Genomic DNA, 68,646 nt, shown 5'->3' with positions numbered 1-68,646 from the left:
CACCACCACTGTTTGCTTCAGTCGGTCGATACAAATTCCACCACCACATCTCATTTAAACCCCCACTACATTCCAAACACTAAAATGGCTTAACAACGTCGAATTTTGCCAGAGCAAGCTTTTACTGGCGACCACTTCGCGCCGTTTTATGGTGACGAAATGATCAGTAGAGACTGGAATAGCTTGTGGTACTCGACTGAAGCCTATTACCACGAGGACTTAGTCCGACGGTTCTACAATACGAGGAAGTTGGAAGGTACTAAGATTTTTGTTGTGGTGGCAAAGAGGAGGAAGGAAGTGACGATGGGGTTGTTGGCTGAGATTCTAGGCATTCCGCCTAGAATCCATCTGGATGTCACGTTGCAGGAGTCCCAATATAATGGGGTAGAGCCATTGATGAACGTGGACGGTTCTGAGAGGGAACTACAATCGCGAGATCACATTGTGTTTTGCCATGCATCCCTTTAGGACCAACCAGCCGGGCCGCAGCTCGATGGATTGGTCTGAACGACTGGGGAAGGAGAAGGTCGGACACCACGAATCGCCTCCACATCTTATGGATACTCCAGAGCGAAATACGAAGTTACAGTATCTTGGAGTTCTTGCTTAGCATGATTAGGGGAGTAGGGAAGTCCGTTGCACCTCTCCCCTGTGTTGATAACCAAGATCATCTTTGAAGTTGAGAGTAGCTCAGCGATCGATAGGACTTACATCACCTACACCGTAACCCTCATCTATAAGGAGTGTGTCCAACGGGTTTGGAGGTTTCTTGAGGATCGGGTAGAGGGCGAGGAGTATGATGGGGAAATGAGAATCTTGAGGAGGATGGGGAAATGAGAATGCCTCGGAAGATGAGGAGGACTTGATGTGTTTTGATCACGGATGCCTTGGAGAGGTGGCCGGTCGATCACGAGACGCATGGCTGTGATTCATCGTGGCATCGCGTTCAACAACACTATCTGCGAAGACCTCCGGACTCGACAGCAACGATGCATCATAACCGAGATCCGTTACCGCGAGAGGATGAGAGGTGGGAACAGATGAGGGCCGAGAGCTAGAAGCTTCAGCCGATTCGGGGCGAGATGCTTACATGATTCCCACCTCACGGGGATTCTCCGTCTGAGGACACACCACCGAGGCACGAGCGTCGTCGCCGAAGGACGGATGGTGCTGGCCCATCGGGAGCTCAGGAGCCATCTCCGGACCGTGTGCCCTCCGCTACCGAAGACAGGAGAGTGATTAGGGATAGTATAGTTTGATGCTCTATTTTTATTTGTAGTTTCATTATTGTCATTTATTTTCATGTAAGTTTTATTTCCGTAATTTGAATTTTGTAGTGAAATGTACTTCGAATGAAAATTTTAATATAATGTGGTTATTTTCATTATCGCGTGGTTGTTTAATATTGATCCCACCTTCCCAAATTGTTTGGGGGGTGGTTTTATCTATTCCAAAGATGATTTTTATATGACCCTTGTCTTAGAATTTATTCTTGAGTCAAGGTGAAAATATGGCCGTTTAGGCATATCTATGAATAAGTATCATGGTAGGATGAAATATCGATTAAATAGGTAGATTCTATCATTAATTCAACCTAAAAGATACTAGGTTCGTTTTAGAATCAAGAAAATGAGTTGTTTCCGTTTTGGGTTTGGAAATTTTGGTATTTTCGAAACCCGCCCGTAAAACCTTTTGGCAACTTCCCGATCCGCTTTAGCAACTTAAAACCTATATAAACTTCATACATTCTACACTCACAACTCACAATACACCTAACCTCCATAACTCACCGCGTTCACTCCCACGAATCCCACGTTTTCGTCTCATTTTCCGAAGTTTCAAGAACTCCGGCGCATTTCAAGCCCTACAAGAGCGCACTCGCCTCGCAATTTTTTTTTCAGTTTTTTGTCGAGAGCGCTTCGGCGCTTCAAGGCGACCAGCTCAAACACTGGATTTCAATTCTTCAGAGGCGACTTTCGCTACCGACTTCCGTGGACCTAAAAATTCCGGTTTTCTCGGGTAGTTTCGGATCATTCGCAGCTATTCCAGGCGTAATTTTGAGATGACATCTCCAACATTGATACCGAACAGTCTTTCGAAGATTTGTTCCAAAGCACTACTTATGGTGCTTGGTTTTGTGGCGATCACATACGTTGGTTGGGAGCCGCTTATGGTAAGACTGATGCACTTTATTCTCCAACACTAGCATCTTATTTTTACGATAACTGTATTTTCTTTGAAAGACCGGATGGAGAACAAGTGTTCTCCATCAACATTGATAATGAACCAATGGAAATTACGTGTTCTTGCTAGCATTTGTTCTTGGACTTACTATGCCCGCTGAAATACAAGACCCATAGTGTTATTGGGTAGATAATATGTATGTCTACACTTATGAGTTTTTGCATGAGTCGTATGGGGCAGGCATTTTCCGTATCGAGGACCAAGGGGACTATAACGTCGCTTTTGGTAGCCTGTCCATGAACATAGGAACTGTTATGTTTTAGAACATGCTAAACATTTTAGGGGAATGGCGTTTTTCTTCTGTGAATGATGCCACTTGCAGCGTTTTCCTTACTTTAGCCACGGGACGTATGTGTCATGACCTTCCCCGAACCTTGATGTCTAGTTTAGCTCGATCCCATAGCATGAGGCATAAGTTCCTTCTTATGCCTTCTCTAGTTTCCCGTATTATGCTATGTTTCTTTCCCCGCTTTTTGTACACGTTTCACGGATTGGATTCTCATCGACCTTTCGCATGCGACCCACCAATAGTATTATTCGATCCTTCCGCGCAATGACTTGGCAAGGGTGGAGGATACAACCTCATCGGGTTGCACCCTACACCCGTCGGACAAAGTGGCTCTTAATAGGTTAGCAATAATAGATGATAAATGGCGGGAAGCCTGGCAAATTATCATGGCATGGCAGGACGCAAAGGAACTTCACTTCTTTATGGAAGAAGAGGATGAGGAAGATGATGAGTAATCGCGGGGAGATAAGGTAAGTTGTCATTCTAGTTAGTAATGCGCTTATGTCCCAAGCAATTTCATTCTTGTTAACCCCATAATGGGTAGAACTTCATTATAGAGTTGCGTCAGTTTTTATTTCATATACTAGTACGTTATAACTTTGTTTTGCAGATGTTCCTGAATTTCACACGTTTCAATGGTATTTTTCCTACCCTTTTTATTTACAATACTTTGAGGACAAAGCATGCTTCTTGTTTAGGGGGCATAGAAACACGTGTAATTAAGGCATCTGTTAAGATATATATATGTATAATATGCATTTGTCTTCTAGTTAAAATTTCAAAAATTCAAAAATATAAATAAATAAGTTATGCTATACACTTAGGAATAGTGGTATTGTTTTCTTTCTCTATGCTCTTAACAATCTAGAAGTCTCAATGAGCTTTTGCATTAGAATAATTGTTAGAAACTTAGGTTAATATGTAGGTAATAATCTTTGCATCTATCTATAAATATATTACATGAGTATCTATGATTGTTAGCGATAAGTTTCTGAAATCTAGGCTAGAGTATTTATTCTACAAATCCCGTGAGAATATAGCCTAAAGCCTTATATGAAGCGAAAACATTTGAGAAATGACACAAGGGAGAGTAAAATCCGGATAGAGAAATCACACGTCCACTTGCTTGATCACTAAACCATATCCTAAGCGAGAATTTAGGCCCTCTTTGGATCGATATAGCCAGAAATTCAACCCTATGAATTATTTTCCGCTAGTCGCCCCTCTGAGCCTTTCTTTAGCCTTCCATAAACCACAAATCCTTTACCCTGTTACAAAAACAAAACAAAATAAAAAAATTCAACATACCCAATCTAGAATAAGTCTGAGAATAGAATGAGTGAAGAAACAAGAAGAGAAAAACCTGTGTAAACAAAAATTAGTTAGTTGCTTTAGAAAAAGAAAAGAAGTTTCCATCCAAGGAAAAGAAAAAATAAATAAATAAATAAAAACTCCAAAAATAGAATAAAAGGGAGTCAAAAGCCAAAGAAAAGAAAAAGAAAAATATGGCTAAGGATGGAAACAAAGTATAAAAGCAAAAGAAAATAACAAGGTTTTCTCTAAGTTACATAATATGAAAACTCTATTATCTCGGACTTGTCCTTTTGAATATCCATTTCCTTCCTTCTTAAACCATCTCCTAATCCCCATGACACCTAATAAAGACCTCTAGCTCAATTAGGAATAGGTTAGTGTGATAGTAAGTGGCGATGTGTTTGATCGACTCCGCTTCCTTGTTGTCATTGAGATTTTTAAAGGTAAAGTGTGCCCACACATTAATTGGAGTAGCGAAACTTGAGTGGAAAAATCAGAGTGTTGTATCTTGACTATTATTGTGAGAACCTACTTAAGGACGTTATTCCGAGTTTCAGAAACGGACCTGCTAGGCATTTCATAGTATTACTTATTGTATATATGTTTATTGTAGATGATTGATTATTATGCATATATTAGCTTAGGTTTCGACTTGATTACTCTATATGCATTGCTAGTGAGAGGTATAGTTAATTTAGAGCATGGATAAGGAAACAATAGTTTTATTTCTTAGTCGTTGTAGTATAGATGAAGTTTGTGAGTACCTTCACTGGAAAACTCTCACGAGGCTATAACTCGTCCACTAAGGAATTCCTAGTGGTTTAAGGCCTTGTTGCATATGGTCAATGCAATCGCGACCGAAAAAACGAGTAGTTAGAACTCCATTTTGGTCACTTATTCTAATTTCTCATCTTTGCTTGAGGACAAGCAAAATGATGTTTGGGGTGGTTTGATAAGAGCCCAAAACTGTAGTTTTAACCATAATGATCATACTATTAGACCAATATTGTGAGTAATAATTAAGAGTTAACACCGATTCGTGTTTTATGCATTTCGGGCTTCAAAGTCCATTATGTGTAGAAATGTGCCACTTTAGCGAGATAAAGGAGCAAAGGTCGGTTACTAAGGAGTTTCGTGATTAAAGGCCAAGTTTCAAGAAGACAAAGCCTTTCTAAAGCCCGGTCAAAAGCTGAAAAGTCGACGCGCGGCGTGCGAAAGACACAAGTCGTGAGAACTTTCGAAGGCCGTATCTTTGGACTCAGACCTCGGAATGGGGCCTATCTTATGTCAAAACGACCGGCTCGGAAAGAGCTTTCCAATGGTCTAAGCCGTGATCCAATCAGAGGAGCAGAAGTGGACTAAATGTCTGTTGAAGCCAACTGCAGCTGAAGAGGCCTTTTTGGACTAAAAGAATTGGGTTTTGGGCCTGATTCTCTGGCCCAAACCATGGCTCCAAGCCCATGCACGATTTTTGGATCTGAAAGTATAAAAACTAAAGCTTAGCTCTTTGTTAATGGTAGATAAGAGGTAGAGAATAGTAGATAGAAAGTAGCCATTAGAATAGCTTCTAGATCTAGATTTAATTAGTTTTAATTAAGTTTAGTTTCAAATCCAATCCTTATTTTAGATTAAACTCTTAGAATCATTACTCTTAATTAGTTTGATTAATAAAATAGCTAGTTTGTTAATTTCGATTCTTGTCATTTACATTTGTGTTAGATCTGATTTCATTTATTACTTGTTATTCAATTCTTAGTTATTAATTAGATTTTAATTATTGTTTAATTTATATTAGTAAAATTTCAATTCTTTATATTATGTTTAGTTTTATTTTAATCGAAAATGATTGCGTAATGATTCTCGGCTAAACCTCCATTAGAGGGGGTTGAGAAGCCTTGATGAAAGCTTGATTCCGATTATCATAGAGTCGTCGTAATTTCCTTTCCACTCTAGAAACGATTAGTTCACCATGAGAATGGGTTTAATCGTTCACATGCTAATTATGAATTGGTAGAAATGCCATGTGTAATTAGGGATTAGGAAGAACCAATTGTTCTGCGAAGCAGTTCAAGTCGGATTTCGAGGATTAAATGGTTAATAGGATTAAGTGGAGTTAAGGTGGAATCAATCCCCCTCTAACTCCTTATCATCGAATCAACGTAGCATAACCATAGTTATTTTGATAATCGACTAATTGCATCTTGTGGGTAGTTGCATCGTAGTCTAGTTGCCACTTCGTAAATCTCTCATTAGACCTTAAGTAGAGTAATTAGACTAGAAAACACAGCATGCGAAAGGACTAGGAGTGGAACGAACTTCCTACTCCATTATATCTCATAGGATTGAGAGTAGAATTCTTTGATAAACATATAGGCACATAAGATAGTTTTAGTTTACTTACGTTTTGAGTTCATCGTTCATTTCGTAGGTAAATTATCAATTTTATGTTTTATCATATATCTTGTAAGAATCTAACCAAAAGCCTCAAAATGTGTGATATATGAGTAATGACACAGAGGAGTAGTTCTTCTGAATAGAGAAGTTCACATGTCTACTTACTTGATCACTACCCAAATCCTAGGCGAGAATTTAGGCCTTCTTTGGATCGATATAAGCTAAAAATTCACACCTGTAAAAAAAATTTACCGCTAATCGCTCCACTGAACCTTTCATTAATCTTTTCTACTTCACCAAAAAAATCATTGCCCATCTATTAACCATAAATAAATAAGCCTACCTAGATGATGAGTATGAGAAATAGGATGAAGTGTAGAAAAATTAAGAGAAAAACCTTGTCACAAATCAAAATCAGTTACCTGCTTCAGAAGAAAAGAAAAATAGAAATAGAAATATGTTTCCAAAAATCAAAAGAAATATCAAAGTTAGAATTCCCCCCAAAATCAAATCAAAAGGGAATACAAAAGCTTGAAAAAGCCAAGTATGGAAACCCATGTTAGAAGCAGGAAAGAAAAAAAAGGATTTCTCTAGTATAAATATCTCGAAGACCTTATTCTCTCATACTTATCATTTCTGAATTTTCCATTCCATTTTCTTCTACACTACCACCTAAGCCCCATAACACCTAATAGAGACCTCTAGCTCAATTAGTGAGTAGGATAGTGTGATAATAAGTAGCAATTGTGACTTCTCGACCTCGGCTCCTCTGACTGTCATTGAGTATGTGAGGAAACGTGTGCCCACTGCACACTGGAGTTAGCAAAACTTGAGTGGAAAAATAGGAGAGAAATTGTGTATCGACACATACCTGTGAGAACCTACTTAAGGACGCTATCCAAAGGATCCAGAAACGGCCCTGCTCGTACATTTCATTATTAGATCACTACATACATTCATACATAGATGTTTTAATTATTGTATGTATATTAACTTGAATTTCGAAAGAATTAAATCCTTGTTTCCCCCGCTAGTGAGATGTCTAGATACCTGAGATTAATTAAGGAAACAAGCCTTTGTTACTGAGTCATTGTAGTGTAAATGAAGTTTGTGAGTATCTTCCCTGGAAAACTCTCATGAGGCTATAACTCGTCCACTAGAAAATTCCTAGTGGTTCAAGGCCTTGTTGCATATGGTCAATGCAACCGCACTTTGCGAAATGAGATTTAGCTTAGGACACACATTTTTGACCACTTATCATTTTGTTATCTCTTCTTTGCTTGAGGACAAGCAAAAATGCTGTTTGGGGGTGGTGTGATAAGTACCCAAAACTGTAATATTAAACCCCGAGAGACATAGTATTTTGGTCGATTATGTGTTTAATAATCATGTAATAATTATATTTTCATTACTTTTGCGGGTTTCCGTGATTTAAAATAAATATAATGATAAAACATGCATCGGGCACGGAATACCTTGAATATTTGAAGTTTCCCACTCAACCCCAAAGAAGCCCAACAAAGCCCGACTAGAGCGAAGTTTCCAAAAGAACAAAACCAAAGTCGTAATCCGGGTCCACATATAAAGAAGCGACAAACTTCCTCCGGCTCAAATCTGATAATTTGGGTGCCGACGTTGGCTAGTGAACTACCCAGAGGCGACCAGGCGACAAACTCTACGCAAAGACGTAAAGTTGTAAAACGCCAAAATCGGTGCCGCCTCTGGACATACTAAGTGGACCCACTCGGCGGGGCCAAAAGGCATGACGAGTCAGCATAGGCAGGTGGCAAGAGATGGTCACAAAATTGTGCCACCTTGCAATAAGAGAAGACACGTACCTATTCAAAGATGGAAATGAAATTGAGCAAAGGGACAAATACAAAGCACAAAAGGACGAAACATTAAATGAAGTTTTGTTTCATAAACAAAACTTTGGTTTAAAGGAAGTCACGTGAAAACAAAACTTTGAATATCAAAGTTTTGAATGTCTCAAATGGAGAAACGGCCAAAACTCAATTAAACCCTTCTCCATCTCCAAACCTTATATATATGAGGGGTAGCCTTCATATATTTTCCTTCAAAGATTTTATGCTCTAGCTTTCGCTTAGCAGTAGTTAGTTTTAATTCAGCACTTACATTCCGTCATTTTCATTCCAGCAAGCTTAAATGTTGTAAGTCATTTTACCCTTAATAACAGTCATTTCTTTTCTAGTTTAATTCATGTCCTGCATTTATTTACTTAATGTCTACAACAAGTTTTATTATTCCTTCAATGACCATGAGCTAATCCCCTCGGAGGGGTTATGTATGTTGCTCGTGTGAGAATCCTGATTAACTCGTTAATATTCTAGAATCGCTACTTAGGAATTAGGCATAGATTAGACATCTGGTCCCAAAATGATCGAGATCAGATAAATTTGGAGGCCGATGCTCGGAATAGTCTTGGGCGAACCTAAAAATGTCTCATGTAGCGACTCTATGGTGTCAGACAGCTCTCCAATTTGTCCACCTGATGTGGAATCGAGCCAAGAGCTGAAATGATATTCCAGAGATGAAATATTAGTTCAACTCCTTATGCTAATGTGATGCGGCTCAGAGATGTGGGCATGCGCTAGGGATCAATACTCGACGTCGTCTCCGAACACGAGACGAATTAGAGATGTAGTGATGTGGTAGTATAAACTGTTAAAAAATGATTCTTGCATGAGTATGATTAACTCTCTCCCTGTTTCTCTATTTTTGTTTACCTACATATAATCGCCGTAGTAATTTACATTATTTGCATTACCGTTAATTTAATTAAAACTAACTAAAAAACCTAAAATCCTACTCACCAAGAGTTGTAATTCCAGTTGTGAACCTTTTTCGAGCCCCAAGGTCTGGACGATCCCTTACTCGACCTATCCTACCAAACCCACGTGAGTAAGGTAACTTGACTAAAACGTACGACTATACGGACGTTGGACTTTGGACTTTGAACTTAGGTCTTTGGAATTCGGACTTTGGACTGTGGACCTCGGACTTAAGAAAATAAGTAACTAAAAACAATAAACGTTGTATAAAGAGCGTTTTATCACCAAGCCTTCAGCAACAATATTTGTTCGGCCAACCGCAGCCAAATAACATTCTTTTTCCTATATAAATGTCTAAGTATCATAATAAGCACACAACATTATATTTTAATAACATATTACGTGTAAACTACAATTTACCTCCCCTAGACCAAATGTTTGACCCCGTGTTTTCTTATTTGCCTTGTTCACATGATCAAATTGAGCCAAATTACACTCTAGGCCCTACAATTGAAGTATAAATCTTAGAACCATTTTAAAATTATATATATAATGTGTAAAACTATCATAATAAGCACACAACATTATATTTTAATAACATATTACGTGTAAACTACAATTTACCTCCCCTAGACCAAATGTTTGACCCCGTGTTTTCTTATTTGCCTTGTTCACATGATCAAATTGAGCCAAATTACACTCTAGGCCCTACAATTGAAGTATAAATCTTAGAACCATTTTAAAATTATATATATAATGAGTAAAACACTACTTACCTCTCCTAGACCAGATGTTGGACCCTGAAATGATGTTTGACCCTGTGTTTTATTCTTATTTACCTTGTTCACACAATCAACTTGAGCCCAATTACACTCTAGGCCCTACAATTGAAGTATAAATCTTAGAACCACGCAATATTATTAAAATTATATATATCACGTGTAAAATGCTACTTGCCTGTCCTATACCAGATGTTGGCCTCGAAAATGGTGTTTGACCTTCTTGTGTTTTCTTATTTGCTTTGTTACCATGATCTGCTTTGGGCTTTGATGGAGGTTGGGCTGCCTTCCCATTTTTTTTTCAGCTATTAGTCAAAAAAATAAAATTTGTAGTTAGAAGGTCGGAATGCATAAAATGGTTGGGTCAAACTGTTGTTGCACAAACACTAGATGCAACGATGAATGATGCACAAATAGATGGCAGGTTACCAATAAAAAAAAATAAAATAAACATTCACAGTAGTAACTTACTTGATGAGCATTTTTTACTAGTCTACCAGATTGATGTTTGCCGGATGAGTGTATTGTTGCGATCAATATTGACACTTTCATTCTTTGTTTGAAGAGATTTTTTCAGATGGTAAGGAGTTATCTTTGTCCTCCAACCTTCCGACTCTATCCAACAAAGAAACCTAACGCCTTCCTCGAAGATGGTAGTTTTGGTCCCATTGCTCTTGAATTGTTGATTCCAACTTTGTAACATGTTCCTTTGAGCCACGCTTGTTAACATGGAAATATGTGGTGGGGTGATCCCCAACTCCAACTGCTTTCGAGTGCGACCCGGGATGCTTCGGGTGTGCCCAATGCTAGAGTTAAGATGTATTTACTTCCTTCAATAACTACCTTTCCCTCCTCTACTTCCTTAGTCAGCACATCATTCAATTAAGTTTTGAAGTAAACAAGGATTTAGCAAATCCAAATCACAACAAGCATTCATGTCTAACATTAAAACATAATAATAAATTATTAGAAAACTTACAATCTTTTCAGCCACTCTTTCCGTAGCTACTTCAATATATTTTCCTTTTTTTGAGTAAGCTCTTTTCCATATTGAAGGCCTTCGATTTTTTCCATTAAAGGATGGTCCCAACTCTTTTTTCTATGGTTACAAAATAATCACGCAAAACGCAGGGTTAATACGATGCATGTCTTCGAAACTCTTGGTTGAAGGTTTATCATACCCAAACAAATTAACAAGTGCCTACATGTATAAATGTTGAGACAGACAATGTACTCACCAATTGTTCTCCAATATCAGCAAATCCCGTCTTGCCCGGCCCCGTGGTTATATACTTTTGTTTCGCCCATTTGTGAATTAAGTTTGCTAATTTCTGAAAACATGGAATTAGTCGTATTTAGGAATAAAAAACAATATATGGGTTTAATGTGATTGGATGTCTTTAATAGTCAAGGAATTAATTATCACAGCACACGTCAAAGGCAATTTGGGGAGGTCACATTCCTATTAACAACCTAGGTTGGCACAAAATCCTAGGCTATCAAAGGGGATGCCTGAGTTCAGATGTGCAAAAATACCGCTTGTAGATGACATCCTATGACAGCAGCAATTTGGGGAGGTCACATTCCTATTAACAGACAAGTAAAGAATTTTTAGAGGACCAACTATTTAAAGGTGCTTACTGTGGTGGGTTTGTGCGTACAGTGATTGCCATGTTGTTAGGGCCTATATTGACAACATTCATTGTGTTGACTGGAGAACAAAAGAGTGAATGAGACATTTCGAGGCTTAGTCACATGATTTTCATGACTTAATGTTGGCGGCATATGCATTTTCATGACTTAATGTTGGCAGGAAGTCACTACTTAGCTCCTAACTCTCCTCTGCCTAGCTCCAACTCTCACTCGTCATAATGATTTTCATGACTTAATGTTGGCGAAGTCACTACTTAGCAATAGCGGCGAAGGTTCTATTTACACAATAGTAGTAGCTACCCTACAAGGAATGCATATATAAATATAGCAGTCACTATCCATAGCTCCAACTCTAGCTCGTCACTCAAGCTCGACAAGACCTCAAACTTTAGCTCTGTTATCCTTGTTCAACATTTCCTAAAAGTCGACTACAAGTTATAAATCGTCGGGGAAGGCGGTGAAGTCCTTTCCTCTAAAATTGGCAATGCCCTAGATTTCATCGAACTGGAAGGAGAATCAAAGGTAAGCCAAAGCTTTCCGCGCCGCACTACCCGTTCCCTATAAGCCATAGCTCCTCACTCTTCACCGACGAACTATAGCTCCTAACTCTCCTCTGCCTAGCTCCAACTCTCACTCGTCATAATAGTTTCGTTTCGTTCTCTGATTGTAAACAAAATTTTAGTGAGCTTACGCTTGGGGCCCTGTAGCTAATTAAAGCTTAGAATATAATGGAAGAGCGACTTCAGGGAAAAACATTACTGGAAGCAGTTGTAAACAGATGAGACCTACTAAAGTTCTAATTTTCTGGAAAATATTTTGTACAACTTATATTTAACAACAGGACCATGAATTACTGAATTCCACTGGGCATAAATTACTGGGGAGAATTTTCTATTTCTTTTTTGAGAAACAGTCCTCGGAAGATTAATGGTTAAGTGATAAAGAGGACCACACACAAAAATGGGGTGTAATCCAATAACCCAAATCTCTAACCTTTGCATGTAGATGAGAAAAGAAAGTCTATTTTTTGGAGTTCATACTTGTGAACCAAGTGTATGCCCGACTTGTCAAGACCGGGACTTGCTAATCAATTCTGATCGGTACATTTTCATACAATAGCGCCTGTGTTAAAAACAATCATCAAGCATTAGGCTTCTCCCAGTTCATTTCCATAGAGGTCTAAAGTGTATAATAGTTTTTCCAGTACATAATCTCTTAAAGATTTTCAACTGGGAATTATGACTGGTGTATAACAGTTTACATAGAGGTCTAAAGTGTATAATAGTTTTTCCAGTACATAATCTCTTGAGGATTGTGCTCGGAAAGAAATCAGATTGCTTTCTATATTGTTTATTTCATCGCAAGGTGGAAGTAGTGTTTGAAATGTAAAGTTTTTAGGCACCATCTCCATTTTCCACAGCGTCAGAGAGTACGTGTGATTCAAATTACTGGCGGTCTATAGGTCCACTACTCCACTGGACCATGAATTACTGAATTCCACTGGGTAGCATGAAAAGAGAGGTCTTAAAGGGCAATAAAGTTTCCAATTGGCTATCCAAGGGTAGGATGCACACCGCCACGACAGACTTAAGGATACTAAGAAGACTTGATGTTCAGAACAGAAGGGTAGACTAAGAAGACTTGATGTTCAGAACAGACTTGATACTAAGAAGACTTCACTGGGTAATATCAGTCAAATTCTTACAAGTCTAAGACTTATAAGTCCCCTGATATTCTCTGCAACAGCTAATAGGTGATTGTTTTCAAGGTCTAAAGGCAATCGGCGGTCGAAGTTTTTGAATATTCGATCGCTTCGACTAATAAACCGATGAAGACCCTCTCTACTACCACCATCATAGAGTAATAGTGAATTAAGATAACTGCAATGTTCAGCTAATAGTAATAAAATTCTATCAACAATAGTCCTACAAGTTCTAATTTCCAATTCTTGTAGAGCTTTTAAACACATTATAAAGGATGTAAATGAATTACCATCTCCAATACCTTCACAGCTTCTCAATTCCAACCTTTTGAGCTTAGTGCAACTTCTCCACAACCAGCCCAAACCGCAATCCCCGACCCCAAGTCCTGATACACTAAGACACTCTAAAGGCAACTCCGATGATTTATGTGAAACACTAGACACCCCCACTTCATATTCTTCATCAAATTCCAATCCAAATTCCTCTTCTCCATCAAAGTCAAATTCCCCTGTTTCAACTCTGTTTTGAAACTTAGTAAAACAGAGTATTTTAAGAGAAGGGAAAGAAATAAGCCAAGAGAAAGAAAGAGGTAAAGAACAAGAGATTGTAAGAGAAGTAAGATGTTTACAACAAGAAGATAGAGAAAGAAGAGCAGAATAATAATAGAGACGGATTCACATGCAGCAGTCAAAGCTTACATCGGTTTCTCCTTAATAGACATAGGTTCCTGCAGCGAACTCTTATAGATGTCGGGCTGTTTTCTTTCTCCTATAGCTAACGAACAAGCAAGGGATAAGCGGGCTACCGCTGAAAGCCGATATAAGCGTTAAGCTTTAGTTTTCTTGCTGCATACATTTTCTTGGTCGCTAGTGCTCTCATCCCTTGCTTGTTGGGACCAATTGTTCAATCAATCAATAGGTGGTTACAGCACTAGCATCTGTGGAGAATTCCACTGACAATGCCTAAGGTCGAGCAGCTTATAGTTGAACTTACTCAATGAAGCACTGACCCGTTACCGGCTTAGCTTGGTTACCTACACTTAGTCGGGTTGCCACTGAAGCTTAGACCGGGCTGGTGGAATTACTTTTCCTATCTTTTTTGTCGAGCTACTCCTTGATAAACAAGTGAAAGTCTTCCTCCTCCCGCTTGCCTATCTTGTTGCTTAATCAGTGTCGTCGTCCGGAAAGCAAAGATACTTTTGTTAGGCACGGGCTGTTTGGCTTGATCGGATCGGCCAATGGGAAAAAAGATGACTTATAACAGGGTATGGCCTACTCATAGTGATATATGGTGCTCCCTTCCCGACGATCTCCTATATTCTCTCGTCTCTAATCGAGGGTTCCTCTCTACTTCCTCCTATTGAGATTCTAATAGGTATCGGTTCGTCGCTTGTCCCCAAGGTAGGCCATGGACAAGAAGCAAATGTAGAGCGCAGCACCAGTTACCCTCCTCCCAAAAGTCGGTTAGATAATAGATATCATTGAGCTCCTCAATTGTCTCACTAAGTAAATTGAATCTTGAATAGTCAGGCCGAAGCGAATCTTGTTTCTCCTGGGTCATTCCCGCCGGTGGTTTTATTGATCTCTTGCACGCTAGAACGACCGGGCTCTTCTAATGTTGTTGAAGGTTTCATTTTAAGCATCAAGATTGGGTAGGTGTCATAGCAGCTCGCGCTCCAACCGAAAGCAGGAGTGGGGAACTTTATGAACTATATCTAGATCTTTCTTCCGCCGCCCCCCATCCATCCCTCCTTCTAAAGGAACTAACGCTGGTTTGTTTCTTGGCTTTTATGGAGGCTTTAACGATTTATGGACTGGTCATAGCACTTTTCTTTGCAAATCCTTTGTTTCATCCTATAGAAATGTTTACCCTCCACATCTACCCACACTTTAGAGTAGAATTCAATTTCTTCTTTACTTTGGCTGGCTTATAAGCTATGAATTCCCCCTTGCACCCCTCCCAGAACCCCAGGTTATTGGTTCTTAGAGAAAGAGAAGGCAACTTAGTAAGAAGCTTCTCTCCCCGCCAAGAACCCATTCCCCCTGTTTAGCTTAACCGTCGCAGTCAGGTACCTTCTAGCTTGCCAACTCCAACTCTGCACCATTTTCGCGGAAGAGTCGGATGAGGCGACGATGCTTGCGATATCGTAAGTCCCACCCGTAGGGGGTGAGACAACCAACGCCTTTTACTACTGCCCGTGATCGCCTTTATTGTACCGAAAAGCGTTTCAAGATAACTCATATTGATAACTTTCCCTGAATCCTGGGCTCCACTCAGAATGGTTACTGGACAAGAGCAGGGTTGGCGAGTCCCTCAAAACATAGCCATACTAGAGGTTTTGTGTAGTGAATATATATTTTGCGTCTCCTATTCGTTCCTCCTTAAGTTCATTCACTCAAGAGGAGAGCAGCGGTCTACTGGGATTTTATGGCCTGAACGTGTGAGATACACATTTGATCGGAACAATCTTGACACCTTTGAACGGACTTCCCTTTAGCTGTAGCTACAAACAACTCCTTACTTGCTACCAACTCCTTAATGCCCGGACTCACTCCTTACTGACCAGACTTCGCTTTAGCAGAAGCTACAAACTAGGGACTTGGAACTTGCTAGAGAAACTTGAACTGAAGCGGCTTCAGCCGCAGATAACAAATGGGGACTACTTGCCCTAGCCACTAGGTATTAGGATACCTTTACGGACTCTTCTAAGACACTTGGCTTCCCGGGAGTTGACTCTTGCATTCGGCCGGACGGATAGCGACTAACTCATAGATACAAGATACCATACACTAACTAACAGAGCTCTTAGCTCTAGCTTCCTTAGAGGCTAGACACCTTCACTTCCTGTGCTAAGAAGACCTTTAGCTTACTCATAGGTGGGGAAGGGAGTTGTTGCTTATGAGTTACTTGCTTTAGGGGCAGCTTCCGCCGAAGAGAAAAACTCGTTACTAGCTTGCCGTTTACAAGTCGTTCAAGACTTATGAGAAACGGTATTCTTTCTTTCTTGAACGATTTCTGGAATATTTAGCCCCGCATTCTTTCTTGAGCGACTCCGAAATAGTAGGTCGGATATGGAATCTATTATATTTGGAACGAAGAGACAGAATATAAAAACTACTAATCATTAGTATGAAAATGAGAATGAAAAAAGCAAAAATGAATACCAAATTACTAAAGAGACTACCAAATTACTATGACTAAAGAGACTACCAAATTACTATGAATATCTAGCAAAGCGCCTAGACTCGTGGAGACTCTTCCCCCGGACTATGACTAAAGAGACTACCAAATTACTACCCACACCCGCACCCAAAGAGAAAATCCAGTGAGAAAAGTAAGAGCAAATGGGCTGAGGTTTTAGAGAAGAAGGCAAGGGAAGTATCGGAAGATAGAATGCTTGTTAACCATAAATGAATACAGCTTATCCAAAACCAATCAAACTAACAAAAATAAGTTATCCTAACCTGAAATTTTGGTGTCAGTCTTGACTTCACAAATCTTTCCCAATCTTCCTGTCTAATATTTTTCTCGTGTTTTTTAGGTGGCTTCAAAAGCTTTTCAGGTTGGTCTTTGTAGGGAGTGATATAGTACCTAGTCAACCGACTCTTGAATTCTTTGCATTTCTCACCAATATCTGAGACAACACCCTTCTTTTCGTCTTCTGTCAAGTTGAATTTGGCCTATAAAAAAAGAATAAGCTATAAAGTTACAATAACCTAAGACTAATTAGATAATTAATAATACAACTGGAGCTATTTACCTTTATAGCATCCCATAACAAGTCTCTCACTTCATCTCCGACAGCATGCTAATTTTCATAATCAACAATTGAGATTCGGGACTCCGCTAACAAACCTGAGTAGCTTGCCAAATCCTTTCCGCCTTCCCCTATACGTTGACCATCTTCATTGTATTGAACATTCAATAGTTCACCCTCTCTCATTTTTGTTATCCTTTTGCATTGAACTGCTCCTCTTCCTGTCCTTTCTACACTTGAATCTTGTGTATTGTTAACTCCCATTGGTGTATCGGAAGTCTCGTCAACTCCCATATCTGAATCAGAATCAGAATTCTCTCCTGGATCCATGCTGATTTCCTATATACCGAGTATAGACATGAAGACTTTAACCAATAACAACATATGAAATAAGCTAGGTATCAATAACTTGGACAATATTAATTAAACAATAATAAGAGAAATGATCATCCATAACATGAATTAAAGTATTAAGGCAAATATAAATATCAAAGTAGGTATGAATTCACATTTAATAACAATATTCAATAGTCAAATAATAAAGGAACAAACTTGTTCAAACATCCCCATAGAAAGAAATAAATCATAACATGCTCTAAATTAATCGTTAGAGGTAGGGTCGACATAAGTCCCCTCACAATCTACACGCGCATAAGATGATACTGATGCACCTGAACTAAGGAAGTCGACATCTGGAAAGACTTTACTACTTGTATGATCTAGCTCATCCTCATTCCCTTCCTCAAGGTAGTCTCTTTCACGAGTCCTCAAAGCTATTGACCATTTTGGATCAAGTTGGTCAGGTACATAAAAGACTTGCTTGGCACGAGAGGCCATCACAAAAGGGTCTTCCTTATGTCCAATTCTACCAAGGTCAATGAAGTGAAACCCAAATCGTCTACTTTGATGCCATTTCTGTTTGTCAACCCAAATACACACTTAAATCTTGGGACTTTGAGTACCGGATAGTCGAGCGACCATATCTCGGTTATAACACCATAGTAACCCATTTCAAAACAACGGGGTTCTTATCCTTGGCACTAGAAATTTGCACTGTTGTCGCCATTAAACCCACACCACTATTTTGGTTTACTAGTGAAGCTTCATGATCCTTTGTATGAAAATGGTATCCACCAATAACATAGCCTGAACACTTTAGAACGTCTTGACGAGGTCCTTGAGCTATAACTTTCAGGGTGTTTGAAAGTTTGTTACCGGCAACTGCTGCCTCCTCCTTAACCTGATTATCCAAGTTATCCAAGAATCTTAGTCGAATTTAGCAAAGTTGTATTAGATGTAAAATAATTTCAGATAATCTTACCCTTTGACGAATCCAATAAATGAATGTGTGAGTGTGCTCATCTTGATACCATTTGGCTGACTTACGAGGATAAGTAAGCTTTAGGTGTTCCATATGCTTCCTATCAAGTTAAGAAAAAAGCTTGGTCACCATTATCTGTCTAGGTGAAATAAGGAAAAACAAAATCCTATACTAACGTACTCGATATAAGGTTGAACGTCATTAGTGTTTGCCAAAACACATTGATGAGCTTGCTCCCAAGTCTTCTCGTCGACTTCAACAACATTCATACCACCAAGAGGCTTTCCCTTAGAAATTGTATTTTCTTTCTCCGTATCATTAGTATCCATGTTTCTAACCGATGGGACTCCCACAAACATTCACTCCAGATAAGTACTTTCGCTAAGAAACTCAGCGACTTCTTCAAGGATATAATTTTCAGCAATGCATCCTTCGGGCGATTTCGATTCCAAGACGTAGCCCTTTAGTATTTTCATGAACCTAATATTCAAAAAGTAACAAAAAGAGAAAATACAAACAAACAAACAATCAAATTGATGAAGCTTTCTTGAATTATTGAAAGTAGTTAATTCAATTTTACGTGTACTTGCCTCTCAAATGGATACATCCAACGAAAGAATACTGGCCCACAAAGCTCAACCTCCCTTATAAGATGAACAGATAGATGCACCATGACGTCAAAGAACGATGGTGGAAAGTACATTTCCAATAGACATAAAGTGAGGACCAAATTGTCTTGAATTTCCTTTAATTTGGACACATCAACTACTTTGGTGCAAAGAGAGTTGAAAAAGAAACACAACCGAGTGATGGTATACCTCACGTCCTTTGGCAACACTGATCGTATTGCCACAGGAAGAAGTTGCTGCATCAATATGTGATAGTCATGAGACTTGAGACCATACACTTTTAGATCTTGCATCGACACGCGGTGTCTAAAATGTGAAGATTATCCATCTGGCACTTTGAGTTCACGCAAAGTGTTGCAAACTATTACTTTCTCAGCTCTAGATAACGTATGGCATGCTGGTGGAAGATAAGTCATATTTCCCCTTTTCTCTGGTGCTAGTTCCTTTCTCATGTCCATTTCTAAGAGGTCTAGGCGACTTTTGAGGTCATCTTTTGTCTTGTACTTAATGTTAAGTAGTGTGCCGATGATGTTATCACAAATATTTTTCTCAATATGCATGACATCCAAGTTGTGTCGCACAAGCAAGAATTCCCATTATTCAAGCTCAAAAAATATGGATCTCTTCTTCCAATATTTACCACTTTCATTCTCATCAGAAGTGCTAGGCTCCTTCTCTCGTGTTTGTGACTCTTCATTGGATGCCTTTGACTTCTTTCTTGATGTTTTTGGCTTTGGAATCACCAGCTTTGGTTTCCCCCATCTAACTTTCATCCCTTTGAGCTTCTCTGAAATCACCTCTCCAGTTAACGAGTCTGGATGTGATCTTAACTCTTGCTGACCATTAAATGCCTTCCTTTGCCTTCGATAACGATGATTTTTTGGAAGGAACTTTCTATGGGATTGATATATGTTTTTATTCGAGTGTTTCAATCTTGTAGAATCAGTTTTCTCACCACATATTGGACAAGCAAGATATCCCTTGACATTACACCCAGCTAAATTTCCAAGAGCAGGAAAATCATTGATCGTCCACAGTAGAACAGCCCTTAATGTAAAAGATTCTTGCTTGTAGGCATCATAAACCTCCACACCAGGATTCCAAAGAGCTTGTAAATCTTCAATTAAAGGTCTAAGGTAAACATCAATATCATTACTAGGTTGCCGGGGACCTGATATCAACATTGTCAGCATCAGAAATTTTCTCTTCATACATAACCATGGCGGAAGATTGTAAGTGATCAACATAACCGCCAAAGAACTATGCCTAGAGCTGAGATTACTATGTGGATTGATCCCATCTGTCGAAAGAGCAAGTCGCAGATTTCTTGGATCTTCAGCGAACTCTGGCCACCTTTTATCAACCGCTTTCCATGCTGGAGAATCTGCTAGATGACGCATTTGACCATCAACTTCTACTCTTCTATCTGCATGCCATACCAAATCCTTTGATGTCTGAGCGGATTGAAACATCTTTGCAAACCTTGGGAGAGGCGGAAAGCACCACAAAACTTTCGCAGGTGCTTTACCCTTCTTTTCCTGATATCTCGACGTTCCACAAGTTGGACAACTAGTTAAATCCTTGTACTCATCTCCTCTGTAAAGTATGCAATCATTGGGACATGCATGTATTTTTTGAACTTCCATTCCAAACGTAGACAAAATATTTCTAGCTTTGGTCATGGATTGTGGCACTTCGTTATTATCCGGCAATATTTTTCCCAACACCTTCAATAGCTTGGTAAAACTCGTGTCTGACCACCCACTACTGGCTTTCAAGTTGAACAATTCCATAAGGGATGATAACTTTGTATAGCTTTTGCAACCTTTGTACAAAGGTTTCTCAACATCTTCAAGCAATTTACAAAGCTTTTCAGGATTCCCCGTGAAACTCTCATATGCATCATTAACCATTCTAACCGTGTCCCCAAAATCACATGGGGTTTCCATATCAAAGTCTTGACATGGAGGTTCATGCGTGTCGACACTTCGGGACTTTCCACTGTGAGGCTTTTCCCCATGCCATATCCACGTTCTGTAACTTTTTTCAAAACCAACATGAAACAGATGATCCCTGATATCGTCCAAACTCTTATGCAAGTGGTTCCCACAATTAAGGCATGTGCATCTTATGAAATTAAGATTGTCTGGGCCTGCATGCTCTCTAGCACATTTTATAAAATACTTGACCCCTTCCTTGTATTCATCAGAAAGTCTATCCATAGTCATCCAAGGCTTATCCATACTCAATGTCAGAAATTCAATACACAAGTACTACATACACATGGAAAAAAAAAATGATTAAGCAAAATAAAATCATGCAATTCATAGATTTTGGCTCAATCTGGTGGTTGAAGCAAATACAAACATACAATATAACCTTGTACTAATCAACCTAAGGTGCCAAAAGTGTAGCGTGGGAATGGATTTAGGCATATGAATGGGGAAATTCCTACTTTCCTTACATGTGCCCGGCCAGCCACCTAGATACTTGGTAGACTAAAATGAAATAGTTAAGTGTCGCATTAAGATTAAGGTCTTGATACTAGAAATTCCTAGCAATCATAATATTCAGTACCCTAACTTTGCAAAAGAAACACACACACACAATCAACAAATTGAAAGCTAGTAATTTTTTTTACCGTTGAGTACGTGTTTATCTATTTGTCAGCTCAAATCACGATCAGCCAGGCGTTCCTGCCCAATATATCAATCAACAATAAGCAAACTTGCAAACTAATAGTAAAACAACAGGCATAAGAGCTTCTAAAATCAGTTTATGTACGAGAACAGTCTCCATCTCTTACTCATTCAGTCAAACACCTTAAGCCACTAACAAAAACCTTAAACATGAACTGCCAAGCCACTATACAAGCAACTACATGCCATCACTAGGCCAATATATCAATTAACAATAAGCAAACTTGCAAACTAAAAATAAAAATAAAACAACAGGCATAAGTTTCTAAAACCAGTTTATGTACGAAAACAGTCTCCATATCTTATTCTTTTAGTCAAACACCTTAAGCCACTAAGAAAATTGTAACTGTCAGGCCACTATATAGGCAACTACATGCCATCACCAGGCCATTACAAGTTTTACCAGGCTACTAAAAGGCAAGTATTTGGTGAGAGCTAAAACCTTGCTAAACCTTTCATTGGACCACATTTTGACGCATCGATATAGTGCTGTGGGATTTCATATAATTTTGGGACCTCACATGGAATTCAATGAAAAATATCCCCAAGCAGTTCAGTGAATTATAATTTGAGGAATGCAAACACCTGATCAATGCACCTACTATATTGGGGAAGAAAAGCACTAAACACACGGCAGTGTGATACAAAATCTATTCAAATGATTAAAACTCAAATTTATGTAGTAGTGGAACCACAAATGAACATAACCTATATATATTCTCCAATTTATTTATTTTCAGTATTGTACAAGACCATACTACCAATTATTTCCAAGCTACCATACCATATTCTTCCCCATCCTATCCATCATCGGGGCTACTAGCATGTCATCGGGCTACTAACATTCGACTTCTAGGAAAAAGACTATCTTGTTGATCACAAGCATAACTATTCTCCGCCTTTTTAGCACTTATAACATCAAACACTTCCTCTGATTTCTTAGAAAAATTATTTGAGATCAACGACATAACTTTCTTATTCCATTTCTTCATATTGTTCCGTTTGCTAACATCACTAGCATTCTTCTGTGTCCCTTTCAATCTTTTTCGTTATTTAGTTTTGATGACTTAAACAAATATTATATTATAGGTTTGCTCCATTTCTAGCTCTTTAAATATTTACGGTCAGATAATACTACAGGTTTGGGGAAGTTGTTGAACTTATAAATGTGTGTTGGCTTGACATCAAAGTGAACATAGATACTCAAATCCTTTCGCCAAAGACTACCTATGCAACATACCTTGTAATCAAATTTTATGATGAGGGCCTATGGACTTCTTATTATGAAATTATGAAGAAGTCGCTTCATTCTTTCTTTCTTTTCATTCATTGATGTATCGCTTCCCACCTTAGGACAGATCTTAGGAGTAGACCAAGGGTCAAAGGAAAGATTTTGCTTATGTTATGGTATGAGAGATCTAAGTCTTTAAAATGTTGAAACAAGTCAGCCCTTACGTACTACTGCTTATTGTAGTTCGACCAATCCTTTGGGATTTCAACTATCAATCGCTGGTTCCATAACAAAAAAGGGCAAGTCTTCTTATATATGAGACCTTGCTTGAGTTATTTAATGATCGTCATGCTTTCACTTTAATTATTATTAAAGCCACATAAATAAGGCTTTGGATACTGAGTAAACCTCATCTTCCTAAAATTAATCTTTTCTTTCCTAGCCCCATAGCTAACCATCAATACCAAAGACCTTTTGCAGTGACGGAAAAGCTTAGAAAAAGACTGAGCACTACCACGGAAAGCATGGTAGTAAAGGCAACTGTCTTCGTATCCGCTTTTAGGCATAAACTAAAAGATCGAAGATCTCGGGCTTGGTGAACCTTTCCATAATCTTCTCATCCAACTGGTTGAGAATCCAATCAATAAAAGTAGGCCTCACCTTCTTCCCTTTCTGGTGGAAATGCAACAAATAATGGAATCAAGGAAGGGTGTTCACACGGCAACCCGAGGTTTGTCTCGCTCAGGAGATCTACGAAGAGTAGACCTGTAGCCGCGGGTCCACAGCCTCGCCCAGATTCAACGACAACTGACTGGAGCCTACATAAAGTGGTTTCCACACCGACCTCGACATGCTTAAGCGAGCCTACCCGTTGAAGAGGGGCCCTTCTCCTAACAATCTCGGAAAGCCTTGAGAAAGGACTGATTGACCCGATTACGAAATAGAGTCTTTGTTATACCCTTTTCTTGTCTGTTATCCTTTATTCTTTTGGGGGGGAGATCAGCCAGGCCAAGGGAACCTGTGAATCCCTGAACTACCAATTTGAATACAAGACTAACTTGAGGTTCACGCCTATCACTTGTAGGGCGGGCCACCAGCCACTTATTCTTTTTTTCTGGAATTGCACCTCAATATCGATCTACCTCCTGGGAAGCGCTGCATTAAGGCGATTCCCCATGCGCAAGGCCCATGCTTAGTTTTCAATTTCAGCAGGAACAATGTCATCGTGACACCTCTTTGAGCACAGGTCACTATCTTTGATTCAATTCTGAGAGTGGGAGCCACATATTGATATCATATCAATCTACCAACGATTTGCTCAACCTCAGCTTGAGTATGATCCATTCGTTACCACCCCAGCCCTAAGGCTTCGATTCTAAAAAAGACTTGCGAAAGCGAGGTAAAAACGGATTTCAATACAAAAGGTTCTCCTTTTGGTTGCGATGATTTATTTTGTTTTTTGTTCAAAGCGAAGCGAGCGGTGATATTGTCCCCTTCCTTCTCCTAGCGCTTAGACATCGTATGCAGATCATCGGGATCGGTAATATCATATAATAAATTATTTGATCCGTGAACGCAACCCTTGGCTTACCCAATATTGGCCAGGGAATGGACCAATTCCTTCAAAAAGGCATATTGATTGAAAATCTATGCAGGAGATCGGGTTGCGAACCTTCTCTTCTATCAGGTCCAGAGGGGAACTTAGTTAGGTCCCTCAGGATGCCTATCTGGTAACAGGAAGTCGGGATTCGAGCCATGTATGTGGCATACAACTGGTTCTATCAATACGAATAAAAATATCTTTGATTTGTTTGGTCTTCGAAATCAAGCGGAAAATAATGGAGTGGGGAGCTCTGACGTGCCATTTATTATAACTCATGAGATCTGGTCAACAAAGGCCAAAGTCTGAAGTCTCCACTAGAGCTAAGGCTGTAGTTCAAAATCTTAATCTTATTAAGCTTAAAAGAAGAAAGGGGCATCTGTCCTGGTAAACTGATATTCCGATGGCAAGGCTAGCGGTGTAGCGCACATCATTTCTCAAAGCGAGTGAGACAACTTAGCACCCATCCCTAAAAAGAAGAAAATGACTTCTATGCTGGTAGTAAATATACCTATTATATTAATGATATCATTATCATGGGAATAGGCCTTAATTAAAAGCCTTTCCCTTACATAGGAAGGATGACGGAATACAAAGTAAGGGCTAGGTCGAAGCGAGGGCAAGATCTAAGATTCGTACTATAAGTCAAGTCTTCCGAAAGTATTTGAAATAAAAAAGATGTCGAAGTGCAGTTCTCCTCCGGCGGATTTCCCTAGCGAGTATAAACTTTTTAAGCTCTTACTTCTCTCCCCTAAGTAACCGCTTCAACAATTCCGAGAGGCAGTCTCGGAAGTAGATTCGTATAGTACCTTATATCTATTTTTCTTGGTCAAGTAGTTCAGGTCTATTGGGAGAGATCCCAGACTCGGCTCAAACCTTCTTATTGGATTGGATCTAGACCCCCGCCCTTTATGTTCGAATTAGTCAATCTCTTTTCCCCACTGCTTACTTTTTAATTTTTCAAGGCGAGCTACCCATTGTTCCCACGCCTATTAGTTTATGGTCATTTATGGCCTAGAACACGGTTTCTTCCTTCAATGCTAACATCTCAAGTGAGAGTCCTCAAACAACAGAAAAGTCTAAGGAAAAATGGCAAATAAATCTTTGTAGCATCTCTAGCCAACGGATTCAAAAGCGTTACTTAGCTGACTAAGTTCTTGAGCAAGGAATTACTTGCTAAATACTTGCCGAAGGGCATACCCTTATGTATACTACTGCCAGCCTTTCTCAAGTCAGGAACGAAACTACGGATTAGAAAAAATCATTCTCCAAAGCGAGGCTACTCTTTCTTATACCCTAATCAAGTGTAAGGGATAAAATCTATAGTCATTTATCGTATATATCAATCCTAAGGATCTTTGCCCTTCTTCTTAGCCTTTTTCTTGTCATCAACAACAAAAAGAACCATAGGTGCACCAACCAAGGCAGAGATTGGAGTGCAGTGACCGTACCCGAGATAGATCTGAACCGACGGTTGCGGTGAATAGGTGCAACGGGGAATAATGGGAATAACGAGAGGGTACGTAGGGAACATGGCTGACCAAGCTCCTTTTTTTTTTCTAAGGATTGAAAAAAGAAATCGGCCGGTGTTCTTCCCAACTGCTCCCGCTTATGGTAGTAGATAAACAGGTGGACAATTATCATTGCCTCTGCTGCTGGTAGATTGACTGCTTTATTTTATATGGACCTGGGGCTGCAACTGAGGGTAGTGCTTGGTTGGGAATGCTACTAACAGCACCCCTTACTAGATCAAATAAGGCACCTACGAACCGCTAAAGATAGTTTATACCCCCTATCCTTTAAAGCGAAGCGGGACTTCTTTCTCTCTCTCGTCTCGGCTTCTTCAACTACTTTTTCCGCATGCCCTATGTTGTAAGGGATGGAAAGTGCAATCGCCAAAGCCGGCTATTCGGAGGTCTTTCTAAGATCCTGTATCTGCTCTCGGCTTTGAGCAAAGCCGGAAGCTCATCTCAAACAAAAGCTATAGGGGAGAGGATGGCCAAGGAAGACTTAGCGCAACCGCTTAGCGCAAGGAATATTCTGAAACCACTAGCTGCAATCAGAAAGCCTTGATCGATATTCATTAATGTGCTCAAGCATAGGTCTCAGTCAAACTTCTTGGAGGGGGAGGTAGTGTGAACGAAGAACGTATGGTTTTCTTAGATCCTGAATGCAACCGCAGGCCACACATACGATATGTACCCCAACATCTTGGGCTGATACGCTGAAGGTTTGGTCACATACTCAGTAAACCCCCTCGAAAATAAAAACTGCTATGATGAAAGGAAATCAAAACAAGGAGTTGATCTAATTGTCTCTTATCTTCACTGTTCACCGGAAGGGTTTTAATGATATCGAGAATCACACGGGTCGATGATCTTGAGACAAAGCACACTCGATAGTGTTTCCCTGCAGCGATTCGAGATCCACATTGTTTCCACTGAAGTGATGAACCCCAACTTTAGCCGACATTACAAACTCTTCCTCATAGACAATTATATATCCAATCATAATAAATCAAACACACATCTTATAATAATAATAACAAATTATTCTACAGAAAACAACAAACACACATCTAGCTTTATTCTTCCAAAATTCTAAATATCTAATAGAAGAAAGGATAAAGAAACCACAAACAAACAAACAAGAAACATGCATAAAGGATGATATAAGAGGATTATCTGGAAGTAGTAGCAACTGCCAACAAGTAACCTTTGTGTAGCAGACAAACGACAAACAAACCTTCCTTGCGGTAATACTCACTTCGTTCGGGACTAATACAAAACAAGAACCAATTTTTTTTATCAAAATTCTGTGCTTGGAGAAGAAAATCAAACTTTTAGAAAACCCTATTAACATCAAAACTAATTTATATTACAGCCGAAATCGGGAGAGAGAGAAAAAAAACACAAATACATAATAGTCGAAATTGGGGAGAGATGAACAAAATCACTACTTCAAACCTTTGTACAAATCCCTAGTTTAAAAGAGAAACCGATAGAAGTTGAGACTTGAGAAGAGTTCTGGAAGTTGAAAAGACTATGTTTTAGCGCGAGACAGATTTTCGGGTTTTGCTAGATTGTTTTACCCACGGTATGCCTATTTTTTTGGCAAAGCATTAGCCACCTTTTCTGTAGAAACCGTGAGGTATATTAATGTGAAAAAACAAATTAGGAATTTTGGGTTGTGCCGTGGTATATGGCATATTATATCCCACCGTTTTACGAGCCCAGTGGTATTTGCTTATACTAAAATTAGAAAAGCCTTCCTTACCGTGGTTATTGACTATTAGCCACCGTTATTGTGAAAACAGTGATATATACCATTTGGTCTACCGTGGTTAATGTGCATTTCTGTAGTAGTGGCACAACTCCTTATAGATTCAATATACAGTTAAAAGTCATGCTATAATGCTAATAGAGTAGTAATCTTACGATTAACTTGTCAATATATGATATCTAATCATTCAAGATATAATCAATGCAAGTAAACCACTAACATTAGTGTGAAAATAATATCTAAATCAATTAAAATTGGTTTAAGAATAGTAACAACAAAATAAAGATATCCTACGCAAGTCTAGGGCTTCACCAAAGCCCTAGCTTTGAGTTTAGTTACTCATAAACATGGTGGAATAAACAAGACAGTAAAGAAGGGGAGTCATTGACAAAACCGTCATTCTATTTGGTGGCTTCCTCTCTAGTAGAATCTTCTTCTTCTTCTCCAGTCGTTCTATCCTGTGGTATTGGATTTTGTGTGTAGGAGGCGAGAGAGAGAGAGCTTTCTTCTTCCTTTCTTTATATAGAGCTCCTTTAGGGTGTACAAGCCTTGGAACTGCTTTAGAAAGCTTCCTTTCCGTGTTTTAATCACTTTTGGAAACATCCTAATCGAGTTCAAGCGGTGGAAGCAAGCTGCGAAGGGTGCTGTGAAAACACTGGAATTCTGCATTTTTAGAAGGGGGCGTGTGCGCACTCTGACATAGGCTTCTAATAGCGCGGGCACGCTATTACCTCCTGACAACATTACCTCAACTTTTTGCAGTAGCTTTATAATGACGTACACATGTTATTCCATACCTCGTTTTGTGTAGTCTCTCTATGTATTCAAGACATGAGAATCTCACAACTCCGTATAGTCCTCGATCTCAGCCCATTTTTTCGTATTCCCGTTGATTTCTATAAAACCAAGAAAATAGACTAATCAAATGCACTTGTATTAATTAACTAGACAATATAACATAAATATGGACTTACATGTGTAGCGTTTATGTGCTTATCAAGTAACGTAGAGGAACTACAAAAAATAATTAGAATGCTCATCACCCGTCCTGGGACCTGGTCAGTCTTTCACTACTTACAACTACATATCCTGAGCTTTGAGCCCAGGCCTAGATACATACTAGAAACTGTGGCACTCGTTCAATGTAATTACTCTTCTATTTGCAATCTACAAATGACTAATTTTTACTAAATTCCCCTGTGAAGGGAAAGTTCAGTTATTCTAAACAATCGTTGTGCCACTTGAACAACAAGAATTATGACATCAAAATCAGCACTTTTAGAAGTCATGTTTGCCTCTTGGATTCAATGTAAGTGATACTCACTATAAGATACCTATTAGTGCCTCCCCTGTTTGTGACTATATCAGCTGTCTTTTGAAGCCAAGACTGGTAAAGGGGACCTGGGATGATAGTTTGTTCATAATCCAGCTGAGGATGAGCCGCTCTTGGTTGTACTTTCTTGTTTGCCGCTCTTGGTTTCTATTCATTTGGTTGGGCCTAGACATAGAAAACCATATGCATTTAAGTACAGAGTTAATTTCACATTATCTTTACATTAGCTACGAAAACATGATAGTTAACTACCTGTTGGGCTTCTTCTCTACTCTCATCAGACTGATTGTTGTTCTTTTATTCTGGAGACACATGATTGTTATGGGGTTCTGGAAACAGATCTTGAATTTCATCTACTGAAAAAGGAATAGTACTTTTAGTTATTCCTACCAATTAAGCCTTAATTTCTTAACTTGGGTAAGAAGGAACATAGGTCAAATTCCTTGCAAGTCATTAAGGAGCATGTATATGTTGTTTTCCTACAAGACAAAAGGCGTGAAAAATGGGATAGTATGAGATAGTGATGGTGAAAAATATGCACTTAGTTGATATTAGCATTTGTTATGACTAAACTATTTGATACGCTGTAATGACCCGGATTTTAGTAACGAGTATTCTAGTCATTTTTCATTCTATTTCAACATTTATGTAAGAAATTATGCGTTCGACTTGTCTTGTCATAATTGATTTTGATGTAGACTTGCGTAGTTGTTTGAATTGGGCTAGTTAAATTGTTAGACTTGCCATTTTATTTTATTGGGCCTTTTCTATTAACATTGCGCATGTTCTATTTTTGGGCTTGTCTTATTATATTGAACTTGTTTTGTTATTTGGGCTTATGCTATTATATGGTGGGCTTGTATATTGGGTTTGCTCCTAGTGTCCTACGTAATGGGTTGGGGTGATAAGGATCTAATTGTAGTAATTGGTTAGAACATGACACCTATTAAATTGGCAAGTACACCTATTGCTTAGATTTAAGCATGACGGGAAAAAGAGAGAAAAAAGGGGTTACGCCTGATGAGGGGCCGCTGGGTTTCTACACTTAGAAAAGGAAATTTATCATATTGCCACCATCGGACTCATCATTTTGATTCCAAAAAAAAAAAAAAAAAAAAAAGGCGGCTAGAAGAAAAGAGGGGGAATCTCACCTGATATCTATCATCCCTTGATATGAACATAGTACAGAAGTTTCATGCTGGACTTGCTTAATAGGACCATCAGGAACTAGTGGTCGTACCAGGGCACTCTACAAGCCGCTCCGGCCGTTGCAGGCCATTTGCTTGGACGTGTCAAGTCGTCTCCAGCAGTTACATGCCACGTGCCAAACCACCCACCGTAGGCCATTTCCTGTTTACTATTCTCTTATCTAGTTAATTAGTTATCGTTTGATTTTTCTCGCGTGGCTATATATGTTAGTTAGATTAGTAATGAATTAATCTTCTTTTATTGGTATTGAGATTTTTGTTTGTTTGCTTGAGATTCAGGAAAAACCTCGAATGAGTAGAAGTGAAGTGAAATACCATGTGGAATACGGATTCAAGATTGGAAATTGGTTAATTAGTGGCGTTACATAATTAGAACATGAGTGAGGAACCCATACCGCCTTCCTCATTGGAAATGGCTAAATCCATTCCTATAGAAACACTCTATCAATAGGAGAACTACGATTGACGTACTTGATCCCTAAATGGGTATGTAGGCAGCCACCCGGTTCAGCCGCATCCATAGGAAAACCCCCACCCCTTGTAACAAAGAAACCGGTTATTCTATCTATGTTATTACTATTTAATTTGGTTTTAACGTATGATTCTACGTGTTAAGCATGATCTTAATCTCGTAGTACGTAATATCTAACAATAGTTATTAATGTTGATCATTTAAGTGTGTTCTTAAATATTTGTTCAATTAAGTTAGCATGCGGGGTATTTTATAAGAAAAACGGTAAGCCAAACATTGCTAGGTAGTTGAAAGGTAAGCCGTTAAATAAATCTTGTCAGCTGTTAATAAATTTAATTCACATTGATTATTATATACTGGATAACCATCTAATGTTGCGTGTTAGAGAGTGTTCACAGGGACGAACAGGCTCTTTATAAGACAGAGAAGGCATACATGCTTGTTAAGAAAACTTTAACGTGCAGCGCATTCTGATTGCTACAGCGGTTCCTTTAGCTATGTCTTTTAGTTTTAAATTGATTTCTTTTAAGTTGTTTTGTAATAATTTATTATTTCTTTATTGTCTTTATTCATGAATCCACCTTAGCATGCATGGTTTCGGGGCACTGCAGCTATTTGATTTAACTGGCATTTGTCGAGATGGTTAAGTAGCCAGTGCCACGAATCAATAAATCTTTCAGTAGTTAGGTTTACAGCTGAGGTTTTAATATATCAAATGAAAGTATATTATTTGATTTTCAGGTTATGACAGGTTTTAAATTTATGAAAGGTTGGTAATATAGAGGAAACTCTACCGAATTTTTTTTAGAATGTGATGTTCAGAGGTGTTATGTTTTAGTTTGAGTTTGGACTTGTGGGAGTCAAACCCGCTCACCTCTTGGTTTATTAATATGGCCTATTATATGTCAAAACGACCGGCTCGGAAAGAGCTTTTTAATGATTTAAGTCTTGACCCAATCAGAGCAGTAAAAATGGATAAAAAAATGTGTTATAGTAAATTCGCGTAGAGAAACTCTTATTGGACTTAAGTAATTAGGTTTTGGGCTTGATTTAGTAGCCCAAAACACAACTCCAAAGCCCATGCACGAAATTGTAAACCTAACCCTCTCATATATAAAGAGGGTTAAGGCTAAACAAAGTTTGGTTACTCCCCTCTTTAGTTTAGTTGTAAATTATGGTTCTCTCTCTCTCTCTCTCTCTCTCTCTCTCTCTCTCTCTCTCTCTCTCTCTCTCTCTCTCTCTCTCTCTCTCTCTCTCTCTCTCTCTCTCTCTCTCTCTCTCTCTCTCATTAGATAATAAATTAGTTTTCTTCTTTAGTTTTAAAACCTTGTTATTGTTTTATTAGCCTAGCCACCATTAGCTCAATTCAAGTTATCTTTAATAAAGTAGTTCTTCATTATGTTTTCTTCTTTCTATTATTATGTCAATGATAGTCCCATGAATCAAAGCTAAACTCCCATTAGAGGGAGTTTGAATGAAGCTTTGAGAGAACTTGATTTGTTAGTATAGATTTGTTGTTTAGGGTTTTCAGTTTAGATTTTTCTTGACTTAGAGATAAGAAGAGTTTAACCTAAACTAGAGAATAGTGAGTTTGCCATGAGAATGAGAACAAACTTTCTCTCATGCTAATTAGTTTATGACTAGATATAGTATAAAGTAATTAGGGATCATTAAAGGTCTAGTCTTTATATTTTAACCTTGTGTGAGAATATCTAGACTAGGGTTTTCTATACAAATCTATGCTAACATATTAAGAAATTAAAAGTGGATTTCAATCTCTCTCTAGTTTTCTCCATATTTGATTCATCTATAAATAATTACTTTAGTTAATATTAGTATAAGATCAATTGATAGTATTATCTCGTAGTATAAATTCACATCCATAATTATTGCTCTCACCATTGTTTCCTTGTGTTTGATTAATTAAATTCTATTTAGTCTTGATAGATTAAGAGTGGAACGATTCCATACTTTATATATTATATAAATATATGTGTGAGAGTAGAAAATAAAATAATAATAAAAAAATAATAATTGATAACGTAAGAATAAGTTAGAGAAATCTAGTTGTGTTTTTATGGGTTATCAGTCACTTTCATATCCCTGATTAAATGATCAATTCCAAACTAAAATTCCACTTTTCTTATACATAAACACCAAACACAAACTATACATCAAATTTTACTCGAAACATCAAATTTCAAACTTAACAAATACCAAACACAAATTCCAATTTTCAATTAATTACATCAAATACCAAACAAATTCCACTTGAACATACATTCAAAACATACCAAAATTAAACAAGTGTCATCCATATATAAAATGAAACAAGTGTCATCCAAAAGACATCAACATACATCAACTTGAAAAATCAACTTCCACAATTGTAAGCCGATGTGTTCGACCCCTTAACTCTCTTTTTCTCAGTTTCAGGCACATCACCGTGACCCGAAGAGGAACCGCCGCCGCCAAACAACTTCTGCACACCCTTGAATGTAGTTTTCGCTACATTCTTGACATTCTTTGATCAAGGACCCATTGCCCTACAAAGAAAAAAAAACAAGTATTAGTATACTATAATAAGTTTAATCAAATGTAAATCAAATCGGATAATTCGTATTGGAATTTTTTTCAAAATATGGTGTGTCCATGTAACCTAGCTTCAAACACTCAACATAACCCTCAAATCATTCAAAACGATCCTTCCATGCACAATTCAAATAACTCAAAATCTTGTATTAACTCATACAACTAATGTACAAAAAATATTCAAAAAAAACAAAAACAAAGACAGTTTGGGCCATATACAAAACGACCTCATTAAGTCGTTTGGGGCATCTTCAAAACGACCTCACTGAGTCATTTAGGGCTTTTTCAAACAAAAATAATAATTCAGTTTGGAACTTCCAAACAACCTTGCACTCACCAAAATAACAACAAAAATTTGAGAGTACGTAATCGAAATAACAATAACAACCACACTCATTATTCAACAATAGACACAAAAAATTGAGAAACTAGAGTTGAATAAAAAAAAAAAACAAACAAAATTGTGCACTTGCTAAAATTGTTATTCGAAACTGGAGAAATTATTTTTTGCACCAACGAAACTATTCTTGCTTGCAATTCACAACGAAACTATTCAATAAACCTCAAAATCTCTTGAGTGTTCAACCAAACTCCAAAATCCAAACTCTCAATCTCTAGAATGCGCCCAAACACAATGTCCACAATGAGTGTTAACAACAATGTCCACAATGAATGCCCAAACTCAAACTCAAATTTTGTTTTTTTGGTTTTTTGGTGAGACTCACAAGAGAGATGATACCGGTTAGAGCGGTTACAAAACTTGTAACCGGTATGCATTGAGGTGTGTGTGTGTGCATGTGGGGGGAGGGAGCTATTTCTGTTGGACTTCGTTGTTAGGGGGTGTATTGGGCTATCTCTGTTGAACTTCATTGTTGGGCTTGGGCTAGAGGCTGCCCAATCTAATTTGGTGGGTGTAGGATACAAAACCCTTTTTTATGGAGTGTGCCCTCTTAGGCTGAGTCCAATGGATCCCTATTCCTGTAAAAGTGGAGTCAAAACAGGCGGATTTTACTCTCTATATATAGAGAGTAATATTGAAGAATAGAGAGTGTGTTCTGCGCGAGTTGATTTGGCGCCAAATGAAGAGAGTGCATTCTCCACGAGTTGAATTGGCGCCAAATGAAGAGAGTGTGTTCTGCGCAAGTTGAAAATTGTTTAAACTTTAAAGTGTTTAACTCGGTCCAAAGTTTAAAGTGTCAATTCCAAACCATTGGATCCAATTTCGTACTCCTTATCCTTAAAACAAGTTGTTGTTGTTGTTGTTGTTGTTGGGACACAAATGTAATAATAATTTTCTGATCGGGTGTGCCCTCTAAGGAATGGGGTGTGTAAGCATATGACGCATGACGGTTGTGTTCGTTAAGAAAAAAGAAGAAGAGGTAAATAGGTACTAAAATATAAAAAATAAATTTGAACCTGATGGAGATAATAACGAAAACGAAAATTGATCCGTTCGTATTTTCAATTATCAGTACGTATAAATCTCACACTATAAATAAACATCTCAAATTATAAAAATATCAAAATTTACATAGTTTCTAGGCTAGCCAAGAAGCCAGCAGCCTTGTTTGATAACATGTACAAAGCTCAAACAATGATACAACTAAAATTGGCAAATATTTTTTTGATGGCTTTGATAAGTATTGACGACGCAGACCCATGGGGGCTCCTCAGTTTTCCTCATAATCTGTATTTGCGCTGTGAGAGTCTGACACAACTTAACTATCACCTTTGTCTTCTCAAGTAGTACTGTAGTAGACATCTCTCGAGGCCTATGTGATTTGCCGTAGAGAGAGCCTCCTAAACACGACATCAACAGTTCGACACATGGGACAAGTGTCGTGCGAACCGAACCACGTCCTAACTCAATCTTGGTGAAACATATGCGTGCAACTCAAGAGCTCTAAATCCACTCCATTTAGTAGCGCATCGAAGCATATGGGACACCCGCCGTCTTCTGTTAACCTTTCTTCAACACATTGAAACTTCATTATCCCCTCATTGAACTCTTTTTCATTGACAACAAGAAATTCTGTGGCCTCTATGAAAAATGTAATCGTTAGCTTCTTCATATTATTACACTCCTCATATTTAGACTCTGCATCTACGAGAGCTTTATCAATCTTACGTAATATATCTTACTTGATATTATCCCACTTTTCTTGGCTAATCACCTTAGACAATGGATCCTCCGTTAGATGTTCATAGACATCATCATAATACTTATGCAAGTAATCTAACGGAACTGTTATCGAAAAAGGCTCTTGATGAATGCTAGATAATTCTCTTCTTCCAAGGCATGCTCGATTAATATCATCATCTCCACTGGTTGGCAAAAGTCTCACAAACATACGCAGGGGCGGACCCAAAGGAGGGCTAACAAGGGCTATAGCCCCCTCTAACTTTCTCAGGAAAAAAAATATATTATATCTATACTAACAAAACTGTCAAAAATTACTAAGGGGCTATTTGTTTTTTTGGGTTAAGTTATAAGAGGGTCTTATAAGATGGTCTTATAAAGTGGTTTGTTTTTCATTTTAAGTTCTTCTTACAAATACTTGTAAAAATAGAAAAAACAAATACATGACATCTTATAGATGAATATTTGACAAATATAACCCTACTTTACATCACATTTAACTTGACTAGATTAATTTGAAACAAGCGTATAGTTTGATTTTCGATTTCAAATCAATTTTGATAATTAGAATATCGATTTTAGGAAACTACCTTAATTGGCGGTGGTGGTAGTGGTCTTAATAGCACGGTGGTGGTGGTGGTGGTGGTAGTAGTAGAAGTGGTAGATGTCTTAATAGCACAGTGACGGCGGTGGTGATAGTCTTAATAGTACGGTGGTAGTGGTGGTAGTGGAGGTGATGATATTGGTCTTAATAGCACGGTGGTAGTGATGGTGGTGGTGGTAGTAGTAGAAATGGTGGTGGTTTTAATAGCACGGTGGTGGTGATAGTAGTAGTAGTAGTTGTAATAGTAGAAGCAGTGGATGTCTTAATAGCATGGTGGCGGTGGTGGTGATAGTCTTAATAGTACGGTGGTAGTGGTAGTGGTGGTAGTAGTGGAGGTGATGATATTGGTCTTAATAACACGGTGGTGGTGGTGATAGAAGTGGTGGTGGTTTTAATAGCACGTTGGTAGTAGTAGTAGTAGTAGTAGTAGAAGCGGTGGATGTCTTAATAGCACAGATTGGCGGTGGTGGTGATAATCTTAATATTACGGTGGTAGTGGTAGTGGTGGTGGTGGTGGTAGTGGAGGTGATGATATTGGTCTTAATTGCACGGTGGTAGTGATGGTGGTGGTGGTGGTGGTGGTGGTGATAGTCTTAATAGTACGGTGGTAGTGGTGGTGGAGGTAATGATGGTGGTGGTGGTGGTGATGATGGTGGCAGTAGTAGTGGTGGTGGTTTTAATAGTTTGGTGGTGGTGGTGGTGGTGACAGCCGGTGGTGGCTAGGGCAATAGAATTATTTGGAGAAGAAGATAATGAAAAGAGAAGAAGAGAGAAATGAGGCCCCCTTTTGGATGGGGGTGTTTGAGTCATTTTTCAAGTTATAAGACTTATAGAATTGAAGTAGATCTAATTTTGGTACGTACTTATAGAATTGGAACCTCTTATAAGACATTTCTAGTAGAATGCCTCTTATAAGAGGCAAAAAACAAACCAAAAAAATGTCCAAAATCACTAGGCCACATCTTATAAGAGGTTATAAGACCTCAAGGTCTTATAAGAGACAAAAACAAATGGCCCCTAAATATACTAACTCTATATACTATATCCTATGTAGTATGTACTAATAAAAAACATGGGCTTTTCTAATGGGAAGAAAAAAAAAAAAAAAAAATAAATAAATAAATAAATAAATAAATAAATAAATAAATTAATTAATTAATTAATATGCTAGTATGTCTCCTCTTTCCTAACTTGACTTCTTCCAAGAGTGGAAAAAGAAGAATAGCATTCTCACACGGTAAATATATATACTTAACAGTTCAGTATCTCTTTTACTCTCTTATTCTCCAAGTTCATTCTCAAATATCAAAAATTAAAATTAAAAAAATTAAAACCTAAAAAAAAAAAAAAAATCTTGTTTGTTTGTGTGCAATATTGCTTAGTTTCCTTAAGAGAAAAAAAAAAATCCTTGAAGTTTAAATTCAAAGTAGCCCCCCTTTATACAAGATCCTGGTTCCGTCCCTGAACATACGAAACAAACAAACATCAAACTCAATCTTCACATTCCTATCAACATTCTCTTCAATTTCCTTATTCCAATTCCCATAACTCCTTATAAAATCTAGTGCCATGTTCTCTGTCTCTGAATAATAATGTATCTAGTGGACGACCTCGCCAAGTATATATACAGGTGCGAACAGAGTTCTTTTAAATTCGGACTTGAATTCCAAATACTACACCAATCCTACCTACATTAATATCCATTCTCCCAAGATACTCATAGTGAGTCACGTCAGCAAATTTTTTAAAGTAGTCTCTACTTGAAAATTAATTACTCATCTTCTTAACAAAATAACCCTAAATTTGACCTGCTATCTAATTTAATATGAGTGCTGTATTAGGCGCCACTGAAATTAGATTGAGCAGCCTCCAGCTCAAGTCCAAACAACAAAGCCCAACTAAAAGCTCATTACACCCCCCCCCCCCCAAATCATCGGCGGAACCGGAAAAACCCCTTCAACTAGTCATCTCTATCGCGCAAAATCCTTCGACGTTATCGCGAAACCCTAACAAAAAATACCCAAAATCAATTTCGTGAATTGAAGCAATCTAATCCATAAACAATCGCAAAATTACAACCTCACAACATAAACAATCAAACAATCTATTGTTTATTATAAGAACTTGAGCAGGTTAGTTCGAAATTTGATGGATTGAAGAACTTGAGCAGGTTGGTTCTTCGCGATTGAACTGATTTAGTTCTTCTCACAACAACAATCTCTCGAAATTTGATGGATTGAAGCCCAGCAACAGGTTAGTTCTTCGCAAAATTTGATTTAGTTCTTCATCTTCTGCACCTGCATAGTGAATGCAAACACGAAATTGACTGTTTTTGATGGATTAGAAGGAAAAAAAACACAAAATTTGATGGATCCAAACACGAAATTTGATGGATTTGATGGATTAGTTCTTCATCTTCTTCATCTTCTGCATCTTATTTTCTCTTAAATTTCACGTCAATTAGAAGGAAAAAAAATTATATGTAGAATGTTTTAAAGTGTTGGCTGTTTTTTGTTTATGCAGTTTGCATTTTTTATTTGGGAAGAATTTTGAGCGTGCAACTAGAATAGTTGATCAAAGAGGTGTTAAGAGAATTTCTGGTGAACCCAGTGGTTGTTGCGTTTTTCAGGTACATTACATAAATCTTAACTTTTGTTTTCTCCAGTTTTGTTGTTTGTTTATGATATTATGATGTTTGAATCTTTGTGTTAAGGAGAAGTAGTTGGGTTTCTTTACAGTTCATGAGCTTTTACTTCCTCCCTTTCTTTATGACCTTATTTAATCCTATATTCTGCTGCAAGAACCATATTCCAAGTGATGTTGTACACTTGTACATATTTCATGATCCCAAGTATTCCACTTTATCATGTTAGGCCGTTCCAATTTGATTAGACTTAGAGACTGTAGATGATTGTCTAAAGCATCGATGATAAGAGTGTATATAAGTACCTAGAGTTCTGTTATTAGGTACTTATGGTTTTGGCTTTAATAACACATAAAAGATAGCAGCTATAGCATTTTGTCAATGTAACCTAGTTCTGAAGCAAATAAGAGAGGGAAACTTACAGTTGACGTGATTGGATTGACCATGCTACCTCCATGCAGAGATTCCGGATTTGAGTGTTCAAATGAGGTAACAGGAAGGAAAGATGTTCTCCAAACCTTAGGAATAAATATCTTGGTAAGAGATGATATCCTTGACACAATAGACTTTTCTCGAACTCCCGCAGACGACGCACCTACTTACAAGATGGCAGCTTTTTCTATCTCTGAAGTAGTATTCCTGAACTTGAAACTAAGTCGCGGCAATAAACTTTTTATGGATGATTTAGCTCTAGATGTGGAGGGCAGGGGGACTCACTTAATCTAGCGAAGTAGGGACTCTTTGGGGGCAAATTTTTACTTGTGGCAGTTGGGCTTCTTTGTTGGGGGCATGTCTATTTTCATAAACTCTAGAGACAGAGACACCCAAAGTTCTTGGGGGTATATCTAGGTGGAGGGTTTGTTGTCTCTGTTGTTGACCCAATCTTCTTTCCTCAGTTATTCTAGTTATATCTTGAACCTACCAAAGAAAAATAAATGCAACAGAGAATTAATAATATATAGAAATAACACTACAGCTTTTCAAAAAAATTAGCAAACCAAATCATTAGGCGAGTCACACTTTGTCCCTACACACTTGGTGGAAGTGGTAACCCCAAGTGTTATTAAAATGCTATAGCTGCTATCTTTATGTCTAGGCACATGCATGTAAATATTTTGTAATTTCTAACCATACAAGATGTGGTCACCAATTATATTTAGAGTACTCTTTATGTTTAACAACTTCTAAAAGGGGTAGAGGTATGCAACTTGGTTGAGGTATGCAATTTGGTTTATCATAGATTCTACTTAGGAGATCATGCCTACAAAAACCAACCGTATCTATGCTTTTCTAATGGGACCAATTCAATGACAATGAGTTTGTTTATATATACTACTAAAAAAATGATTTTTTGCCGCGACCAGTTTTGGTGGCTAAAAGTCCAAAATTCGTGGCGAAATGTGTTTTGCCACAAGAAAACGTTTGGCCACGCTCGAGGCAAAACAAGGCGTGGAAAGAAGTTTTTTGCCACGGCTTTTCCCACCGCTGCAAAAGAGTGAACATTTAGCCGCGGCCATGTCGTGGCAAGACATTGTTTTATATTTAAATTAGTTTTATCTTTTAAAATAAATACATTTCTTTTTGCCGCGAGCATAATTGCTGCAAAAAATACTTTATTGCCACAGCTGCAGCAAAATGTTTGTTTGTTTGTATTTTTATTTTTTATTTTTTTCCCTAGAGTATTCATATATAAAATTATAAACTACTTCAGAGAAGAATTCAAACATAAAAAATCTCACATTTCCTATTAAATCAAATATTTCTTCGCTACAAAATGTCATTGAATCCATAAACAACTTGGTCCAAAGAAGAACAAAAGGGAAATATATATATATATATACTATAAAACAAGCTTCAGTCCTTTTCATGTTGTCAATTTGTCATGCACACGGCCACTTCATCATATGGCTTAGTCTTTCTAGTCAACCATTAATTAGATCCCAACTGAGTGATACTCTCGTCTTCTTTACACTGCAACAAGTAAAAATAACACATTAAGTTTTAGAGCAACAATCAAAAAAATAATTCAGAAGTAAGTTTTAGAGCCACATTCAAAAAAATCAGTAACAAGTTTTCAAAAGAACATTTTAGCAACTTGAATTAGCCCACTCATACACATAGAATTGATAAAAGAAAACCATCAATTAAACATTCATAATTAAGTATTCAAAACGTGACATGCATGTTGCCTGAAAAATCAAATAGAAAAGGAAAAGGAAAAGGAAAAAGGAAAAAAGAAAATATATAAAATCTAAAGGTATAGACAATGCAAACGGCGTTCCAATGCAAGTCTGCCCTAGATGCATGTGAAATCCAAAGACTTAGTTCCGACTAGCACAAATCAGTCTCTCTTACCTTCTAACAAAAGTGTCAACCACCACAATAAATGGGCTAAGGTGGATCATAGTCAAATGATATATGCAAAAAGGACGTGAATTATCTTGGAAATCAAGTAGCTAGGACTTGTGTATATATTAAAACTATAAATGATATGTTTCAAGCAACTAATAACTGAACATTAGCTGCGCGCGGGTGCATTCCCTAATCTAATAGACACAAGTATACCAAAAAAAAAAAAAAAAAAAAAATTGCAAGTCTAGGAGCACTTCATCTCAAGTTCATAAGATGATAATTAAGAGAGCTTGAAAACCACAAGGAATTAGATACTAGTTGACACCCAAATAGCATATGTTGCCATAAAATCATCAAAATAGGATAGCGTTCTCACCGTAGAGAATTTGTAATGCGGTGAAGGAGAACATTCCAAGTAGTGAACCCCAGGACCGTCAACCTTATCAAAGTGATCCTCAATCAAAAGCATAGGCATGGCACATGTGTTAGTGAACCCTTCAGCTTGCAGAACCTTATTTCTCGACCATGCTTTCCATATAAGCTTCATAACCTTTGAGCAAAAGAAAACCATATAAGGTTCTTATGATATTATAATTGTACACGATTACAACAACTATCAAAACTAAGTACAACACCTTCAAAAGCTTTTCAAAACTAGACATGTCCAATTGACATACTTTTCATCAAACAATAAAGTTTATTCTCCATTCAGAGGGATGGTTGCATCCAACACTTGAGTTCAGCATTATAGCTTCAACTAGACTATAACACATTGAACCAGCCACTGTTTTGTGACTGTCAAACATTAGGAAAACAGATCCACTAAATATAAAAATCAAAAAGAAAATATGCACTAAGAAGCTAACACGTTATAAACTGTGGTATGCTTTATGAAACAGGGGAGCAGTTCTCGTTCTACTGTCAAAGTTCTAAGAATCTAAGAAGCCTAGTTCACTAAGATTCATACCATTACGTTGACATCAACTATAAGGACCGACACTTCCCAAATGACTTTAATTTAAGCACAAACAGGCACACATTTATAAACTATAGTTGGCTTAGCCTTGATCGCAGCATCAAACACAACCTTCACATTCTATTTTTCCAAAAAATAAAGAAGAAAAGTTAATAATCTCTACTTCTTAAGTTCAATACTACTTTCAGGAAATCATGAATATGCAAAGAAAACAATATCAACAGTACGCTACTGTTAACTGGTCTTGGTATTTTCTTATGCAATTCCAGAAAAAGCCTTATGACAACTTAGTTACAATAGCCAGCCCAGTTGCTGTAATCTAGTCAAGTCTGTAGAATTTAGAAATGAATTAATGCATGGCCAATCAATTGTTTGTCAATACTGTCCGATCATCAGGAGGTGTGCATAATATAAACATTGATTGTTGATGTTGACAATCCCAGTCAAGCAGAGTCCTAGAACCGCCACCTTGCCTCTATGCTAAGTACATTGTTTTATGGCGAGAATTGATGGCTTCGAGATCTGATTAAATTTGTGAGCAAACCTGCTGTGTCTTTGAGCTGCACTCAATATATGCCAATGCACCTATTTGCTTCTTCAGTTCCTGCATACGAAATATTTGAAAACACATTAATATAGATGGATAAGATTAAGCATTTCTAGGTACGTACTTCTATTGGCTAAACGTTCATTTTTGTTTTCAAACTATCAATCCTTATCAAACATAAAACACACCTAGGAGAACATGATGTTAGAACTTGAGGACTACCTGTGCAGTCAAAATTGTACGTGCTCCATATAGAATAATTAGAAATATCAAGAGAAGATATAAATTAATGCACCAAAGTTATGAACTTTACCTTTAGATAAGAAGAACGCACAAGCTTTAAACCAGTAAATCACACCTTTTACCTAGAATCATATAGATAAGAGAATAACAATTAAAGAAAAAAGATAAATTAAAACAATTATAATTGGTAATTTGAAGTGCGTTGGTGAAACTCTTAGCTTTCGGCCAATAGTATATTTACCTGGGCAGTAACTTAAAGAGTGAAGACCAATTGGTGGAAGTAGTAAAGATGGAGAACGACTCGTGGAAGTAATGGAGTAGTGAAGATGGAAATGAAACCCTAGCCTTGGCTTTTCTACTTTTTCTTTTTTGTTGTTGTTTGAGAATTCGGATTTTGGGTCATTTCAATTTTCACCAAAATAAAGGTGGGAAAAAACGAAACTGTCTGCTTGAATGAACTCATATTTTAGCCACCACACAATCCAGCTGCCACAAAAGGCATATCTAAAGTCGCGGCCCCAACTTAGTCGTTGCAAAAAGCTACACATCTAGCCGGGATTGGCTCGAAGTTGTTGCGAGACACTCACTTTTTGCCACGAAAGGATATTGTAGAGGCAAAAAGGCGCATTTTGCCACCATTTCTAGTTCCCGCGCAACAATCTGCATCTAACCACTACAACCATGGCTGCAGCAAAAAAGTCCGCCGCTAAAAGTCACTTTTTTGGTAGTGTATGTCAACCTACCACTAGCACTGAGAACTCTTCCCTGAGTCTTTGATGACAAAAATTGATCATTAATCCTTGTTATTGGCCCAAGAACTCCATTTCAACGACCTTGGATTAAACTTCCGATATTGTTCTAAACTTAGTGCGTAAACACAAGTTCCATTAGAAATTCAGTTAGGAAGAATTTGGTCTAAAAGTACTGGAATGTGCCGAAAAGTGTAGATATCACTGAAAATTTAGGTCTTTCTTGTCGGAATATAGAGACTTTTGGAAATTTTGTATCTGAAATTTTGAACTTGCACCTTAAAATAGGATGGCATTCATGGTATCAATGTATCATACATTATTGTAAGTCTTTATTAAATGTTTAGACTCTAAAAAGAGAATGGCTACATTTGAGCTTTTTGTCTCTCCTTGATAATACAAGTAGACCCACTTTGATTGAACTATTGAACACCACTAGGCAAGACTACAAAAGATTTTCCCTCAATGTAATTCTACCGCAATCTTTTGATTCAATAGCCCTAGCAATCTTAGCATTCTACCGCAGCGGCTTAAACTTTCATAGTGCTCATCTTTCATATATACCTAGTATTTTCCTTTAGGACCTGATGTTATAAGAGAAGATACTTTTACCATTTTATGATTAGTGTTTCTGTACATTCTGTTACTCACCTTTCATACTGCTTATGTTCTTGAGTCTTGACTAATGAGTAATGACCTTGATCACATGCAGCTTTTACGAGTACTTGTTTAAGGTCCGGATCTGAGGGAACAAAACTGAAACAAAAAGCATTATAGGTGAGAAGCTCTTTCTTCGGTTATCAAATTTCTTGAATGTACAATCAAGGTGGTTTTTGGATGGTTTCCCTATGCTTGACGAGGGGCGAGTCAAGTTCATTTTGTTGTAGAGTCCAGTCCAGTTATTTTGTTGTAATACTTGATGTACATAAATGACGATTCATACTGAAACTTGATCTTGTATATGCGGCTAGAAATTGTATTGTGGGTTGAATATTTTATAGGTGTGTTATGTACATATGGTTGTTGGAAGGATGTCATTATTGATTTCCGGTTATATGACAGGTTTAAGTATACCGAAAATGTTGACTAAACAAAGGAAACTCTACCCAAAATTCGATAGAATTTGGATAGTGTAACGCCTCATTCTATTTCTTCATATATACTTGGAGTTATCATAGCAAGCTTATAAGTATATTAGTTTTAATTAATGGGATGATCTCTTTTTTTCTAGTGGTTTTCTTTGTACATTGTTTATTTAAATATGGTTTACTAATACTTGTTTTATTTTTCTTTGTAGCGATGGGTCCTCGATCAAAGAATGTGAAGAATGTAGCGAAAACTACATTCAAGGGTGTTAAGAAATTGTTTGGTGGCGGTTCCTTTAGTGGTGACGCAGTTGGAAGAAAAAGACAAAGAGCAGACGGCTTAACAAAGATCATCGGTAGCGTGAGGGACCATTTGGAAAAAGAGGTTCCTGAGGTTGATTCGTCTAGTGAAGATAGTGTAGATAGTGATACTAATGTAGGTTTAGATGTAAATATGGACAAAGGGAAGAGTATAGTAGAAGAGGAGAGTGAGGAGAGTGAGGAGGAGGATGAGCAGGATGATGATGTTGAAGAATATGTGGTAGAAGACGTACCACCAGTGGAAGAAGCACCTCCGGTATTGGATTTCGTAAGAAAATCTAATGATGATTTGGAGTTTCAAAGAGGTGTGTATGGGGGAGGCCCGTATGAGTCAGAGTTGTTGTATGACTATGCAGTGCATGTCGCTCGCGATGTTTGGGAGAGAAGGGTAATATTTTGTTTTTCTTGTGTACTTTGATTTTCTTTTACAAAATCGTTTGTTTCTGTTCATATATATCTAATGCGTGCTCGGTTGTTTCAGGAGGATCACGGAGCGTTGAAGTGTGTTTCACACTTAGCGAAGTTATCCCAATGGGATTTCAAAAATGAATGTGAAAGGTCTCTCGAGATTTGCCATGCGGTTGAGAAGGATGGGTTGTTTGATCTCGTGGAAGGTTATCACGAGCATATGGATCCACCATTGATCTCTGCGTTTGTGGAGAGATGGCATCCGGAGACCAACACCTTCCATATGCCGCTTAGGGAGATGATCGTGACTTTGGGCGATGTTGTCCAAATCTGTGGAGTCACAGATTAGAGGAAGAAGCGGTCTGAGGGGACATGAAATGAACTTACAACAATCGATAAATCTCTTACATCTTGGTGCAGGGCTCCCTATTGATTTGATTAGGGGAGATGGAAGCTAGCGAGTTCACTTCAAAAGTAAGGCTAGAATTCATCCGGAGCATTTTGCTTAACAAGGTTCATGATAGCCCTATATGTGACGCTTTGGGAAGGTGGTGGAGAAGGCCTCGAGTTTCCAGGATGTTCAACGGACTGTTAGAGTTTTTATCCTGTTTTTATTTGGATGTGCCGTTTTTAATGACAAGTCCGGGACCGGAGTGCCTATATGTTATCCGAGGCCGTTGTTGAAATTCAAAGGAGATAGAAGAGTATGCATTGGGTGCGACAATTTTGGCGTTTTTTTATAGAGGTCTCGGGGCGCCACATGTGCGAAAGGTGAAAGGGGTTACAGTATATATGACTCTTCTACAATAAAACTTGAGTATTTTAGAGTTTATTTTTTTTTAATGTTAATTTTATTACTCTATCAATATGTTAACTATTTGTGTATATCTAGGCATGGATCTATGAGTATTTTCCGGTATTCATGACAGTCCCAAACTTCAACTATATCTCGTCTCGGCCCGCGTGCTCATAGACACATCCCATCATCGCTCCACACTATTACGATACAACAACGTATGCATTGCAGTTTTATCGGCGATAATTGATGATTTGAATGAGTTCAATGTAAGTATTAAATTCAATGACAATTTGGTATTTAAGTTTGTTTATATTTTTTTTTTTAGTAATTGATCATTGGAGTTGTTAATGACACATTTGATTTTGTTTCAGGTTGTTTGGCATCCCTACAAAAATATCAGAGATACAAACCCGATCGATGACATTGCATTTTTTGAGGGATTGCTATGTTTTTTCAACATTGTCAAGCTTTACGCTGTCGCAAGGGTGATGCGTCAGTTGGGTCACGTGCAGCTTGTACCTAAAGATCCTCCAATACCAAATTGAAGAACAAGTGGCAGGACGCGGGTATGAGGTGAGCTGGACCAATATTAGGCCACTTTACTGGTAGTCGTGGCAGAATCACGTGATCCAACCCTGCAACCGAGGACCTATTTCGTCTTATCCATGGGAGTGTCATCAAAACTACATGACTTGGTATGCGAGAAATTCTCATGTAGTTTTGGTGAATCCTGAGCTTCTTCCTATTCATCCCTCCCTGGAGACACTGCCTAACTGTTCACCGATTGTAAGTATTATGATTTTTAATTGAGTTTCTCTAACTATGATTTTTTGCATTCGATTGATAACTTATTTTGATTTTCCTTTTTTCGACAGAACGACGTCATCGATGAAACCAGTCGTTTGCTAGAGAGAGGTCTGCAACTGGCTGGGAATGATATGCCAGAGGAAGCAAGGTCCTCCTTCGAACAGGCATACAACTTGACTAGGTGCAAGTACATTGGTGGGCACTATAGTTGATTTGTTTCAGTTTAGGATTTGTAACTTTGTAATTTGTTTGATGGATGGATTATTTGAAACTTTGTTAACTTTGTTTCAGTTTTAGTTTGATGGATGTAATTTGTTTCAGTTTAGGGTTTGTAATTTTGTTAACTTCGAATGAATGGATGGATATGATGTTTGAATGAATGTTGGATGTTTGAATGGATGAATGATGTTTTAATGTTTGAATGGAATTTGATGAATATGAATAGATGAATTTGATGAGTGAGTGTTTGATATTTGATGTTTGAATAGAAAAGTGAAATTTGATGAATTTTGAAATTTTTTTTTTCCAAACGGCCTAGCCGCATCGTTTGGCATAAAGGCCAAACGACCTCAGCAGATCGTTTTCCCTTTATACCAAACGACTTCGGCAGATCGTTCTCTTTTAATCCCAAACGACCCATTCACATCGTTTGGCCTTTATACCAAACGACATGGCCACATCGTTTGGTCTAAAGGCCAAACGACTTCGCCAGATCGTTTGACTTATATACCAAACGACATGGTCACATCGTTTGGTATAAAATACAAACGACTTGTTCATGTCGTTTGGCTTTAATCCCAAACGATGTGGCTGGGTCGTTTGGGATTAAAGCCAAACGACTTGACCGTGTAGTTTCGGTCATTATTGACAACATACGAACATTATTTTAAATCACTCGATTGCCGTCCGAATCAACTAGTCGATCACTCGATTGTCATCCGAATCAACTTAGTCGATCATTCGATTTCCAAATCACTCGATTGCCGTCTGAATCAACTTAGTCGATCGCTCTATTTCCAAATCACTCGATTGCCGTCCGAATCAACTTAGTCGATCACTCGATTTCCAAATCAAATCAAATAAAAGCCCTAACATTATTTCCAAATAACATAAAAATCAAATCAAATTACACTTGTTCCAAATTACATCAAAATATCAAATTACATCAATATATCACTTAGTCGATCGCTCGATTTCCAAATCACTCGATTGCCGTCCGAATCAACTTAGTCGATTACTCGATTTCCAAATCAAATCAAATAAAAGCCCTAATATTGATAACATAAAAATCAAATCAAATTACACTTGTTACAAATTACATCAAAATACAAATTACATCAAAATATCATATCGACAACATACAAACAACTTAGTCGATAACATAATGTACATTGGTCTTCAACGAGCTCCTTTTCCCATATTAAATTGGGAATGTTCAATGCCATAAATTGCAATTGCCTTCTTGTCAAGGCCAAATTCCAACTTTCAAGAATATCATATCGAGCTCTAAGCCATTGGCGATTCATTGGAGGAACCGGACAATCTTCAACAAGTTCAACATTGACAAAATGATTTCCACCAACATGTGCGCTACCCAACACTTGGGTCACTCTCTCGATTTGCTTGGGTTCTCAGCATGAGAAGGAAGCAATCGACGAGCTCCTAAATGCATAAGGACAACATTAAATCTTGAAGCAAATAAGTATCCAAAGAAAAGGCATGCTCATCCACTTATTTAAGGGTGCGTAACCTTCTTCATGTAGGATTTCCTTCATCGAATAAAAAACCTCACTTTGATTATACAAAGTACAATAAAGGGGGAGGTTGTCAGTAAGCTCTTCGTACAACTCCCTTCTCATCTGTGGCCATTCTTCTTGACTTCTTCCTAATGCAATGCAGAAAGCTCTATAACCGCAGTTGCCATCGCCAACAGGGTCATGGACTCTAACAATGTATTTATGCATTTCTTCAGGAATATCCAACCCGTAATCCTTAGGATCCCTCGTCTTTCCAAAGTCAAAGTTATCTCTCTCATTTCGTTGTGTGACTGTTTTTGGAGAAGGCTTATTTCTTGGTGTGGTTGTTTTTGGTGTTTTGGGAGAAGGTTTATTTCTTGGTGTGGTTGTTTTTGGTGTTTTTGGAGAAGGCTTATTTGTTGGTGTGGTGTGGATGTTTTGGGTTGGTAGTTTTTGAGAAGATTTCTTTCTTGGTGTGGTGTGGGTGTTTTGGGTGGGCGTAGTGTTTGGTTGTGACGAGACCCACTCTTCATGGTCACGTTGAGAATGTTCAAAATGAGATGGATCTCGCTTTGAAGAGTTATCATCTCCAGTTGGAAGCTTTCTGCTGCAGCTACCTTTCGGCCGACCTTTGGTTTTTGCTTCCTCACGAGGCGATACTAGCCATGTACTTTCTGGTACGGCAATCTCCATAAGCTTCCTAATCATAACCCTCTGCTCTTCTTCAGAAACCATTGCAAACCTATTCATAAACAAGTCCATCGAAGGTGCAACATCGGGACCAACACCCACACGACACATTGGGAGAAGCGCACAATGTTTTCCAAAAGGGGTCGATAGCGCAGTCAAAGGGATGGACCGCTCTTGCTCTTCAAACTCAATTAATTCATGAGCATATGGCGGTCCATGGCTCGTCGCCAAATAACACCAACACCTTATCTCTCCATCTTTAACACGCTTTACGCGGGTATCTGTTTCTTCAAATAACATGTCCAAACACTTGTGTGAGACAAGGCCTCTGAGTTCACAAAACAAAGGAATCCAGTGGTGGTGCTGAGTTACAATCATACTTCTCTCAAAGGTAGCTCTAATCTCGGACATCTGGATCTCTAGAATCGGGTGGATTAAGCTAAACATACTCAAAAAATCATGACAGTTTGCATTTCCTACTACACGCTTCACCTGAGCATGAGACCCTTCAACTCTATTGGTCGTTGTACTCCCAAAGTGAATGTGTTGGTCAGTCCAACAACATACGAATCGATCCCTGTGAGGAAACCAAGTCTATCGCAAATAACAAACAAAATTGGAGTACTCTTCACCCCGTAATATTTTTCCAAAGCATCCCATCTACTGAAAATAACCTCTCCTTCGATTTGACTACAAAGTTGTTCCACGAAACGGGCCTTCTCTACAAGTTCGTAGTTGGAAAAATATCGTAACATTTTGAAAGGGACGACGTAATGATATGCCATCTACATAGATGCTTGTGTGCGTTAGGGAAAACTCTGTCAGCAGCACTCATCAAGGCCAAGTCCCTGTCAGACACGATCACAGATGGGCTTATGTCACCAAGCAAGCCACTAAAATGATGCAGGGCCCACTCATAGTCGACTGTTGTTTCAGACTGAAGTAACACCTGACACACGGTGAAAGATTTCCACGTTGAAGTCACCCCAACAAACTGTACAAAAGGCCACCGATACCTGTTAGTTTTGTAGGTAGCGTCTAACATGAAAACTTGTTGGAAAAGTCCGAGCCAACTTAACACCTTCTGGATGGGCCTATAACAATCCCGTTATCTCCTCGGTATTCTCATCCTATCTCAACTCCTCAAAATAATGTTCTTTTGCTAACAACTCACGCAAACTCTGCAATTGTGTGAGACCGTTCATATCCAATTTCCTCACCTTCTGCCTTGTAGTGTAGACTTGGGATATACTAGAGATGTTATCATGATACCTATTCTTGATGGAATCCAATATTTGTTTAGGTTTTATTCCACACTTACTCATCTCTGACAAATACTCGAACTCTGGAACGGTTAGTCGAGTAGCAAATGCATGTCCTTCAAGGGTCTTCGCCAATGGATGGTTGTGAACACTATTAAGAACGACAATTTTCCAACTATCGACAGTGCCGCGTTGGAAAACACCTTTTAATTTAAATGGACATCCTGATTTCTTGGTTCCCGACCTTCTCTTATTAGCCCTCTCTTCGCCTTCCTTCTTGTGTGACCGATACACACCCGAGCACTCACAAGCCAAATTCAATCTTGCTACTCAGTTTCCTTTGGCACACTCCGACTTTTCAATGACCACAACAACATTAACTTGTCTTCCTCTAGCGGTTGCCCAACCGATTGCCTCGCTACGTGTATGAAAGACCTAAACACATAAAAAACAACAACTATTATTAATACACTAATAAAATTATATTTAAAAATTTTAAAAAAAATGAAATCAATGCCTACTCAATCATACCTCTTCCGTAGTAAAAATTTCTGTTGTATCACTTAAAATTGGTTGACAATCCACATCATTCGAGTTTGCAGAGGATCGGTTCCCGGATAGCGGCAAAGAATTCTACATATAGAAGAATAAAACAAGAGTCTCAAACAATTTGCATTTAGTTTCAAAGTCATAAAAAAACTTTTAATTAAATTTAGTCCAAACGACCCAGCCATGTAGTTTCATAGAGGGTCCAAACGACCGGGCCATGCAGTTCTATAGTGTCCCCAAACGACCCGGAGAAGTCGTTCTATAGTTTTACCAAACGACCCAGCCATGTAGTCCTATAGTGTAATCAAACGACCCGGACATGTCGTTCTGCAGTGTTCTCAAACTACACCGCCATGTCGTTCTGTAGTGTTCTCAAACTACACCGCCATGTAGTTCTATAGTGTTCCCAAACGACCCAGCCATGTCATTTGGGCTCGGGTTTTGCATTCATTCATTTTGCATCCATTCATGCATTCATTCAATCAATCAAGTGTTTTGTATTCATTTTAATCAAGTGTTACCTCATTATTTAGGTTTACATTTTGTCGTCGACGATTTATCGGCATTTCATTTGCTCGACTTGTCGCATCTTCAAATTCTTCACCTTGACCTTCAACATTTTGTTCCACTTCTTCACTTTCAACATATCTTCTATTTTCTCCTTCTCTAATTTGTTGTTCTTCTCTAATTTGTTGTTGTACCTCAAATACTTCATCTTCATCTTCATGTTCCATTTAGAGAAACTTAAGTATTATAATATGTAGAGAAACTTGAGTATTCTATGTAAACCCTAAACTCTAAACTGAGTGAATGAGTATTCTATATATATTTGAAATTTTGATATATTTCAAATAATTGAGTGAAATATATTTGTAAACCCTAAACTCTAAACCCCCCAAACTAGTTTATTATTTACAATTGAATAAAAAAAAATAGAAAATAACAAGTTTAGATATAAAACAAATTATTATTTTAGATTTGGATAATTGAGTGAAATATGTTTGAAATTAAATTTTTTTTTTATGTCGGTACGAAATTTGTAAACCCTAAACCCTAAACCCAAACCCCCAAACCCTAAACCCAAACCCCCAAACCCCCAAACTAGTTTATGATTCAAAATTTGAAAAAGAAAATAAATAATAATAAGTTTATAAATAAAACAAATTATTATTTTGAATAATTAAGTAAAATATGTTAGTACGAAATTTGTAAACAACTCTAAACCCTAAACCCTAAATTCCAACCTAGTTTATGATTCACAATTTTAAAAATAAAATAAAAAATAACAAGTTTAGATATAAAACAAATTATTATTTCAAATAATTAAGTGAAATATGTTGGTACGAAATTTCTAAACCCAGAACTCTGAACTCCAAACCCCAAACTAGTTTATGATTCACAATTGAAAAAATAATAATAATAACAAGTTTAGATATAAAACAAATTATTATTTTAGATTTTAGCATGTTTGATTACATGTAGCATGTTTAATTACATGTTTTAACTTGGTTATAAAGATAAAGAGTGCATATAGTTTTATTGATGTAACAGATAAAGAGTGCAGAGTGCATGTAGTTTTATTGATGTAATTGTATTGTTTCTAACCCAATTTTTTAAATCGGATTTCAATTTTTCTAATTCAATTGAAATCGTATGAGTGCGTTTGGAATCGTTTGAGTACATGTCCACGTCGTTTGAGTGTACACTCAAACACGTGACCAAGTCGTTTGAGTGTATACTCAAACTACATGTCCAAGTCGTTTGAGTGTTGAGCACTAACACTCAAACTACACGGCCATATCGTTTGAGTGTACACTCAAACTACGCGGCCATGTCGTTTGAGTGTATACTCAAACTACATGACCACGTCGTTTGAGTGTACACTCAAACTACATGACCAAGTCATTTGACTGTATACTCAAACTACATGACCAAGTCATTTGACTGTATACTCAAACTGCATGGACAAGTCGTTTGAGTGTTACTCACACTAACACTCAAACTACGTTGGCCATATCGTTTGAGTGTATACTCAAACAACTTGGTCATGTAGTTTGAGTATACACTCAAACGACATGGCCGCCGTAGTTTGAGTGTTAGTGTGAGTAACACTCAAACAACTTGTCCATATCGTTTGAGTATACACTCAAACGACTTGGTCATGTAGTTTGAGTGTAACTCAAACTCAAACTAACACTCAAACAACTTGTCCATATCGTTTGAGTATACACTCAAACGACTTGGTCATGTAGTTTGAGTGTAACTCAAACTCAAACTAACACTCAAACGACTTGGCCAAGTCGTTTGAGTTTACACTCAAACGATGTGCTCGTGTAGTTTGAATGTGCACTCAAACGACTTATCCAAGTCGTTTGAGTGTACACGTCGTTTGAGTGTAAACAGAAACGACACGGAGAGTTCGTTTTGGCGATACCGGTTGAATTGGTTGCTTGGCTTGGGCTTTGATGGCAAACTTGTAATATGGCAAATTTGTAAAAAAAATTTTTTTTTTTTAGGGGTTGCCCAATCTAATTTGATGAGTGCCTAATGGAATCACCTTTAATATAAGTCAAATTTGTCTTTTTTGTATGTGTTTTGGAAAAAAAAAAATTTTTTACTTTTAGCCCGGGGTAATTTAGTAATTAAGAACCCAAAAAAGAGAAATAAAACTCAACCTTTCGTCAAACCCAAAACTCTTCCACCCAAAAGACCAGCCACCACCACTGTTAGTTGGAAAAACGATTTGATAGTCAATTAGGTGATTTTACACTTTTCGGACCTTTCAGAGCACCCAAGTACCCAACCCTCTTCTTATCCAGATATATTTTTTCACGTATGGGGAGTTAGATATGAACTCATGTTCAGGAGGCCATGTGAATCCTTCTTTAAAAAAATGTGTAAGGTTGACTTGGTGATCATTTCAGATTCTCATTTGTTGAAAGAATGAAAAAAAAAACCAAAGCAAAGTTTGAAAGTAGTAAATATAGCAGAGCAGAAGTTTACAGGCATTAACCATCAATTTAGCTTTAACGAAAGGGAGAGCTCATTCATTATGCATCGGGCAACTCAAATTCCCCATATTTAATATATCAATAGCTGTTGGTTGGGGTCATGGCAGGACGAGCCATTGTTTCATTTGTTTGTTGAGATTTGAGAAGCAGCAGAGATGTTGTCTAATTTCGATCGAAGAGTCCGCCTGGTCCAACAGCGGCAATTGGTAATTGGCTCGAAATATCGCTTTCCCCTTCCACACCTACCGTGTGGCCAGTGCTTCCTCCTCATCTTTAACGAAAATTTTCTTCCAACCTCAAGAGGCGAGGAACAATATATCGGGATGTATTTATTGGTCTACTAATAAGATTAAATCTATCTTCTTATTAAAATTTCAAATTCAATCTCATTCAACTTCGGCATGGAGTTGTTTACGAAGAGTTTTCATAGCTATGATAAAAGCGAGTTACTTTTTGGAAGAAGAAGAAAGTTATAATTTTATATCTCTGAGTTGTTTATGACTTAGTTGTAATTCGGCATTTATTTGTAATCACATTAATTTTTATTAGTGTTTTCTAATGCTTTCGATTGGATGTTCAGTTTACATCTCGAGTTGCTTAATGAATTCCTCTAACTGGAAAAAAAAAAAAAACAAAATATATCTCGCTAATTAGCGCTCCGTCTCAAAATATACTACTTTGATCAAAGTCTTGCTACCGACAATGACACTAAAAGGTATGTTCTTTAGTCTTTACTCCCTAATTTCATTCGAGTCAAAGGATTTACGTCATGTTATTTTAATCCATCAATTATGTATAGTCATCTGTTTATAATCAAAGCATCTAGGCATTTTACTTTGCAAGTTATATTGTAAATGTTGCATTTCGATGGGATGTTGGACACAATGCTCCGAAAACAGTTGTGGTTTCCGTTATAATACAACGAAGAAAAAAGCGCCAATGTCCTTCTAGGCAGTTCAAACAATTAACAATTTTTTTTTTTATTTTTTATTTTTTTTTTTCATAGTCTTCAATTTTAGTTTTAATTTGCATGTGTTGTATTACATGAACTGATCTGTGTTTGGAATCAGCAATGGCATAAAGAGATTGAGTTCTTTTGTTGGAATTCTAGACAAGCTTTAATTTTGTTTGAATTTTGGATTTAAGACAAACTTATATTGATCATTATTACTTAATTTGTTGTAATGTAAGTGTTTGTTTTGATATTTTTGAAAAAATTTAGTCATGTTACAATATGTACTATTCAGTATGAGTCAGAGTTTAATCATGTACAAGTTTAAGAAAGTGACATATATACCAAAGCATTGAAATGGTTTAAGGATTAGTGTCTTAGTGGTCAATGATAATCTGGATAGAGTATCATACATGAAGGTAAAATATGATTTTGAAGTTATAAAACAATGTGACATTGCAGCAGGGGAAAAAGAAGCACTATAACATTAAAGTTGTTGTCTATAGCTCTGGGATCGTTCTATGACCATGTTGTTTATGTTGCTGCCTTCAAGGTGTTGTATACAACCACTATCATGTTATCTTTCCTTTATTACGTTTTCACTCTATTTCATTTGTATGATCCTTTTATTTGACTTTTGATTCGATGATGTAGTAGTGTGACAAGATTTTCTCTTATGTATGTGCATGCTCGATGTTGCTACACGCGTTATACCTACTTGGCAAGTCCTAATTCTTTAAGGCAATGTCTATTTCTTGATTTCCTTTCTTTGTACCGATGATCTATATGGTGGATTGATCATTAGCTCTAGAAATGAGTGTGTTATTTGAAGTTTTGTGTAAAGAGAGTATGTATAATTAGGTGGGTGTGTATAATTTGTTGTTGGGGGTGTGTATAATTAGGTGGTATAATTAGGTCTCTACGACCTAATGGGCACAATAGGCTTCATTATCACCATAATGTGCTTGCACAGTATTAAGAAACTTGATTCCTGACTCAGAACAGGTTGGTTTGTTAGAAATCCTAAGTCAATTTAAGAAAATATTTTGGAATAGAGAAGGTGAAAAACTAAATGTATCAGTAGCAAGGCCAAGTGAAATCAAGGGTCAGGTTTAGAAAGTGGCATTACCGTTATGCAACAACCATATATAGCCAACACCATCACAATTCTGAGTTACAGGGAGTTCTAACTTTAACTAATAAAAGGCACAACATTCAACTGCCATCAAACAGATTATGCCTACTTCTCAAATTGTGAAAATTTTACTTAATAGTTGGAACTAGCCATTTTTTTTTCTAAGTTTGCAATTTAACTGTTTGGTTCAAATGTTACAAACATCTTTTTATGAAACTTATATTTTGTTAGTCATTTAATCACTTAATTTTCTTTTATTAGGATTTGAAGGAACTACAGTGGAACAAGCTAGAAAAGTGATTGTCAAGCACAAGATGAAATCAATTATGTTGAAGACTTTCTGAGGAGCTCAATGTTTGTACACTAGGCTTGCTATAGAAGAGGCAAAACGTGAGGACCAAACTCTAGCTAGACCAGGTACATTTTTTTATTTATTTTTTTCATTTTTTCAAAAATTCATGTGATTTGGTGTTAGGCTACTCTAATTTTCATGTGTCTGAAAAGGTGTATTTTAAATGTTGATTCTTGATTATCATCCCAAGCTGCTTCATACAAGCATTTCTACTTGACTTGGTTGTATATGCTTTCAGTAAAGCATATCATTGATTAATACCCAAATTGAAAAGTATGCACGATCTTATATATTCAGGTATTTATGGATATATAGACAAGCCTGAAAAAACAGCCTTCTATATTTTTCATATATATATATATAGTTTCTAAATGTTGAATTGATTTGGGTTGAGTTTTATTTTTACCAATTTGATATTTCTTTTAGAATTTCTCAAGGTCAAATGCTTAATGATTTGTGAAGTGGCTTTTATCCTTGATCGTAAGTACGAACAACTTCACTAGATGTCTGATGATCCCATGAATCAAGTTTCTTAGTAAGCTCTCTCTCTCATATTTAGCTTACTATTTGAACAACCTGGCGAGCTTAACTTGAATTTGATTCCTCTCTGGAGAGTTTTTGAGAAGTCACTACAATATGTGAATCCCTTTAGCAGTTAAACGAACCCAGATCCTGTTAGGCAAGTTCGAGAGTATCCTCCAAATTAGTCTAACTACAGAAAACTATTTTTGCTTTAAACTTATATTAAACACTTCTTTGGTATATAATAAAAAGTCTCATTTGTAGTATGATTACATGATTAGTTATTAATAATGATCGCATAATCACATTTTGTAATGAGAAGAGAGAAAGTGTGTTGGTATTATACATTTGTGTCTTGAGGGTCATACACTCATACTTGCCATGCCTATACCAGCATCACTCCTTGCTACAAGGGAAAACCGTTATTCGGAGTCATTCTTTTTTGCCATTGTTTGGGTTGTATTGCTAGAGTGGAACTCGCTATATCTTAAATTTATTTGACTCGAAATGAAAGGATATTATGATTAATACTTCCAAGTGTTTATGGTGTGTGTGGTCTGTGTCATAGTTTGTTTCAGTAGCTCTATATTGGCAATATGATCCTTAACTGCCCTGTGGAATCCTGAGTAGGTACCAGTTGGCCGAATTCGAGGTAATGTTTAGTATGTATTGTTTGATAAAAAGAAAAGCTTATTTGAGGATGTTGATTTTAGTATTAGAACCTACCTAAGAACAAATTTCAGGGCTTAAACATAAGCTACCCACTCAGTTTCAGTTTAGGATCCTAAGTGTTTTAAGTGTTAATCTAATAACGAAAAATGTTCTTTTTTATTTCAGGTGTCTCAGGAAGCATGTCAATCTAATTACCAGCAACTTTCGAGATGTGAGCATGGATAGGAGTTGGGTTTGGATGATACAATTTCATTCTCTGATGACGATTATGAAAGTTTACGATAGGAGCGCCCTGACAATTGCTGTAAGTAATGATTTTGAAGGGGATATGACTGAAATCTTATTTGATAAGGCAAAAAGTTTAGATGAATTGTACTACTGGAACTTGACTAAGTGGTGGGAAGGATTGATTTGTGGAGGACGAATGATACATGCACGAGGACTTCTTAATCCTGGAGCTAGATGGACATAAACATGCTCTATTAGTAGAGTAAAATAGAAAATAGTATTTACTGTGACTTCATTGAGAGAATCGGATTTGTGCTCGCATATGGTTAGATCGTTTGAACTTTGAAGGTAGTAACTCAAAGACGTGGCGATATAATTTGAATTGTACATATCAGTTAGTATTTAGAATTTCTTAGAGAATGATTGTTGTGGGTATATTTGTTCAAGTTCAAGAGCTGCATGTTAGCCTTGCGTAACAAATTGTTGTCTAATAGGAAAATGCTTGATGTTTATTTCATTAGATATTAAACCTCACAAGTCAAATTAACATGCCTAAAATTAACAAGCCCCGCCATAGGGCGGGCAGCGTGGCTAGTTAGTACCTAGTAGTATTCGAACCTTATCAAAGTCCATGGCCCATATCATATACCAGGCCCAACAAAATATAAATTTTTACATTTTTTAATCACTGTCTTCTCTACCCTTTACGGTGTTCATCCTCATCACTCAATCGTTGTTTCAAGTTGGAGATGGGGGAGGAAAAGAAAGGGGGTAAATAGTTGTCTGATTTAAAGGTGGATCCTCCACAGTCATCATCTTTGTCGGAATATGTGTAGGAACCGTTATTCAGAATGCAAATATTTCTACAAACCGCGAACACCACGCGCAGCGGAATTAATGGGTGTCCACAATTTGGATAGAGAACATACCTTTTAGATTTAGTTTTGATAACTCTGAGAATCCAAGCTTTATGAATCCGAATCAACAATCAACCCCTTGATTTTCTATTGCATTCCTTTATAATAGATTGGACGTTGTGTGTACAACGATCTACCAATCCCTTTCTCTACTAATCCCCTTTGGATCTAACTTTCCAAAGCTAGATCCAATTTTGGATCTAATTCTTTTATAGGCTACAATAGGGACCATGAGAAGAAATTAGGGTTTCTGACGGGCTTGGGCTCGGATGAATAGTGAAAATTCGGGGCCCCGAGATTATTCTATTTATTTTCAGCTACAATAGGGACCATTTAAGGGTTAGATAGAAATCTATTAACGGGGATAACCATTTGTTTCCCTCACTCTCCAACGTTTCTCGGGTTCTCACCAAAAAATTTCCACATCCATTGGCATTTGGCGTTCTCGACCAAAAAATTCATCGCATCCATTGACATTTGAACTTTGCCTAGGGCCCTTGATTGTCTTGAGCAACAAATGGCTTATTCTCACTAAAGGTCATTGGCTTATTCTACTAAAGGTCATTGTTGCTCAAAATCTCAAATTACGCGTGTCATGCGTTTATAGGCTCCATATTATATGCTCGTTGATCTCCCCCGTTTTTAAAATATCGAATGTCCGTTGATTAAGTCAAGTTACTGACAACTACATTAATCAACTTCTTATGTCCTTGAGTAGTACCACTCAACCTCATTGTCGTGTCAGAATAAATCCACCTGCAGGGTTTACATGACAATCCTTTTGAGCTCCTCAAGGGGACATCATCAACCCGACTTCTTGCGGAGCGCATTCCTTCTATAATCAATGCGGACACCTTACATACAATGTCATTATCCAATCCATCGAGTTTGTTGATTCACAAATGAATATCACTCATTGATGATTTAAAGCAATGTACAATGCATGTAAGTGCCCGTTATTATATCCGGATTAGGAGAACAAGCATCTATAATAACAGAGGTATTTGTTCTCTTATATATTCAGTATAAGAATAAACAACCTCATTTGGTCCTGTTCAATACACACAAAGTGTACTAGTGTAATCTTATAGTCAAGATAGACTAATACCATATTATACTACAACCGTATCAATGGTTTGTCTAAATCCATCTAGGTTGTGAACGATTACTTATACTTTATAAGGTACTGATGATATGATCTTCTGTGTATCCACACCATATCATCTACAACATAAAGTATTAAACACATGCATATAACTAATAACATATATAATATGCATAACATTTGCCCATATGATTTTCATTCAAAATATAAAGAATTAGAGTTAATACAAAAGTAATGTTTTTAGTATATAACCCTATCAATATGAACCGGTGAAGAAGTTGTTTATCAGTTTTTATTACGGTTGCACAGCTCCCACTGTTAATTGGTATATGATCGATCCTGGCAATAGCAGCGAAGGTACTAGCACTCTTTTGACTCCGGTTTGCACAATTCCTTACCCTGAAATCTGTAGAAGTAATGCATCTGTCGCACTTGGGTCCAAGATCTTTATGAAGATTCTGAACAAAAGCTAAATAACCATAAGATTTTTTGTTGAGGAACCAACATATATGTCAGCTACTTAGACGGTGGAAAAGTTGTTGGACCGAAAAACACATACTCATCCATGAGATTTCCCCTATGAATCATCCCCCCATCTTGTTTGCACGGAAGATGTAAAATAGTTTTTATTTGATGGTACGACATTAACGGGTATTTTAGCACCCTTTGCGTTTCATCTGTTTCAGTTTGAAGAAGAAAGTGAGATTTAGTGAGCAAATTCTAAATGTTCTAAAGGGATGACTTTTCGAGGGGAATTTTTTTTCCAATCCTTTTGGGAACCAACTCAAAGAATTATCCAGTGATAAACGATGACGACTTTCCCATTACACAGAAATACAGAATGCAGCCACAATGAATTCCAGAGATCCATTGAATAATGACGAAGACATTTTTGTAGTTAATAGTATGCCTGTGGTAAATCTGTGCAAATTTTCTAGACAACATGTACGGGAAATCCCCAGACTTATCTTCATGGCATGGCGGACAACAATGGTAACATCATAAGCTGTGCTCCTCTGTATAGCGACTTTTTTTAACCCACAGACGGCAAAAGTTCCTTTATTATTGACAGTAACGTGACTGCTGGAGTTCAGCGTTAGAGTCTAGGAGGAGTAGCAACTCGTCCATCTCCCTTTCAGGCTGGTCAAGTCAATTTTGAAGACACAATGAGCTTTTCTGAACTATAAGGTAATATCCAAAGGCCACAGGTTGACAAAAACTGCATAACCAATGGGAATAATGGAGAATTTCCAGAGCACAGTCTAGGTGGAACTACAACAGGGACTGAAAATCCAGATGTCCACATTGTTAGGAGTAACTTTGTTAATAATGCTGCGAGTGCAGCTTCTCAGTTTAATGTCTTCCAGATCCCACAGGTTACTCGAAGCAATGCTAGTCGGGTAACACAGTTGCTGGAGTTCAAATACGCAGTCAGGGTGAAACAACAACTGCTACGCCTTACATTTATGGTTTCCAACTTTCCATAGTATTTATGAGATAAAGTTCCCATCTATGTTTAACAACTTCCAGAGCGAAGCCAATAATTCCATGACAGTTGCTACCCAATTCAGTAACTTCCAGAGTCCACAAATTAATAGAAAATCCGTAAGAAGCAGAGCTAGAGGAGCTTCTGCAATTCAACAAAATAGTCCCGGCAAAGCAGCATATGCGACTGGAAGGTCTAATGTCCAAGGTATTACTGTTGAAGGTAGTAACATGAATCTTTCCGGCCTATTTAGCAATAACTTACAGGGCCCAACAGATGAGCAGAGGTACCATCAATATTGATGGTGGCTTGGCTTCCAAGAATGCATTTTTTTTTTATGCTCGGTGTAAAGGACATATCACCAGTCACGTTATGTGTACAAGGCCCACATGCAACGACTCCCTCATGAGTCGACTCCGGACATATGGATATTCGTCACACTCGAAGCCTACTCCAGATACTCGCCATACTCAAATACTCACACACATATGAGCACCAGCGACTCGTCACTCGGCTCCACCTCGTAACATCATTACCTGCCACTATCATTATTATTACCATTACCCTTAGGGAGGGATTCTAGGTAGGGCTGGCAATGGGTTGGATCGGTCCGTATATATGCAAATCCAAAATCGATCCGCTTTTCAACAATACAGACCCAGAACCGGATCCGACCCAAACAGATATTTGAGTTAGAGAACCAGAACCAAATCGAAAACTTTATTTTTATTCCGGATCCGATCCGTTTTGGACCAATAAGCTCAATTCCAAGTTTTCAACCCGGTGAACCGAGTTTTTTATAATTGGATCCTAATTTTTGTTATATAAATATTAAATAGTCTTTTTTTGCTAAACACAAAAACAATGTACACAAATCCAAAAGACATAATGAATGATTTGAAATCCAAATTTATAAGGGAGAATTTTCCTTTAGATAGAAACCATCTTTTTATTATGTAAAAAACATATCGTAATATTATATATGTATTTTGCATATCTTATTTTGGAACTTTAAATATTGCAATGTTACTGTAATAGAAATATATGGTGGAAGAAAATTATAAAGAATAAGACTAAAAATTTTAATCAAATCAGGCCTATAACGGTTTGGTACATACTTAATCCAAAACCAATCTAATAAGACCCAAAACCGATCCAATATGCTAATTACTTGTCCCAGACCCGCTTTTATTGGTTCGGACCGAATCGGGTATCGGTTCTTATCCGACCCATTGTCATCCCTAGTTCTAGGGACATATTTTATCTTGACACGTAAACAAACTCAAAATCGTTAGGGCATTTATAAGTTTCGGATTAGGCTAATATTTTATAGATATGATCTCCTAACTATTCTAAACATTGTCACAAATAATAAAAAAAATCAAAAATTTCTGAACTTGCCAAATGTAGTATCAAAAATGGTGAAAATGAACGGTCTACAATTAGCCAAATTTTGTAAATTGTTAACTACATTTGGCAAGTTTGGAAAATTTTGATTTTTTTTATTATTTGAGACAATGTTTAGAATAATTAGGAGATTATATCTACAAAAAATAGCCTAATATGAAACTTATAAATGTCCTAACGATTTTGAGTTTGTTTACGTGTCAAAATAAAATGTCTCTAGAACCCCCTCCCTTATCCTTAAACTCCTTTACACCGTAATACATGAACCATTACAACCATCCATCACATTACGGAGTGATCACCATCATTACACCCCATGAGCTGAACACCTATGACTACTACTCACATGCCCCTTGTGGAAGCATGTCACTAATCTCGACCGCACATCAGTACACGTGTCGCACCTGATGTACACCCTCAACACCTATAAAAACCACCCTCAAGAACTACGTATTTCAGTCTGATTATTATATTGATCCTAACCTGAGTTGCTAACTCACACTTCACAATTACTTCCAATACACAGACTGGATACATAGGCATCTTCATCCTCATGAAGAGCAACTATTAACAACAACCAAAACCACCCCCTTTCTTTACCCTAACTTAAGAGCTAAGTTTTAACTTGGTGTAATGTCCTAATAATCTTTTAGGATAAATTAGACATTTACATTTGGCGCCGTCTGTGATTGATTCCTTGAGAATCCGATAACTCATCTAGCTTTACTCCCCAGTGATCAACTTTTACCATCCATACTTTCACCATGGAAGTTGAGCCACCTCCCCTTGTCAATCAGCTATGGTCACTACATGAGCAATATGATGCCTTTAGAGCTGCTCACACTGGTCCACCACCCGCCACTGGATCTGAAGTAGATAACCAGGCTAACTCCGCCACCTTAGCCGCAGCTCTGTGCCCTCCCACCATCACCAACCTGCATGGGAGCAAGGACATGTCCCAGGCCGTTCTCCAAACCTTACAAACGTTTGACGATTCTCCCCTCACTAAACAAATCCAAGAGACAGTTTTCCTATTACACTTTCAGCAACCCAATGCAAATTCACGATGTGCGATGCCTCTACTTGGATTAGTGAGCATCCCACAGTAAGTAGTAAGGTGATCATTATTGGTGATAATTATATCCATGATGATTGATGATGATAAAACTCTTTAATTTTATTATACCTCCTTAATTAAGGACTTAAGGGTGACCATTTTCTAGTCTGCCGGCTGGTCTGGTCAACTAACTGGTTTTACAAGAGTCCTGTATTGGGCACCACTAGAATTCGATCGGGCAGCTTCCAGGCCAAGCCCAAAAATGAAACCCAACAGTAAAAACCAAATACCCCCCCCCCCCCACCTCAACGCATACCGGCTACAAACTGCTCTAACCGGTCATCTCTCTCGCGATTTCTCACCAAAAAACACCTAAAACAAAATTTGAGTTTGAGTTTGAATTGACTGAAGATATTGTTGTTAACACTCATTGTGGACATTGTGTTTGGGCGCATTATAGAGATTGAAAGCTTGGAGTTTGGTTGAGAGTTTGGAGTTTGGTGCAAACAATCATTTCTCGAGTTTCGAATAACAATTTTGGTGAGTGCACAATTTAATTTATTTCCTTTTTTATTCAACTCTAGTTGCTCAATTTTTTGTGTATATTGTTGAATAATGAGTATGTTGTTATTGTTATTTTGATTACTCATAATGTTTTGTTGTTATCTTGGTGAGTGCAAGGTTGTTTGGAAGTACCAAAATGAATTATTGTTTTTGTTTGAAAAAACCCCAAACGACCCAGTGAGGTCGTTTGAAGATGCCCCAAACAACCCAGCGAGGTCGTTTTGTATATGGCCCAAACGACCCAATGAGGTCATTTGAATGTGTTTGTACGGAGTTGAGTGTTCAAGTTTCTGTATAGAGTTGAGTGTTTGTAGTGATTGTAGGGTTTGAGTGTTTGTGTCATTCAACTATCTGCCTTAGTGATTGTAGTGATCGTAATATCGAAAGAATTTTAATTTAGCTCGAAATGTAGAAAGCATTGTAATTTAGCTGGAAATGTAGAAAAAATATATGGAAGCTTAATTTGAGTAGTAATGCAATGTCTGATTTAATACCAGAGTTTGTTGGTTACTTTTAGTTCGATTCCATTATCTATTGGAAATTGTTTCAATTTAATGGTGTTTGATTTTTCTTTTAATAATCTTAGTGGAAGTTTGTTTCGTTGTAGCAATGGGTTCTATTCCATTACCAATTATGACATTTGTTTAATTAGTTTTGTTGGTTAGTTTTAGTTTGATTCCATTACCAATTATGGCATTTGTTTCATTACGAAGTAATCCTTGTTGGAAGTTTTGGAAGTTTAGAGGTTTTGGATAATAGTAGCTAATACTTGTTTTATTTTTCTTTGTAGTAATGGGTCCTCGATCAAAGAATGTCAAGAATGTAGCTAAATCTACATTCAAGGGTGTAAAGAAGTTGTTTGGTGGCGGCGGTTCCTCTTCAAGTCGCGGTGACGCGCCTGAGCCTGAAAATAAGAGAGATAGGGGGTAGAAAACAATGCCTTCAATCCGTAGAGGCAATGGAAAAGCAGACGATGATCCTACTAATGTAGGTGATGTAGAAGGAGAGAAAAAAGGGAGCAGGCACCTCGACCTCAGTGCGTAGAGGGGACCACAATGAGGTTGTTCCGAGTAATGTAGATACTGAGAGTGATAGTGAAACTGAGAGTGAGGGTGATATTAATATAGATAAAGATTTAGATTATATAGATAAAGATGTAGATGTAAATGTAAATTAATGTAGCAATGGATCGTGGGAAAAGTGTAGTTGAAAATGATGGGGATGATGATGGGGATGACTCAGGTAAGGGTTGAGATGATGAGGAAGAGTCTGGTGATGAGGCGGATGATGAAGAGGATGACAATGATGAGGAGGAGGATGATTTGGAAGAATTTATGGAAGTTAAAGCACCGGTCAAAGTCGAAACACCTCCAGTGGTAGACTATGTGAGAAAATCCAATGATGATTTGGAGTACACGCAAGGTGTATATGGTGGTGGCCCTACTAAGTCAGAGCTTCTGTATGACTATTCGGTGCATGTGGCTCGTGATGTTTGGAAAAATAAGGTATTATCATAGACTTAGTATCTTGATTTTCCTTTGTCTTTACAAAACCTTTTGCTTCTCCTCATTAAGTCTTTATTGTTTCAGGCGGAGCGCGGAGTGTTGAAGTGTGTTCCGCATCTATCCAAATTAAGCCAATGGGATCTCAAGAATAAGTTCAAAAGATCTCCCAGATTTGAAAATGTGCTTAAAAGGACTGGGTTTTATGATCTGGTATTTGGGTGTTACAAACATCAAGATTTGGCGTTGGTCTCTGCATTTGTGGAGATGTGGCATCCAGAGACCAACACCTTCCATATGTTATTTGGGGAGATGACTGTGACCTTGGATGATGTCTCCCAAATCCTAGGCATCGTAATTAGAGGCAGAGCAGTGCGAAGGAACACGGAGTTGACCCGTGAACAATCGGAGAGTCTCCTACACCGTACTCTGGGTGTCTCGCTGCCTATGATTAAAGCGGAAATGGACGTGAGCTGGTTCATTTCAAAGGTAAGGCTAGAATTCTTGCGGAGCCAGTTTGCTGGGAAGGTCCATGCATGATAAGGATAAAGATGGGAATGTAAAAGGGAAGGTGTCGACTTTGGTAGAGGTACAGCGGGCTGCAATAGCTTATCTACTGTTTTTCTTTGGATGTACCATCTTCACCGATAAGTCTGGGACTGGAGTGCCTGTTTATTATTTGAGGCTGTTGCTGAAATTCAGTAAGATCGGCGAGTATACGTGGGGTACAGCAATTTTGGCCTTTTTGTATAGAGGACCTGGGACTACCACGTGTGCGAAGGTGAAAAGTGTTTCGGGCTTCCTGACTCTTCTACAGGTAAAACTTAAATACTTTGCAGATTCTTTTTAATGTTAATTATATTATTCTATATATTAGTATGTTAACTATGTGTGTATATATCTAGGCGTGGATCTATGAGTACTTCTTGTTATTCAGGCCAATCCCAAACTTAGAGTACAAGTTGGCTGGGTCGCGTGTTCTTAGACACACAGTTAGCGTTGTGCACTATGAGAACCTATGTCATGCATTGCAGTATTATCGAACGATAATTGATGATATGACGGTGTTCAATGTAAGTATTTCAGTTTGTTTCAATTTTTTTTTAGTAATTGATTATTTGAGTATGTGATTAATGACACATTTTATTTTGTTTAAGGTTGATTGGCGTCCATACGATAATGTTAGAGCTATACGCCCAGTTGATGACATTGCTTTTTTTGAGGGAGTGGTATGCTTTTTTGACGTTGTGGAGATTTACGCCATTGCAAGGGTCATGCGTCAATTGGGTCATGTGCAGTTTATACCCGCAGCTCTTCCAACACCAAATTACACGACCAGGACTGTAGCCGGACGCGGGTATGAAGTGAAATGGACATTGACAACTGTTGGGCCTGTATATTTGGAGTCATGGTAGAATCACATGATCCAACCCAACAGTCGAGGACCCATCTGTACTTATCCATGGGAGTGTCATCCAAACAACATGGAATGGTATGTGAGGCATTATCACATTTGATTGGTAAATCCTAAGCGGCTTCCTATCCATTTCTCCCTGCAAACACTTCCCACTTGTGCACCGATTATGAGTATTTTGATTTTCTAATTATGTTTTGGTTACGGTATTTTAAAACGGTAATTAATAATTGTTTTGTATTCTTATTTTGACATAACAACGTCATCGATGAAACGAGTCAATTGCTAGAGAGAGGTCTGCAATTAGGTGGGAATAATATTTTCGAAGAAGCAAGGTCCTCATTCCAGGAGGAGTACAACTTGACTAGTTGCAAGTACATTGGTGGGCGGTACAGTAATCATAATTGATTTTTGAATGTGGCTTCCGATTTTGATGCGATTTATGTATTTTTGAATTTGATGCATTTTGAAGTGGAATTTAATGTATTTGATTTGAATTTGATGTGTTGGAATCCAATTTGATGGTTTGAAGTGGAATTTGATGTATTCGAATTGAATTTGATGTATATGAATTTGATGGTTTGAAGTGGAATTTGATGCTTTGAAATGAATTTGAAAGTGTATATGAATTTGATGTTTGGTATATGAATTTGATGTTTGGAAAGTGGAATTTGTTTGTTTTTTGGATATCAAAGTGTTGTAAAAACAAAATGAAATTCTAAATTTTTTTTGTCCAAACGACCCAGCCATGTCGTCCCCTTGAATGCTCAAACGACCTAGCCACATCGTTCCTTTGAATTCCCAAACGACCCATTCATATCGTTTCGATCATGAAAAAATAGAGAGCTCTGTCTCAAACGACCAGCTCAAACCGTTTGGTTCAAAGGTCAAACGACCAGTTTAAACCGTTTGGTTCAAAAGTCAAATGACTTTACCATGTCGTTTCATGAAAAAACAGAGAGTTCTGTCTCAAACTACCAGCTCATACCATTTGGTTCAAAGGTCAAACGACTAGTTCAGACTGTTTGGTTCAAAGGTCAAATGACTTCACCATGTCATTTGAGATAAAATCAAGTAAAATCAAATCAAATCAAATTACACTTATTCCAAATTACATC

The 68,646-nt window shown here is 37.7% G+C and overlaps 1 protein-coding gene, 4 long non-coding RNA genes and 1 pseudogene across 5 annotated transcripts; 4 read left to right on the top strand and 2 right to left on the bottom strand.

Annotated features, from left to right (window-relative positions):
* Positions 1-18,605: 18,605 nt before the first annotated feature.
* Positions 18,606-21,097, bottom strand: LOC147475483 (uncharacterized; annotated as a pseudogene).
* Positions 21,098-37,961: 16,864 nt separating this feature from the next.
* LOC147475481 (uncharacterized) lies at positions 37,962-44,330 on the top strand. Its single transcript, XR_015208699.1, has 3 exons — positions 37,962-38,289; positions 38,560-38,665; positions 44,260-44,330. It is a non-coding gene; the product is annotated as an uncharacterized LOC147475481 (long non-coding RNA).
* On the bottom strand, positions 40,403-42,614 carry LOC147475482 (uncharacterized). The gene is made up of 3 exons (XR_015209526.1): positions 42,553-42,614; positions 41,409-41,582; positions 40,403-40,651 (listed from the first exon to the last, which is right to left on the bottom strand). It is a non-coding gene; the product is annotated as an uncharacterized LOC147475482 (long non-coding RNA).
* A 673-nt stretch (positions 44,331-45,003) lies between the features above and the next one.
* Positions 45,004-45,794, top strand: LOC147475480 (uncharacterized). Its single transcript, XM_086585426.1, has 3 exons — positions 45,004-45,341; positions 45,435-45,511; positions 45,782-45,794. Exons 1-3 carry the CDS (start codon positions 45,087-45,089, stop codon positions 45,792-45,794), a joined length of 345 nt encoding a protein of 114 aa, XP_086441552.1. The 5' UTR covers positions 45,004-45,086.
* Positions 45,795-46,396: 602 nt separating this feature from the next.
* Positions 46,397-47,406, top strand: LOC147475479 (uncharacterized). Its single transcript, XR_015208711.1, has 3 exons — positions 46,397-46,426; positions 46,532-46,946; positions 47,036-47,406. It is a non-coding gene; the product is annotated as an uncharacterized LOC147475479 (long non-coding RNA).
* A 6,492-nt stretch (positions 47,407-53,898) lies between these two features.
* On the top strand, positions 53,899-58,528 carry LOC147475478 (uncharacterized). The gene is made up of 3 exons (XR_015207851.1): positions 53,899-54,930; positions 55,630-56,719; positions 58,014-58,528. It is a non-coding gene; the product is annotated as an uncharacterized LOC147475478 (long non-coding RNA).
* Positions 58,529-68,646: the final 10,118 nt, after the last annotated feature.

Source organism: Coptis chinensis, chromosome 9 (genome assembly GCF_015680905.1).
Source record: "Coptis chinensis isolate HL-2020 chromosome 9, ASM1568090v1, whole genome shotgun sequence".
NCBI classification, from domain to species: Eukaryota; Viridiplantae; Streptophyta; class Magnoliopsida; order Ranunculales; family Ranunculaceae; genus Coptis; species Coptis chinensis.
Note: the sequence above shows the minus strand (reverse complement) of the source record. Positions and strands in the feature narration are given on the sequence as shown.

Excerpts from the sequence above, each read along its gene's own strand:
- LOC147475480 (XM_086585426.1), top strand. The coding sequence starts at position 45,087 with ATGGACAAAGGGAAGAGTATAGTAGAAGAGGAGAGTGAGGAGAGTGAG. Across the intron at positions 45,342-45,434 it reads GCGATGTTTGGGAGAGAAGG|GAGGATCACGGAGCGTTGAA; the intron begins GTAATATTTTGT and ends CGGTTGTTTCAG.